We start from the raw sequence: 54,003 nt of genomic DNA, 5'->3' as shown, positions 1-54,003 counted from the left end.
GAGAGAAGGGAGAGGAGAAAGGCATTTGGAAATCGCACGAGGATATGGATCGGGGGCAAAATTTGCACTGAAAGCTGAACAGCCACAAGAACAGAACGGAATCACACGGGCTTACAGTGTGGGGTTAAAACATCATTCTGGAGGGCACATTTTTAAGGTGAGAGGAGAGAGATTTTAAAAAAAGACAGGAGGGGCAATTTTGTTTTACACAGAGTGTGGTTCGCGTGTGGAATGAACTTTCTGAGGGAGTGGTGGATGTGGGGAACAGTTACAGCGTTTAAAAGACACGTGGATAGGTAGACGAACAGGAAAGGTTTGGAGGGATATGGACCAGGAGGAGGCAGATGGGATAGTTTAGTTTGGGACTATCCTCGTGACCTGTCCTACCCGCCAATCTCCCTTCCCACGTATCCGCTCCACCCTCCTCTCTGACCTATCACCTCCATCCCCACCCCCATTCACTTATTGTACTCTTTGCTTCTTTCTCGCCAGCCCCACCCCCCCTTTACTCTCCACCCTGGAGGCTTCCTGCCTGTATTCCTGATGAAGGGCTTTTGCCCAAAACGTCGATTTTTCCTGCTCCTCCGATGCTGTCTGACCTGCTGTGCTTTTCCAGCACCACCCTGATCTGAACACTAGTTTAAGATTATGTTCAGCATGGACTGGTTAGACTGAAGTGTCTGTTTCTGTGCTATATGACACCCAGTACTTAGCTCAATATTCTTTAGACAAATAACCCAGTTTCCATTGCTCCCGATTTCCAGCATACATGGTGTCTCCAACATGCTGAGTTATTTCAGTTTCTTTGAATTTGTTATTGGGGTATGGGCATCAGCTTTTCATCCCTAATCATTCTCATGAGGTGCTTTCTAGAATGACTGAACTTTGTCTGGGACAAGTACAGTGCTATTAGTCAAACACACTTGTTTTAAGTATTCAGAAAATTAATTGGTGAAACTATTGATTTCAAAGTAACTGCAGAAATTATGGACATATTCAGACTGTATTTTAGCTCTGCAACACACTGGGAATGGGAGAGTTTGTAGCAAATGGGAAACCTGGAGGTAAGCACAGCACACTGTACATGGCTTTCTAGCTTCTTCTCTATATGACCATATTATCTCTACTTTCCTAGAAAAATATTGTCAGTGTACATGATGCATTTTCAACTTCATTATTTGATAGGACCCTCCAAACATGCACTTTGATGGAGTTTGAGGTTAGAAATAAAACAGAATCAGCAGAATGGAGTCCAAAGACTGCACTTTACTTTAGTGGAACCTTCTTGGATGTGTTCATAAAGTCAACAGCAGCAGTGTAGTACTGTATTATGTTGTAAAATGTAACAAGCTGCTGCATTGCTGCAAAAGCAGCTTATAAAATAGATGTGTTCTCCGGAGCAGATCTTTGTGTCTCCCACAGGGCCCATAAAGGAGGAGAGTCAAGACAGGAATGAGTGATGTTGTCATGTTATTCAGTGACGGAAAAAACAATGCAGCCATCACTATCACATCAGACAAGGTGCAACCTCCATCAGAGTAGATATACTCACCTCAGTGGAGTCTTGTTCCTGCTTAGATGAGCACCATGTTGTGGGTGAGGTGAGAGAAGAGGAGACAAATGTGGTCAGATCCCTCAGAGGATGGAGTACAAACACAGCCATGTCTAGCTAGACAGAGATGCAAAGCCATGGGTGTCACCCATGTGAGGAGCAGGATCAAATGTTGGTGTCCCCTGAGCTAGTGCAGAGCCTTGGGCAGAAAATGGAGGGTCCATCCATAATATTTGCACTGCTGTGTCACAGGCATCAGGGTTAATCGACCACTAAGCAACTTTTTGGAAAGTATATGTAGCATCAAGCTGAGTGGATGCAGGACCAGTGCACTGACAAGGACAGGATAAATGGCACCTTCCGCAATGTGACATGGCACAATAGCATATAGACTGATTCGCAGGCATGTCTCAGCTAGTGTTTTCCTCTCCTGATCAAAGGCCATATGAAATATCTGAGACAGGCAATAATAAGCTGGAGGGACAATCTCTTCATGGAGCATATTCTTTTCTGTAGTTCCCTTGCTTCCTTTTGACTGAGGTGTTGAGTAACTGCTGCTACCAGTGCAGCCGGGATAACCTCTTACCCACACTGGCACCTCATCAGTTAAAGGTGACTGCAAGAAGGATTTCAATCACATCCCCATATGTGCACGGCCTGCATCCTCCTCAGCTACAGTGCAGCTATGAGTGGAGTGTGTCACATTGATAGTTTCACTTTATGGTTCAGTTGGATGACTTTCATTGTGAAAGCAATCAGCTAAATGACTTAATGTAATGAAAAGTGCTTGGTTGGATTCGAACATGTTTGATTATATTGATGGATGGCTTTCACATACACAAGTGATAAATTAGGTGATACATCTTAGATTTGCTCCCTCTCTCTTAGAAAAGTGTGTTTATGCTTTCATTATAGTTGGTCAGAAAAAGTTAGACCATTAAACACATAGCCTAACTCCTGAGTAACTATTAAATTGATCCCACACCTAACCCACACACCTAAAACTGCACCACTCCCAATCCAATTTTACTCTCAACCCACAGACCCTGACCTGAGGCTTCTTGTTCATGACCTAACACTATCATGGGGACTACATCCCCAACCCTGCTCACCCCACAACACTCACCTCCCACTGTCCACCTCAGGTTCCACCCTCCCAGGGATAAGCTATCCACTTCAGGGACCCAACACCCACCCCTGAGGAGATGCCATGGGATTGCGCGCCCACTCCTCACAATGCAACATCTCCTGCATCCTGACACTAAAACTTGATCCCTGTTCCCCAAGCACTTGTGTGGGACTTGATTCATCCTTTCCCTCCCTGGACCTGAGAGTCCAGAAGAGCCCTCAGAATGAAAGTACAGCTCTTCGGCAGGAACCCTGAGTGGAGTCTCCTCTCTTTCTTAATTTTTCTTTTGTAAAAAGGAGGGCCAGACTGACAATCTGTGTGAGATTGCAGCTCCATAGAAAATCCCATTCAATGAGTTGTGTGAGCAACAGCTGGAATTCTCTCTCTCTCTCTCTGCCGACTTGTCTTAGACTCTGAAGCCCAGTCAAAACACAAATAACGAAGACACCCTGATACTGAATTCATCATGTGGACGTGCTGGTGTTGGAATAGCGTGGAGAAAGTTAAAAATCACACAACACCAGGTTACTTTCTAACAGGTTTATTTGTTTACAGTCTAACTAGTTACCTGATGAAGGAGCAATGCTCTGAAAGCTGGTACTTCCAAATAAACCTGTTAGACTGTAGGTGCTGGAAAAGCACAGCAGTTCAGGCAGCATCCGAGGAGCAGTAAAATCGACGTTTCGGGCAAAAGCCCTTCATCAGGTATACAGCCTGTATTCCTGATGAAGGGCTTTTGCCTGAAATGTCGATTTTACTGCTTTTCGGATGCTGACTGAACTGCTGTGCTTTTCCAGCACCACTAATCCAGAATCTGGTTTCCAGCATCTGCAGTCATTGTTTTTACCCTGTTAGACTATAACTTGGTGTTGTGTGATTTTCAACTGAATTCATTGACAGCAATATATTCCACTAAACCATTAAGTATCTGTAAAGAATCTAATGCCTCATGACTCTAAGGATTTGGTTACTGTACAACATTCATTCTCCCTGTCTGTAGCAGACACCCCCCTTTTAAACCTTTTGTTTATTTATGATTCTTTAATGCTATGTTTTTATTTTTTTTCTTGAGATTAGTAGGTAATAACAATCCTCTTTCTTTCACTCAAAAACTTCTTAATCGGCTTAGTAATTTTGTACCAAACTACATTTTAATTGAAATGTGTTAGCTACCTCTCCCCCCGCCCCCCAGCCACCACCACTGCCTTCTGTACCTTCGTGACCTAAACAATGGTGAATTCACTAAAATTCAATGTTCTTTCAATGAAGGCACAAATGAGCTTCAGTCTGTTGAGATGAACAGACAGCTGCAAGATGCTAGTGAGATCAGATGCTCCTCTTTAAAAGATCCAAGCAGTAAGATGTTTAGTGTCACTGTAACTTTGTTGGCTAATATTAGTGTGTGTAACATGCCTGCTGAAGAGTGAATTGGTTTTCCATCAAGGCAAATGATTTTGCTGCTAGTTGCTTTGATAGGTATATCCTATTGGCAACACTGATACTTCGTCAGAGTAAGTGAACTCATGCATTGCCAGTATACACTATGCGAAGGGTATAGTCTTTATTCCATTCCTCAGGACTAGTGGGCTATATTTGCTGTAAGAACAGCTGTTCCTTATCAATATTTGTCTTCAATTCAAGAAGATCAGCCTTGGATCTACAGATTGTCTTCTACTTGTTCTGTTACATTCGTCTACATCCCTTGCTAAGCCCCAACAACCCCCCTGTTATAGGAATTTAGGATTAGGAATGGGCGGCACAGTGGCTAGCACTGCTACCTCACAGCACCAGGGACCCAGGTTCAATTCCCACCTCAGGCAACCATCTGTGTGGAGTTTGCACATTCTCCCTGTATCTGCGTGGGTTTGCTCCGGTTTCCTCCCACAGTCCAAGGATGTTTAGGTTAGGTGAATTAGCCATGTTAAATTACCCATAGTGTTAGGTGCATTAGTCAGGGGTAAATGTAGGGGAATGGTTCTGGGTGGGTTGCTCTTCGGAGGGTCAGTATAGACTTTTTGGGCCGAACTGTGGGGAATCTAATCTAATCATTGAACCTGCATGACCATTTAATGAAATCATGGCTGGGAGATCCAAGATGGCGGCGACTCAGCAAGTCTGAGTCTATAGTGCTCCTCCCAAGACTTAGGCAAAGTGGGTCACCCACCTCCACCACACTCACCAAATCATTTAAAATAGTTTTTATTTAATGTAATTAGTTGTTCAGTACTAAATTTAAACAGTCTAGTCTCCTGTAAAAATGACTAGTGGGAAAGGAGCCCGCAGTTCTCAGCAGGCAGAAGCCCCTCCCCCACCCTCCCCAGCTGCAGCAGAGGCGTCCACAGCTGCCCCGGGGGACTTACCTATGGTGGCGAGCCTTGCGGAAATAATCTCTAAACTCGATGTGAAGATCGATGCTTTCATTGAAGAGTTCTGAAGCCGATGGAATTCACTGTCGGCCGCGCTACAAAAGCACGATTCTCGAGGTTGCCGAAAAAATATTCGTTTGCTGGGCCTTCCCGAACGGGAAGAAGAAGGCCAGCTTACAGTGTTCCTCGAGCAGTGGCTTCCACAGCTGTTAAATCTGGAGGCTGGATCAGGCCAGGTAAGGGTGGAATGGGCCTACCGGGTTGCAATACGCGGGCCCGGCTTAAACCAGCGCCCCCGCCCGGTCCTGTTCCGGCTGCAGAGCTACAAGGAGAGGCAGATGCTCTTGGACACTTCCAGAAATCTAGGGAAAGATCCCCAAGCCATGATTTATAAAGGATCCAAGATTATGTTATTTCAGGACTTTTCCCCAGCTTTGGTCCAAAAGAAGAAGGCGTTTGACGAAGTGAAGAAGCGTTTAAGGGACTTAAAACATTCAGTACACCTTGCGCTACCCAGCTATGCTACGCTTCAGCCATGAAGGGTCCGTGTATAACTTCGGATCACCAGAGAAGGCTAAGGAACTTTTAGACTCTCTTAAATAAAGTATAAGAGTTAATTGATGTTGTTTTGCCCTCTACCCACCCTGGTTTACCCCCTTTTTTTCCCTTTCATTACCTTACTGTTTAATATTATCTCCCGGGGGTGGGAAGAGGGGTTTATTTATTTATTCTTTACTAAGCGATTTTCTTCCCTTTTTTTATTTATATATATATATATATAGGCCAGGGGGTCTAGTTAATGTAGATGGGGGGAAGGTGGTTACCTTATCCTATTTTATCTCTGTCCTTAGGAGCGGGGTTGTTTTCCCCTGTTATTCTGTATTACTATATTTAATTATTATTTGCTGAGACTGTAAATTTATAGTCATATATATGTTCATATATGGTATTAATATTACCAAATATATCCAGGTGTTGATGTGGGTGAGGGGGTTGGGGGTAGGGTACTCATTGTTAATTCTAGCTTAGTAGTATATTTGAATTTTCTTTATCCTATCGTGGGGTGCCTGGGTCAAAGGTGGGGCACTGGTTGGGAGAGGTTATGATGGGTTTTTGGAAAGGAAGTGATGCCCCCTGGGAATAAGGGGGAAGATCTCCGTTTAAATACGTTTTATATTTTTTTATTTAGAAATAGTTTTTTATTATATTGATCTGAGTGTATTAAAGAGCCTTTACGTTTGTGAATTTTATATGCTCTATGCTCGGGATGTTTTGGATAGGGTTTCTTCTCTCGGGAGGTCTCGGACTTGCCCGGTGATTATGGGTAATTGGTCGATTAAATGGTGCACCTGGAAGGTGCACCAATCAAAAGGAAGAAAATATTATCAAACCTCAAGAAGGAAAGGATTGATATAGCTCTCCTACAGGAGACACATTTATTGGATAAAGAACACCTGAAATTACAACAGGGACGGGATTATTTTCCATTCTCTCTTTCCGTGCAAGGAAAAACATTTAGTTAAACTGGGTGGCTGATGGTCCTCATGGACATTCGAGTTGGCACAGAATAATTAGGGAATATACTCCCCCTGACTTCCTTACAAATATGGTGCATCAAAAAAACCTGAAATACTCCATAAAAATGGCAGTCCTTCTTGAATTACACAAATACAGATATCTCAGTCATCCTAACAAGGGCCTTTATTTAATTGAGAAGGTGAACCTGGCTGGTCCGGAGCCCCTTAGGATGGAATCCCGCATGAATACGGGTTTTGTTGTGATCTGATGGTAACACGTTCCAAGAATGTATGTCAGTACTCAATTTCTGTGTTATCCATTGTTTTTTTTTCTCTTGAATAATGTAAGAGTTTTAATCATACACTAGTTAGTTGTAGGTTAGATGAGTAGTTAGTTGAGTTTTGTTTTTTTTCTCTCGGTATTTCTTTTTTCTGTTTGATAGATTTTGGTTATTATTTATTTAAGATTAAATTGTATATCAATGTTTATACTTGGGTTTTTTTTTAGTTTTCTTTTGTAAACGTGTAAAAACATGTTAAATTTTCAATAAAAATATCTATTAAAAAAGTCATGGCTGATCCCAATAGAATCATATTCAATGATTTTTCCGACATTATCCACATCTCTTTGCATAATAGATATTTAGTAATTTATCAATCTCTAAACATTATGAATGACTGAGCTTCTACACCCTTCTATGGTAGAGAATTTGAAAGACTCCCCACCCTCTGTGTAAAATAGTTTCTCCTCATCTCAGTTCAAAATGGCTTCTCCCTTATTTTGAAATTCCCAGACAGGAAAAGCCTTATCTACATTTACCCTGTCTACCCTTGAAGTATTTTGTAGGTTTCAATTAGATCATCTGTCACTACTTGAAAGTATAGAGAATACAGGCCTAGGTGGTTTAACCTGAGGATCACCATGCCTTTTATCCCAATGTGTAAAACTGCAAGATAGATGTAAATCAAATAGGAGATACAGATATGAGTGACTGGTTTCAGTCATTTTGGTGACACGTTAAATTTCAGTTCAGACTGATGTTTGTTTGTGATGACTTGGTCAGTCTGTGGTCAAATGGTCATTGGCTGTTGAAACCATTCTTTTTCCCTTCTTAAAACCATTTTGATACATAAAAGGTCTCTGGTATTAAACAGGGACGATGCAATTCTAAAATTGTTGGTCCATGTTCATCACTACCATAGCAAATTAAAATGGAAATTAGAGAGCAGACAGTGTGTGTAGAAGAAATGGTAGCAAATAATTTCATGGAAAACCCAAAGATGGTTTATAATGACAAAGAACAGGAGGATAGAAGGTAAGGATAGGGCTTATTAGAGACCAATAAAATGTGGACGACTATATGTAGAGGTGAAAGACATGGTATGCTGATGCCTCGTGAGTATTCAAAATAGAGGAGGTAGATGCAGCCATTGTTGTTTCGGAGTTTGAAATATTGGATGGCATAAACATAGTGACAACAAAAACAGGAAGAGATTTAACATCTTTGTAAGTTGGTATATCACCAGGTTTGAACGAATTATATCTCAGACTATTAAGGGAACCGTGTAGCAGATAGCATGGGCTTTGATCCTCATTTCTGAATCTTTCTGACCACAGGTGTGGTGCCAGTTGACTGGATGACAGTTAACATTGCTTCAAACTGTGGAAAGGGATAGTCCAGGTAAGTACATGCCAGTCAGTGTTACCTTGGCACAGGAAAATTAATAGAAATAAATTTTGAGGGATTGTATCATTTTAGAAAGGCACAAATTTAAAGGACAATTAAAGTGAATTTTTGTTGAGGGGCTAATTACTAAAACAAATCCTGAGGGACAGTATTAATAATCATTCAGAACAGTAGGGCTATAACCAGGTTTACATTCCAGTGATGCTCAACACAAGTCAAGGAACCACAATATCTTTCAACTTTGCATTCCCAAACTTGTGTCTCAACATCCAGTTGAAATTAGTTTATCTCATAACTTGTTTTGCCTTGTTTTATCTTTTATTTTTCCCTTATATTTCACTGAGTTAGTTTTGTCATTTTTATTATCCTTTTCATGTTGGATTCAGATCTTTCTTCAAGTCATTCCTGTCTTAGTTCAGCACAAACTTTATTTTTCTATCCATGCTGTCTTTGGCTGTTATATCATCAATTGTTTCTTTGCTATTTCATGGTGGCTCAGTAGTTAATACTGCTGCCTCACAGCGCCAGGGACTTGGGTTCGATTCCAGCCTTGGGCGACTGTCTGTGAGGAGTTTGCACATTCTCCCCATGTCTGCGTGGGTTTCCTCTGGTTTCCTCCCACAGTCCAAAGATGTGCAGGTTAGGTGAACCGGCCATGCTAAAATGCTCATAGTGTGTAAGTTAGATGCATTAGTCAGGGGTAAATAAAGGGATGGGGTAGGAGAATGGGTATGGGTGGGTTACACTTCAGAGGGTTGGTGTGGACTTGTTGGGATGAAGGGCCTGTTTCCACGCTGTAGGGATTCTAATTCTAATTCTCTAACCTAGCTCACACCTTTCCCTTTGTTCTTCTTATCCCACTCTACTAGTTTAAATATGCTGACATGTCTATCTTAAATTCTGATCAAAGTTTGTGAATTGGAAATTTGCTCTAATCAGTGCAGAAAGAAATAGAGTTGGAGTAGAGTAGCACTGATTTGTCATTTTTTCCATCCACAACTGATACAGTAAAAATGAGACAGTGTCCCTCCAGGACCTAGGGTGCTACATGTATGGTACAAACTACACAATTGTACACAGCATAAAGTGCATATGAAGTGCAAAACACACAAGTTACAGTGCAATAGAAGAATGATAAATAATAGATAATTTTCTAGCAGCAATTTGAAGTCGTGCAAAGAATTCCAGATAGGAAAGAGTCTGATCATACAGTGTTAAGGAGCCTGATGGCTTGGGGGAAGAAACTGTTGCACAGTCTGGCCATAAGAGACCAAAGGCTCTGGGATCTTCTGCCACATGGCAGGAGGGAGAAGAGTTTGTGTGAGGGTTGTGTGGGGTCTTCCACAATGCTGTTAGCCTTTTGAATGCAGTGTGTGGTGTAAATGTCTGTAATTGAGGGATGAGAGACCTCTATGATCTTCTCAGCTGTCCTCACTGTCCGTTGTAGGGTCTTCCGATCCAAGATGATGCAATTCCTGAACCAGGCAGTAATGAGCAGCTCAGGGTATTCTCAATGAACCTTCTGTAGAATGAAGAGTATTTGCAATTTTTAAAAAATATTCAATAAGGAAGGTCCTGTTTGTCAAACTTGACTCATGTTTTTGATGAAATAAGAAGAATGGTCATAGTGGGTAGTGTGTTTGATGTACTCTGATTGGATTTCACTAAGGTTTTTAACCATATCCCCTATGACAGACTGTTCAGAAAACTAAAACTTTTGGGATCCAAGGGAAAGTGCAAAATTAGCACAGTAACAGGTAGGAAAGCGGAATAGTCCACATGAAGACACTTCTTAGTGGGCCTCCATAGAACTCAGTTACTAAGTTCCTCATGTTTCCCTTTTAAATCAATTATTAGATTTAAATATAAAAAAGTTCGTAAATTATGCAAAAATTGGCTATGAGGTTGATACTGAAAAATTAAACTGTAAGATATTGATGGACAGGTTAGTGGGCAGAAAAATGGCAATTGGAATTCAACCTTGAGAATTATGAAGTAATACATTTCACAACAACAAATAAGGCAAGGGACGACTCAAATAAAATCACACTGAAAAGTGCAGAGGACCAGAGGGATACTGGAGTTCAGGTCCACAGATCCTTAAATATAGCTGGTAGAGTAGCTAAGGTACTTAAGAACATTTAGAGGGTACGTTCCTTTATTAGCTGTAGCATGGAATGACAGAGCAGTGACATTATGTGAGAATTGATTAATATATGCATTAGGCCTCAAATTCAGCTCTGCCAAGTCTAGAGAGTTTTGGATGTAAGGCAAATCTGGATAGGTGCTCGAGTTGCTTTTTTCAGAGTAGGGAAGGCTGAGGGAAGATTTAGTAGAGGTGTGCAAACTTATGGAAGAGTGAGTTTAAATGGCTAGGAAGGACTTAAATCATTTAGCAGTGAGGTCACAGAGCACTGCTAAATTTGGAGCACTGCTAGATTTGGAGTAGCTAATGGTAGAATGAGAAAAGAGTTGACGAGAAACACCAGACACTGGCGAGGATCAGGAATTCTACTCGCTAAAGGGGTGCTAGTTACAGAAACCCTAGTTTAAAAGAGACTTGGATTTGCACTCGATGTAGTGAAACCTATAAGAGCTGTGAAGTGGGATTAGATTGGATGACTCTGTTTTTGTGGCTATCACGGGCATAATATGCTCTTTTACTGTCGTCTTTTACTGTGGTCTTTTGCTGTGCTGCATATTTCTGTGATTCTGTAATAAAGAGAGGCATTCTTCATCCTGACTCTCAAGGAATTGTAAGCATCAATATTATGTTTCTTTCATAAAAATTGTTTGAAGTGTCATTAAAGCACAATATTTATAGCAACCAACTGATATCTAAAGTCTCCATCTACCCACAGTAAAATGAGATGTTTAGTTTATTTTTGAGTCACTGATTCAAATTTTCCTAATAGAACATCTACTACTATTACTTAATCTTCATTTCATGTCTTTGACTATTCAGCTGAACAATGGACTGCTGTATTTTGTTTTTTTTTTGTAATAAACTGGCCTAAAAAGAAGTATCTGAAAATGAACTGCCCAATCAGGGACACAGAAGAAACACAAAAACTTGCATATTAACATGACCCTGTTACAGTCAAAACAGCTTTACACATTGACTGACATCACGCTTTGTCTATTCTGTGTATACTTGCCAGGCACAGCGATACACTAGTTTGGGGTGGCACGGTGGCTCAGTGATTAGCACTGTTGCCTCACAGCACCAGGGTCCCAAGTTCAATTCCAGCTGTGGGCGACTGTCTGTGTGGGTTTCCTCCAGGTGCTCTGGTTTCCTCCCACATTCTAAAGATGTGCAGGTTAGGTGAATTGGCCATGCTCAATTGTCCATAGTTGTTAGGTGCATTAGTCGGGGTGGGTTACTCTTCGGAGGGTCGGTCTGAACTTGTTGGGCTGAAGAGCCTGCTTCCATACTGTAGGTAATCTAATAGTTAAAAGACACTTCAGGTTTTTTTTCCACTCTTGGGATTTGGTTGTGAATGAAATGAGCCACTTTTTTGATTGTAACTAAATAGCTCGGCCAACTGAGAAGGCATTTAAGAGTTAACAATCAAATTAGTAATAAACATCTATTAATTTCTGGACCATTAATGGATATCAAGATTAGTTTGTGAATTATGAACGGTAAATTAATGTTAGAGGTTGGGTTTTACTTTTTCAATGGATTGTTCTAGAGATTAACACCCTGGTGATTCATGTGATTGCATGTTTGGTATATTGTATGAAGCAATGAAAGTACCAATTAGTGCAGAAATGAACTGGATTAATCCTTTGATAGATTAGAAATGTTCCAATGTCCTTAGTTTTGTAAACGTGGCAACATACAGCAAGTGAGAATTGTGGTACTGTGCAGCACATCAAATCTGAGTGAAATCAAGAGCACAAAACCTTTAGCTGACACCGTTGGGATGTTGAAATTGACAGATTGTATCTTCCAAATGATACAAAGGTACTGATAATCCTCTCAGGTGGATCTAAAATATATCTAGTATTTGCAGAAGATCTGGGACCATGACATCCTGGGCCAATACTTAGTTGGAGAAAGTGAGGACTGCAGATACTGGAGAAGTCAGAGTTGAAAAGGGTAGCGCTGGAAAAGCACAGCAGGTCAGACAACATCAGAGGAGCAGGAGAGTTGATGTTTCAGGACAAGTCCTTCAGCAGCAATGGAAAGGGGAATGAATTACAGGGTTACAGGGGGAAATGGGTCTGGGTGAGAAGCTCTTTAGAGGGTTGGTGTGGACATGATAGGCCAAATGGCCTGCTTCCACACTGTAGAGATTCTATGAAATGTCACAGGGTATCTCCGATTCATGTTGCTAACAAGGAATCACAATAATGCATTAACTAGTCATTTGGCTTTACGGATGCTGAAATACCTGCAATGTATTTCTGGCAAGTTCTACCTTTATTCATTAATTTCTGGATAGATAAAGAATCTGAAGTTAATTAATAAACAAATAATTGGCCTTACTAGATAATTTAAGGATTGTTTTCCAATTAGCTGTTAGGTCACTTATGACTAAATTTGCTGCTTAACTGAAGTGTTCAAGGATCATTACTTCATAGAGTCACACAGCATGGAATCAAACCCTACGGTCCAACTCATCCATGCCAACCAAGTTTCTCAAACTAAACTAATCCCATTTGCCTGTGTTTGGCCCAATCCCTCTACATGTAGCCTATTCACTTACCTGTCCAAATATCTTTTAAATGTTGTAACTGTACCTGTATCCACTACTTCCTCTGGCCGTTCACTCCATTTACAAACCACCCTCTGTGTGAAAAAGTTGCCCCGCAGGTCCCTTTTAAGCCTTTCTCTTCTCACCATAAACATATACTTTCTAGTTTTGAATTCCCCTATCCTCGGGAAAACACCTTTGCTAGTCACCTTATCTATGACCCTCATGTTTTTATAAACCTCTATCAGGTCACCTCACAACTTCTTACGCTCCAGTGAAAAAAGTCACAGACTATCCAGCCTCTCCATAAAATTCAAACCCTCCATTCCTGGCAACATCCTTGTAAATCTCTCTGAACCCTCTCTAATTTAATAATGTCCTTTATGTAGCAGGGTGACCAGAACAGCATACAGTACTCCAAAAGGGACTTCACCAACATCCTGTACAACTGCAACATGATGTCCCAACTCCTATACTCAATGGTTTGAGCAATCAAGGCAAGCATGCTATACACCTTTTTAATGCCTTCTTGCTGTGACACAACTCTCGAAAAACAATGTATCTGTACCCCGAGGTCTATATTGAACAGCACTACCCAGGGCCCTGACATTAACCATATAAGCCCTTCTCTTGTTTGTCTTATCAAAATGCAACACCTTGCATTTTTCCAAATTAATCTCCATGTTTAATTTGGAAAAATCCATGCCCAAGCCCATTGACTGAATTGATCAACATCTCTTTGTGATCTTAGATAACCTTCTTCATTGTCCACTATACTATCAATTTCAGCGTTGTCCGCAAACTTACTAACCATGCTTCCTAAATTCTCATCTAAATCATTTATGCGAATGACAAACAACAGTGGATCCAGCACACTAATTCCCGTGGAATATCGCTGGTCACAGCTTTTAAGTATGAAAAACAACTCTTCACCACTCCCACCCTCTGATGATCAGCTGATATTGACTTATTCCTCAGTTTTGGTCATTTTTGCTAATATCAAAGCTGGTATACCAGTTAACACATTTGCCTGAAATGCCTCTTTCTCCCTATTTTCGTGAATGATTTAATGGTTTGAGTTAAACAAATTACATTTCTGTCAGAAGACCATTCTGTACAAAAGTACCCAATGACAAAATTTATAATTGCAAAATCCTACAAGAGGAAGACATAAAATGATCAAGCTTCTTGCTCCAACTGTGCAACTCATCCCTTTTCTTTTGAAGAAGGGGTATTGGACCCATAACATGAACTCTGCTTTCTCTACATAGACACTGCTAAATCTGCTGAGTTTTTGCAGCAATTTCTGTTTCTGCTTCTGATTTCCAGCATCTGCAGTTCTTTCTCTTTGTCTCATTCCCTCTCTTGTCTTCAGTGGCAGCATTCATAAAACCATCTCCCTGAGGATACCAACAGTTCCAGCCAACACATTCTCCTCCACCTTTGAGGAAGATGACAGACTCCTCAGAGAATGCACCGGCAAGGTTTTCCTCATTCACCCTCCATCAGCTCATGTACTCTCATCTTGGTGTTTACTTTATCTAGCTTAGACTGGAGAGCACATGCTGGTGAGAACCTCACAGCCATATCTCCATACCTGGCCAAGGAAGAAATGCCCTCGGCCTCTGCCACATAGAAACAGCTGAAGGCCAGACACTTGCTCAGCCCCAGGCAAGACAGGACCCCTATGATATTGGGTCAGTAATAATTTCATTAAAATGCACAAGTAGACACAGAATAGCCTGCACTTGGTTGAACACAATTAGGGAACTGGATTGAAGATTGGAGGAATCCATGAATCTCTAAGTACCATGTTGATTTCAGCATGTGTGCATTTACCTGTGTCCATGGACAAGTTGGTGGATACCATGGAGAACCAGGTACAGCAGAATCCTCATTGGCTGCCAGAGATGCATACAGACATGCACTCCCATCACTTCGGCCATTGACAGTCAACAGCAACTACAAGGCACTGGTGGATGAGGGGCCTTGACCTCACCTAGATGCCCATTCCCAACAATGATACAGGGTGATGCCAGTAAGCCTCCAGCAGAGGACCACTTACGATTCTCCCCTGAAGTCTGTTCTCAGGTTATTCCAAAGGTCTCTGTTCCTCCAACCGGCTGGCGACACTCACCCTGTGGCACGGAAGCAATGGCCAGGACACACCTCACCATATCTGGGCTTTCTAACAACAAATGTCCCAGGGACCTCTACCAAAATTCCAAGGTCAACACACCGCACCATAACACAGGCTCTCGCCTTCCTGGCTGCAGACCTCTGGACTGAATAGTTGTATTGGGAGGACAAAGAAAAATAAAACATTCTAATGACACAGAAGTGACAGGTGTCATCCTTCATTGTGCATAAAATATCACATTTATAAAGATATAAAACTTGAAAGGGTTGAGAAAAGATCTACAAGGATGTTACCAGGGTTGGAGGATTTGAGCTATAGGGAGAAGTTGAATAGGCTAGGGCTGTTTTCCCTGGAGTGTCAGAAGCTGAGGGGTGACCTTGTAGAGGTTTAGAAAATCATGAGGGGCATGAATAGGATAAATAGACAAAGTCTTTCTTTTTCTTGGAGTGGGGAGTCCAGAACTAGAGGGCAAAGGTTTAGAGTGAGTGGGGAAAGATATAAAAGAGACCTAAGGGACAGAAGGTGGTATGTGTATGGAATGAAGTGCCAGAGGATGTGGTGGAGGCTAGTACAATTGCAACATTTAAAAAGCATCTGGATGGGTGTATAAATAGGAAGGTTTTGGAGGGATATGAGCCGGATGCTGGCAGGTAGGGTTGGGATATCTGGTCGGCATGGATGAGTTGGACGGAAGGGTCTGTTTCCGTACTGTACATCTCTCTGATTTTCTGACTCTATTAACATTTCAACCCATAACCTGTCTGATTTGGTGTCATTAGTTGCGGGTACAAGAATGAAACTACAAAGACTACCCTTCCACAGCACCATATAATGTTACAAACCAGTCTAAAGGAATGTTACTGTTTCCCTAATGCCCACCATAACATAGCATAACATCTTGTTATTGTTGAATGTGGGAGAATCAGATGTTGTAAAGCTTTCAAACAGTTGTTAGTGTAAACTTATATTAAAGAGCAGGAAAGATGTAGTAAAAAAAAGACAAAAAATGTTGCATATGCTTTTGGGACTAAAGAAGGGTTGTCATCCTTTTGAGCAACAATAAAATTACGGTTAATGATTGACCACTTCATCCAACTTCAATCTATTGAAAGTGAGTGTCAATTCAGTTCTATCTGGCTTGTTGCACATGATGTTGCAGTGGTTTCTCCTGGTGAAGGTGATGTTTCTCCTACTCAATGACATCATCTTCCTCCTTGGGAGACTGCTGCTACTCCCCTCGCTCTTCAACATCCTCCACATTCTCTATTTTTAACTGCTCCAATTATGTAGGAAACAGCATGTTAGGCATCTCCAGACCAATACAAGCATTAGAACCTAATCTCAAAGAAGCCTAATAGTTGCTCCATGTCGGTCCTGGTTGAAGAATGCTCAGCCTGAGTAGGGGGTTGTGTGACAATGTTATCACCCATGGTCAGAGAGGGCAGCTCTCGTCTCCCTGAAACAAAGCATAGACCTGAAACTTATCAAAAATGTGGGCATCGAGTTATCTGGTAGAGATGTCCAAGATATGGTATGGTTGATCACAACAGCATAAGGTCCAACTGTGGCAAGCACATCCACCTCATCAGCTGCATGATTCACCATGAGAAGCACCCGAAAGTCTATTTCTATAAATAATAAGGTGAAGTGCAAAAGATTGTATAAGAAAAGTTGTTGTGTGCTCCAGGCAGCTTGTATGCCATTCAAGAAAATGCTTTCAATAGCAAATCCTTTTTATACAATAATGTATTCAATAAAGTGTTTTTCCTGTACAAGACGAGTGATTTCTTTTTCTCTTTTTGAATGTTTTGCTCTTCAAATTTAATTCTGGAATCATTGCTAATGGTGCAACGCTGAGAGAGTTTGCTTAAATTCTCAATTTCAAAAATAAAAAAAGGCTGACATTGTTCTTTTAACTATTGTACAGAAAATACAATAATAAAGGTTTGTGTTTGAACTGGGCAAAATAATATGAAGACCTTTCCATCTCTTTTTATATAGGGATACTGTATTGTGGCATTTCTCTACAGCAATGAAGAAGTATAGCCAGACCATCAATTTTCTTCAGGATCACAACAGGATTACCATCACGACAAAAAATTCAAGTTCTTAATCCAAAACATGGTACTTATGGCAGGGAAGCAAGAAATTGCTGTAAGTACTGTCCCACCTAACACATTCTCGAGGTGAAATCCATCGTGGGTAATAGCAAGAAATGCATAATCACAAATTTGAGAACTATTTCATGTTACTTTCTCTTCAAAAGTCAGGCAATATGTGAAATAGGATGTTATTTTGTTTTCGTCCACTTGGCCCAAGATGAATTTCACACCTTTAGGTTTATTCCCTCTGTTACATTTTACTGGACCTGAAGTTATGACTACACATGTCACAGGGCGTTTTTTAATATATCCACCTAAGGTATGCTCAGTTCCTCGGGCAAAGGTGAGAAAAACGTAGTCAGATACCTATTTATTATTCAGAGTCCTTGGGGGTATTTGAGGTTTAATAGACAGGAAGTTAGGTGGACCACATCACAGGCACATGGTCAACTGCACCTGACTCTCTGTCTTGCATATTGTCTGGTTGATTATTTCCTACTCCAATCAAATCTGAGAAAATACACCCCCCCCAAACAATTCCAATTAGAAGCAACCCTGCTAGAATGCTGTTATCTATTTCAGTGATAATTAGAACATCCAGAATTGTAAAAGAACATTTATTTTCCATCTGAGTTAGAAGGGTTGAATGAAGATAATTGAAACATTTACTGTGTTTAACTTTTCCTGAGTATTTATTATAAATTTTCTTGAGTAATTAGTTAATATTCATCTGGGGTTGAAACCATGTTGGAATAATTATTTACTTAAAAATATGCAACCTTTCTTTGCAGATGGGAAATACCAGTGATGAAACTAACATCATTTTGTCATCTATATCAAAGGAGGAAGATATTATTTTTGGAGTAATTTATTCCATGTATGGTAAGAGTCAGTTAACACCAAAATGAGCTAGGTTGGACATTTGGATATACTCTTTTAATATTACAGTTGTGAAATTTAAATGGTTAGATTAGCAAGGGGAATAAAAATAGTTAAATTATTGAATTCCAAACTGCGAACTGGTCCAGGTTTTTAGGCGACTATGAAATAAGACACATAGCTTCTCCTTGCTGGAAAATTTCGTGACCTCTTCACAGTTACACAATTGTGTAGCTCCAATTCACGCTATTCCCCTCTGTATACTCTTTTGAAAACATTAAATGATGTCAATTAAAGCAAATAAGTAAAATTAGTGAGGAATACTCTCTTAAAGGAGCAAGAAAACAAAAATTAAAAGTTGAAATGCAACTTAATTTTACATTAAAATTTGATTATGGGGTAAGACAATACATTCTGCTTCCCCCCGCCCCCTCCCAAATCATGGAAAACCTCAAGAGTGCCAGTAAAAACTGCAGGGCCTACCACTCCAGGGACACACTGGCATTGATATACAACAGAAGGAGGCATGCGGCTAGTCAAACAGCCTCATCCATGGTGTACTGTTTGGACCTGTTAATGGCCAGGCCCAGTACCTACTCATGAAGCAGTCCTCCAACTTGCTTGCACCACTTCTGCACAAGATGTCCAATGATCAGGAGTATGTAGCTCAAGCGTGAGCGAAGGTTCTGACGCAGTGCCCTCAAATAGTGGAATAAGGACTGCAGTCAGGCAAAACCTATGTGTATATGGAACCTGGACTCTTCAAGGCTATAGGAAATACAAAGTTAAAAATCACAAAGCTAGGTTATCGTCCAACGGGTTTAATTGGAAGCACTGTTGGATGATAAGCTGGTGTTGTGTGATTTTAAACTTTGTACACCCCAGTCCAACACCAGCATCTCCAAATCATGACAGAAAATACAAGCAGTCTGGAAGTCTGTGAACAACTTTAACCTTCAATTGCATATCTCTGCTGCGTGCAGCAGATTTGTTCTTTTTTATATATAGACCAATATAATTAATCAATTAGCAATTGTTAATCTTTCACTTCAGTTACTTGAAATTAATATCCATTATCTACTTAGTCAATTCATTTGCCATTAACAGTGTTATGGACTAGGCCAGACCACTCAAAACATTCTTGAGCAGGCAACCCCAGACCATAACTTTGCAATTTGTTTTGGTAAGTGTACAGTGAAAATGACCCGGAGTAAGCTAGTGAGGTTGACTACTAGGTTTTAAAACAGACAGAAATTTATTCACAAAATTACACAATGAAACACAAAGAACATAATAAAGAACCCCTGCAGAACTATGTCTATCCAAACTAGACATAATTATGCTGTTCGGAATATACACAAAAAACCCAATAAGCAAACCCCGTTAAAACACAGTTTAAAAATGGAACAGATGCTTACAGGTTGAAGTTAGAAGGGCAGAAAGAGAGAGAGAGTTTCCACACAGCTCACTGTTGAACTCCCAAGTAGTTCTGGGCTGAACTGCTCAGTTAGAGAGCTGACCAGTCCCCTTTTATTATACAGGCCAATTCTAAAACATGACCACTTTGGCCGGCAGTCTCATGTATTTACATATAAACAAAAGGCCTCTCAAAATCCTTTTCATCTCTATATCAAACCAGTCTGATCAGAGCCCAGCCTAGTTTATGACCTCTCTGAAAAAAAATCAAGGACCCAGTATCCTTGAGAAAAGGAACAGTTTTTAGAAAAAAAAGGGACCAGCTTTGTGACACCTCCCCCTTTAAAAAAAAGTGAACCATCATTACCAAAAGATGGCTTCATTTTTATAACCCTTCAAAAACAAATTGGTTAGTGGTCTAAAACACACATATACACTATACTAAATATACACGTGCAAACATGCACAACCACATGCAAATTCAGGCCGTAGCACGCCCACCACAGAACAACTCCATATCTCATTCGAGTCTTGAGAATGCATCAACAATCATGTTTTCACAACCTACCACATGCACAATTGTCAAATTGAATGGCTGATACAAGCTCCACTTAAACAGTCTGGCATTATTGTCCTTAAATGTTTCCACAAATATCAATGGGTTACGATTGTCTCAGATACCTTGCTAGTAATATAAACACTGAAATGTTGCAATGCCAAAACCAAGCTTAAAGTCTCTTTCTCCACTGTTGAGTATTTCTGATGAATGATCAACTTCCTGAAAACATATCCGATGGGTCTTTCTATTCTCTCGTTATCCTCCTGCAGGAGTACTGCACTGGCACCCTCCCACATCACTGGCATCGATAGCCACCTTGAAAGGTTTCGTGTAATCTGGTTTGGCTAATACTGGGGTAGTGGTTAACACAGTTTTTAGGCAGTCAAATGCCTTTTGACAGTCCACTGTCCACTGAAACCTCTTGCCCTTTTTAAACAATTTGGTGAGTGAAGCAGCCACACTGCTAAAGTTCGGCACAAATTTCTTGTAAAATCCACTCAATCCCAGGAAGTGTAGTACTGCTTTTCTCGTCGATGGTGTGGGAAATTCCCTAATTACTTTCGTTCTCGCATCCCGTGGGGCCATTTGTCCATATCAAATAACATGTCCCAGGAAGGTGACTTAGGCTTTGGCAAATTCACTTTTAGCTAGGTTTACAAAAAAGCCTGCTTTCCAACGTCGATCGAACAAGTCTGATAAATGCTGCAAATGTTCCTCCCATGAGTGACTAAAAATCACCACATCATAAGTATACACCACACAGTTGGGTAATCTGGCAATGACTATATTAGTCAGTCTGAAATGTGGCCAGAGCATTTTTCATACCAAATGACATGACTTTGAACTGATATAGTCCATTTGGCGTTACTAAAGCCGAAATTGCCTTTGCTCTCTCTGACAGGGCTACTTGCCAGTAGCTTCTGAGCAAGTACAACTTAGAAATGTAAGTTGCTTGTCCCACTTTTTCGACACAGTCCTCCAACTGTGGAATTGGATATGCATCAGTCTTTGTAATGGTGTTGCCTTTGCGATAGTCCACATATAATCGCTGGGTACCATCTGGCTTTGGCACCATGACTATGGGTGAGCTCCAGTCACTCTAACTCACTTCAATTATGCCATTTTGGAGTATGCTCTCTATCTCCTTCTGAACCTGTGCCAACTTTAGAGGGTTATGCCTATAAGAACGTTGCTTAATCAGAACAGCATCTCCTATATCTACATTATGCACAATTAAGTTAGGACTTCCCAGTTTATTTCTGCATATCTTCCCATGTGATAGTAATAACTCTTTCAGGTCATTTCAGTTTTCTTGTGGAACTCAACAATTTATCTCAATTTTTTACAACTTCCTTATTGTCCAATCTGTTTTGAGGAATGTCTAATTCAGAATCCTCTGAGCTTGTTTCTTCCTTCTGTGCTGTATTCATTAACATCTTCTCCTCTTGCTTTCCTTTCCAATCCAGATACCTTTTGAGCTTATTCACATGACACACTCTGTGAGATTTCTTCCTGTCTGAAGTCCTTATCAAGTAGTTCACTTCACTCAATTTCTTCTCAATTTGATACGGTCCACTAAACCTGGCTTTTAAAGGCTCACCTGTTACTAGAAGTAACACCAATACCTTATCCCCAATTGCAAAATTGCGAATTTGTGATTTCTTGTCTGCTTCTTGTTTCATTGTATGCTGTCATACTTTTAAATGCTGTCTAGCCAACTCTCCAGCTCTATTTAATCGTTCCCTAAAATTTGACACATCGTCCAAATGGGTGGTCTCTTAATTCTGACTTATTAATTTCTCCTTCATCAATTTTAACGGTCCTCTTACTTCATGCCCAAAAATTAATTCAAATGGACTGAATTTGGTCGATTCATTCAGTACATCTCTGATCGCAAACGTACAAACAGAACTCCCTTATCCCTACCATCTGCATAATCTTGACCATGAGCCCTCAACATGGTCTTTAGTGTTTGATGCCATCTCTCTAGTGCTCCCTGCGATTCTGGATGGTATGCAGTAGATTTGATTTGCTTTATTCCCAAGTTATCCATAACTGCATTGAATAATTTGGATGTGACGTTTGATCCTTGATCTGACTGGATCTCTAATGGTAGTCCATATCTAGTAGAGAATTTAAGTAATTCTTCTACAATTCTTTTAGCTGTGATGTTGCGTAATGGGATTGCTTCTGGAAATCTAGTTGACACATCCATTATTGTTAATAAATACTTGCTCCCACTTTTTGTTTGAGGTAGGGGGATCTACACAATCAACCAAGACTCTTGTGAAAAGTTTCTCAAATGCTGGAATAGGTGTTAAAGGTGCAGGTTTTATTATTGCCTGTGATTTTCCGATTAGCTGACATGTATGACACATCTGGCAAAATTCAACTACATCCTTATGTAGTTGAATTTTGTAGTAAAAATGTCTTTGTATTTTAGCCTGTGTTTTCCTCACCTCTATCTGTATGGTATCTGTATGCTGGGGACCACTGGAGGGAGCAGGGATGGATCATTCACACAGCACTTCTGGCTGAAGATTGTTATGAGTGCTTTAACTTTAACTTTTGCACTGATGTGTTGAGCTCTTCCATCATTGAGGATGGGGTTACTTGAGGACATGCCTCCTCCAGTGAATTGTTGAATTATCTGTCACCATTCATGATGGGATGTGGCAGGACTGCGGAGCTTAGATCTGATCCTTTGGTCATGGGATCTATCACTTACTGCTTATGCGGTTTGGCATGCAAGTAGTCCCCTTTGGTAACTTCACCAGATTGACATCACATTTTTAGGTATGCCTGGTGCTGCTCTTGGATTCCAGCACTCTCCATTGAACTGAGGTCAATTCCCTTGCTTGATGGTAATGGTTGAGTGGGGGATATGCCAGGCCATGAGGTTACAGATTGTGCTGGAATACAATCCGGATGCTGTTGATGGCCCACAGTTTGTCAGGCCTGCCCAGTTTTGAGTTGCTAGATCTGTTCAAAGTCTGTCCCATTTAGCATAGGTATAGTGCATCACAATATGATTGACAATATTCTCAATGTGAAAGTGGGACATAATCTCTGTAAGGATGTTGTGGCGGTCACTCTTACCAATAATGTCATGGACAGATGCATTTACAGCTGGCAGGTTGATAAGGATGAGGTCAAGTATGTTTTTCCCTCATGTTGTTTCCCTCCGTAGACCCAGTCTAGCAGCTCTGTCGTTTAGGACCCAACTAGCTCAATCAGCCATACTATTGCTGAGCGACTCTTGTTGGTGGCCATTGAAATCCCCCACCCAGAATACATTTTGTGCCCTTTACATCCTCAGTGCTTTCTCTAAATGTTGTTCAACATGGAGGAGTTCTGATTCAGCAGCTGAGGGAGAACAGTACATGGTACTCAGCGGGAGATTCCTTGCCCATAATTAACCTGAAACCACAAGACTTCATGGGATTAGGAGTCAATGTTGTGGACTCTCACAGCAACTCCCTCTTGAATGTATACTACTGTGCTACCACCTCTGCTAGATCTGACCTACTGGTGGGACAGGATATATCCAGGGATGGTGATGATGGTGTCTGGGATATTGTAAGATATGATTCCATGAGTATGATTATATCAGGCTGTTGCATGTCTGAGAGACAGCTCTCCCAATTTTGCCACTTTCCCCCAGATGTCAGTAAGGAGAGCTTTGTAGGGTTAACAGGACTGATCTTACGGATTTTTTTCTGATGCCTAGGAAAATGCCACATAATCCATCTAGTTTAATTTCTTTGTTGAGATATTGTAGTTATTGATACAACTGAGTGGCTTGCCCATTTCAGAGGGAGGTTGAGAGTCAGCCACATTGCCGTCGGTCTGGGGTCATATGTAGGCCAGACCAGGTGAGGATGACAGATTTCTTTCCCTTAAGGATATTAGTGAGCCTGTTGGGTTTTTCACCAATTGACATTGATGGAACATTCATAGTCATCAGTGGATTCTTAATTCCAGAATTTCTTTTATTGGAGTAAAACATTGCTGGGCCTGCTCTCAGCTAAATACACAGTATTTTCAGAAGAATGGATCTAACTGAGAAATAACATTTTTATATTCATGAATTTGTAAATACATTCTATAGCTACCCTTCCATATCACCCACTTAGAGTCATAGAGTCTTACAGCATGGAGACAGGCCCTTTGCCTCAAACTGGTCCGTGCCGACCAAAATGTCCTACGCTAACCCCATTTCTCTGTAATTGGCTCATATCCATCTAAACCCCTCCAATTCATGTATTTGTCCAATTGCCTTTAAAATGTGGTTAATGTACCCATTTCAACAACTTCTGCCAGCAGCTCATTCCATATGCACACTACTCTGTGTGTAAAAAAAGTTGCCCCTAGGGTTCCCTTTTATTCTTTCCCATCTAACTTTAAACTAATGCCCTCTCGTCTCCAACCCTGGGAAAAAGACTGAGTACACTCACCCTATCCATTCCTCTCATAATCTTATACACTTCTATGACATTCCCCCTCAGTCTCCTACACTTGAAAGAAAAAAAGTCTTGGCATGTCCAACCTCTCCCTATAACTCAAACCATTGAGTTCTGGCAACATCCATGTAAATTTCTTCGGCAGTCTTTCCAGTTTAATAACATCCTTCCGAAAGCAAGGTGATCAAAACTGAACATAATACTCCAAGTGTAGCTTCACCAATGTACTGTATAACTGCAACATAACTTCCCAACTTTGATACTCAGTGCTCTGACTGATAAAGGCCAGTCTGCCAATAGCCTTCTTCACTGCCCTGTCTACCAGTAACCCCACTTTCAAAGAAATGTGCACCTGAACTCCAAGGATGCTCTGTTCCTCTATACTCCTTAGGTTCCTACCATTCACCATGAAACTCCTACCTTGATTCGACTATCCAAAATGCAAGACCTCACACTTATCTATATTGAACTCCATTTGCCATTTTCCAGCCTACTACCCCAGCTAATCAAGGTCCTGCTGCAATTTCTGACAACCTTCCTCACTGCCCCTGATACTATCTATTTTGGTTTCATCTGCAAACCTACTAATCATACCTTGTACATTCTCCAATGTGTAACCAACCTCCAGCTTGAGAAGGGATTACATTTGGCTTCAGTTTTGTTTCCTGAGTATTTGAGTATCCTGGATGCAAGAAGAAGGGCATCTATCAAGAGGTTTTAGATAAAATTCAGCCTCACATAAGGCCATCAGAGATAAATTTACATCCAGAGGAATTTGCGCATTACAAAGCAAAGTACAGTAAGCATGGAAAGGCCTGGAGGCAATAATGAAGAAACAATTCTATAATGTAGTAACCAATTGTTCGAGTCCATTCCTCCAGGTTATTTGTTACTGATTAAATATTTCTGAATCTGAACACATACCAGAATTTGATAAGGCAATACTGACTTCAGAAACATGTATGATGGTCAAATACAAGATAACTCAGATAAAGAATGTGAACAAAGTGATAATGAAGTCCAGAATTAAGCTTTTCATCCCAAAGGAAAGCTACCAAAAACTGGCCCAAGAGTAACATACATGCAAGAAGGGACCAGTAAATAGAGGGATGCCACCATTATAGGAAGAGCAGAAAAAAGCCAATCGTAAATTCAAAAATTGGCTAAATATACAAGATGAGGGACAAAAGGTCAACCAAATGGATTAGCAACTTTAGGAAGCAATTTCAATACATGATAGGTTCTGCGGTCTTCAGAAATGGACCTTGAAGGCCTTTAAGGTTCCACATGGTGGGCTGCTCTGGAAGGTTAGATCACATAGAATCCAGAGGGACACAAAATTGGCTTTGAATTGGGTGGCTTGCTAGCCCACTTTAGTCTGCAGTGGATCTGAAGTCACAAAGACCATGCTGCATAAAGATGACCAATTTCTTTCCCTAAAGGATACTTACGAGCAAACTCCACACAGACAGTCACCCAAGGCTGGAATCAAACCTGAGACCCTGGCGCTGTGAGGCAGTAGGGCTAACCACTGAGCCACCATACGGCCAACTTTCAGAAGCCAAAGAAACCTATACTGCTCTCTGACACAGCAGTGAATCTGTACAGCTACTGCCTTTCCTGTTTGAGTTGAAGTATTTCAGGACATCGAAATGTGTCTAAGAAAATTTAACAAATAGTGCAATTCACAGCTGACTTGAAGGAACCTGTGTGGGAGAGCTCACAGCACAGGAACAGACAAGTGCATTGTTTTTACATGTAACCTTGCTGCCTTTTTTTAATTGTGAGTAGAATGGGTTCGCTTTGCTCACATGTTTTATTGTGATCTGTCTATTGATTAAAACTTAAAAATATTAAACATACGAACAAAGTTAGCCTCGAACAGTGTCGTTTAGAGCAGTAAGACTTTGCTATTTTCTGGGTGAGTGGATTGTTAAAGTAAAAAGATGGCTTTGAATAGAGTGATGTAGGAGATTGGGGAGAATTTCCACATTACTGATGATTATGTCTGTAGTAAGTATGTTTGGTTGTGAATCCTATCAGTTCGCATAGATCGGTTGGAGCAGCAATTAGAGGCAATGAGGAATTTACAGGAACTAGGGGGTGTGGTGGATGGCAGTTAGAGGAAGGGAGAAAAATCACAGATACACTCAGGTAGATGGGTTACTGTCAGGGAAGGTAGGAGAGGGAGGCAGGACGTGCAGGAGTCTTCTGTGGCTATCTCCATCTCAAACAAGTATGCTGGAAAATTTATGGGGTGAGGCACACTCAGGGGAATGTAGCATGAATAGCCAGGTTTCTGGTATCGAGAGTGGCTATAATATAACAAGGGTTATGTCAGGTTCTAAACGATCAATTGTATTCGAGAATTCTCTAGTCAGAGGCACAGACAGATATTTCTGTGGCCAGTAGTGAAAAATCAGAATGGTGTGTTGCCTCCCTGGTGCCAGGATCAAGGATACCTCAGGGAGGGTGCAGAATGTTAACAAAGGGGAGAGGGACTAGTAGGAGGTCATTGCGCACATTGGAAGCAACAATATAAGAAGGGAAAAGGATGAGATTTTGAAGGGGGAAAATAGAAAGTTAGGCAGGAATTTGAAAAGGAGGTCCTTGAGGGCAGTTATATATCTGGATTACTCCCAGTGCTATGAGCTAGTGAGGATAGGAATAGGAGAATAGAGCAGATGAATGCATGGCTGAGGAGCTGGTGCAGGGGAGAAGGATTCACATTTTTGGATCGTGGAATCACTTCTGGGGTAGAAGTGACCTGTACAAGAAGGTTAGATTACAGCGTAATTAGAAGGGAACTAATATATGGCAGGGAGATTTGCGAGAGCTGCTTGGGAGGATTTAAACGAGTAAGGAGGGGGGGAGAGGGGTGGGGGTTGGGGAGGGGTGGGGTGGGGGGGGGGGGGTGGGTGTTGGAAAGGTGAGACCCAGGGAGATACTGAGGAAAGAGATCAGTCTGAGACTGGTACAGTTGTGAAAAGATGTGAGTCAAACAGTCAGGGCAGGCAGGGTCAAAACTGAGAACGAGGTAGGACTGATAAATTAACCTGCATTTGCTTCAATGCAAGAGGCCTAACAGGGAAGGCAGATGAACTGAGGGCATGGTATGGAACATAAGACTGGGATATAATACCAATTAGAGTGATGTTGCTCAGGGATGAACAGGACTGGCAGCTTAATGCTCAAGTTACGAATGCTATAGGAAGGATAGAAAGGGGGCAGGCGAGTGGCGTTTTTGATAAGGGATAGCATTACAGCTATACTGAGGGAGGATATTCCTGGGAATAATCCAGGGATGTTATTTGGGTGGAACTGAGGAATAAGAAAGAGATGATCAACTTATTGGGATAGTAATATAGATCCCCTAATAGTCAGCAGGAAATTGAGAAACAAATTTGGAAAAAGATCTCCATTATCTCTAAGAATAATAGGGTGGTTATGGTAGGGGATTTTAACTTCTAAAACATAGACTGGGACTGTGTGAAGGGTTCAGGTGGAGAGGAATTTGTGAAATTGTGTACAAGAAAATTTTCTGATTCAGTATGGGGATGTACCTACTAGAGAACGTTCAGAACCTGACCTACGTTGGGAAATAAGGCAGGGCAGGTGAGTGAAGTGTCAGTAAGGGAGCACTTTTGGCCAGCCACCATAATTCTATTAGTTTTAAAGGAGTGATGGAAAAGGATAGACCGGATCTAAAAATTGAAGCTCTAATTTGGAGGAAGGCTAATTTTGATGGTATTAGTCAAAAACTGTCAAAAGTTGATTGGGGGCGGATTTTTGAGGTAAAGAGACGGCTGAAAAATGGGACACCTTTCAAAATGAGAAAACAAGAATCCAGAGAAGTATATTCCTATGAAAGGCAAGGCTGGATGACCATAAACATTGAGGTTTTGGTTAAGAAAAAGAAGGAAGCATACAGCAGAGATTGAGTGAGTTCTTCGAAGAGTATGAAGGCAGTAGGAGTATACTTAAGAGGGAAATCAGGAAGGCAAAAAGGGGTCATGAGATAGCTTTCGCAAATAGGGTTAAGGAAAATCCAAATGGATTTTATAAATACATTAAGGACAAAAGGGTAACTCGGGTGAGATAGGACCCCTCAAAGATCAGCAAAGCTGTCTATGTGTGGAGCCACTGGAGATGGAGAAGATACTAAATGAGTATTTTGCATCAGTGTTCACTGTGGAGAAGGACATGGAAGATTTGGATGTGGGGAAATAGGTGGTGATATCTTGAAAAATGTCCATATTACAGAGAAGGTAGTGATGGATGTCTTAAAATGCATAAAAGTGGATAAATACCCCAGAACTCTGTGGGAAGCTAGGGAAGTGATTGCTGGGCCCCCTTCCTGAGATATTTGGATCATCAATAGTCACAGGTGAGGTGCTGGAAGACTGGAGGTTGGCTAATGTGGTGCCACTATTAAAGAAAGGTGGTAAAGTAAGGAAAAGCCAGGGCTGTGTAGACCAGTGAGCCTGACATCAGTGGTGGGCAAGTTGTTGGAGGGACAGGATTTACAGATATGTGGATATGCAAGAACTGATTAGAGATAGTCAACATGGCTTTGTGCATGGGAAATCATATCTCACTAACTTGATTGAGTTTTTAAAGCAGTAATGAAGAGGATTGGTGGATGTGATCTATATGGACTTCAATAAGGTGTTCGATAAAGTTCCTCATAGCAGACTGGTTAGCAATGTTAGATCTCATGGAATACAGGGAGAACTAGCCATGTGAATACAGAACTGGCTCGAAGGTAGAAGACAGAGGGTAGTGGTAGAGAGTTGCTTTTTAGATTGGGGGCCCGTGACCAGTGGAGTGCCACAAGGATTGATGCTGGGTCCACTGCTTTTTATCATTTATATAAATGATTTGGATGTGAACATAGGTGGTAAAGTTAGTAAGTTGCAGATTACACCAAAATTGGAGGTGTAGTGGGCAGCGAAGAAGGTTACCTCAGTACAATGGGATCTTGATCGGTTGGGCTAATGAGCCGAGGAGTGGCAGATGGAGTTTAATTTAGGTAAATGTGAGATGCTGCGTTTTGGAAAGGCAAATCAGGACAGGACTTATACACTTAATGGCCAGGTCTTGGGGAGTGTTGCTGAACAAAGAAACCTTGGAATACAGGTTCCTTGAAAGTGGAGTCTCAGGTAGATAGGATAGCAAAGGCGGCATTTGGTATGCTTTACTTTGTTGGTCAGAGCATTGGTTACAGGAGTTGGGCAGTCATATTGTGGTTGTACAGGATGTTGGTTAGGCCACTTTTGGAATATTGTGTACAATTCTGGTCTCCCTCCTATAGGAAGGATGCTGTGAAAGTTGAAACGGTTCAGAAAAGGTTTACAAGGATGTTGCCAGGATTGCAGGGTTTGAGCTATAGAGAGAGGCTGAATGGATTAAGGCTGTTTTCCCTGGAGCGTTGGAAGCTGAGGGGTGACCTTATCGGGGTTTATAAAATCTTGAAGGGCATGGATAGGGTAAATAGACAAGGTCTTTTCCCCAGGGTGGGGGGAGTCCAGAACTAAAGGGCAGCGGTTCAGGGTGAGTGGGGAAAGATGTAAAAGGTACCTAAGAGGCAAGCTTATCACACAGAGGGTGGTACGTGTATGCAATGAGCTGCCAGAGGAAGTGGTGGAGGCTGGTACAATTACAACATTTAAAAGGCATCTGGATGGGTATATGAATAGGAAGGGTTTAGAGTACCATGGGTCAAGTGCTGGCAAATAGGATTATGTTAATTTAGGATATCTGGCTGATGTGGACAAGTTGGACTGAAGAGTCTAATTCCGTGCCGTAAATCTTTATGATTCTAAACTCATTACTAAATGGGCATTCTGCTACGGTGTTCATTCCTAAGATGTTCATTTTTTCACATAATTTTTTTACATTTACCATTGGGAAACTCCACCCATTGTCAGTTGATGCTACATCTGTTTTAATAAGGTGGTTTACCCCAGCTACTTTACATGGTATCATCAAATCCTGAAGTACAACTTTCGTATTCCTTAACATTTTGTTGCTCCTTACAGTAACGATATATGCCTTTCAGAGGGATTTGTTCTATCTTAAACAGGAATGTTGTCAACCTGATGCTGAGGACTCTGCTCCATGGACAGCAGAGTAAACACCTTTGGTTTTTTTTAATTCGAGAAAGGAAGCCTGAGTGGATGGAGTCAGGCTGACACAGTCCCAGGGTTTTCGTTTTGCTTTCAGTTATTGAAGTTGGGTTTTTTTTGGAGTTGAAGCTGCTAGGTACAGCTCTCTCTGCGGAAGTGTGAGTTCTCTGTCTACAGTAGAATGCTGCTGGATTCATTCTTTTGGTTTTTCTTTTCTACTGTCAGGATTATGCAGGCAGAAAGGGAATGGGTGACCATCTGACAAAGTAAAAGGCTCAAGAAGGAAGTGCAGGAGTCCCCAGTGGACATCCCCCTCTTAAATAGACCAGTTTGGATCCTGTTGGTAGGTGGTGTGGGCTCTCAGGGTAAAGCAACATAGACAAATGAGATACTAAATGAATATTTTGTGTTAGTATTTACTGCGGAAAAAGACATGGAAGCTAGGGCACTTGGCAAAATAAATAGTGATGTCTTGAAAACAGTCCGCTTTACAGAAGATGTGCTAAACGTCTTAAAACGCACAAAGGTAGATAAATCCCCAGGATCTGATCAGGTGTACCCAAGGATATTGTGGGAAGCTAGGGATGAAATTGTAGGGCCCTTAGCAAAGATATTTGTATCATCTCCAGTCATGGGTGAGGTGCCAGAAGACTGGAGGGTGGCTAATGTTCTCCCTTTATTTAAGAAAAGATGCAAAGAAAATACCAGGAACTATACACCGATGAGTCTGACATCAGTGGTCAGTACATTTTTGGAGGGTATTCTGAGAGACAGAATTTATGTGCATTTGGAGCGGCAAGGATTGAATAGGGATAGGCTCTGAGAGTGGGAGATCATGTCTAACTAACTTGATTGCATTTTTTGAGGATTTGACCAAGACGATAGACAAGGGTAGAGCAATAGACATTGTCGACAGGGACCTTAGTAAGACCTTTGACAAGGTTCCACATAGTAGGTAGTTATTAAGGTTAGATCACATGAAATCTAGGGAGAACTTGTCAATTGGATACACAATTGGCTTGATGATAGGACACAGAAGGTGGTGCTAAAAGGTTATTTTTCAGACTGGAGGTCTGTGACCAGCGGTGTTCTGCAGGGATTGGTGCTGTGTCCACTGTTGTTTGTCATTTATACAAACCACTTGGATGAGAATATGGGAAACATGGTTAGTAAGTTTGTGGATGACACCAAAATTGTTGGTACAGTGGGAAGTGGAAAAGGTTATCTAAGGCCACAACGGGAGCGTGATCTGTTGGGCCAATCAGCCGATAAATGTGAGGTGTTGCATTTTATTGTGACAAACCAGGACAGGATTAATGGTAGGGACCTGGGGTGTGTGGTCGGCCAGAGAGACCTACGGCTGCAGGTGTATAGTTTCTTGAAAGTGGCATCACAGGTAGACAGGGTGCTGAAGAAGACATTTGGAATGCTTGCCTTCATTGAGTACTGGAATTGGGACATCATGTTGCGGCTACACAGGACATTGGTGAGGGCTCTTTTGGAGTCTTGCATACCGTTCTGGTGGTCCTTCTATCAGAAGGATATTGCAAAGGGTGCAGAGAAGAATTATCAGGATGTTACTGGGACTGGAGAGTTTTGAGTTATAAGGAGAGGCTGGATAGGCTGGGACTTTTTGCCAGGAGAGTAGGAGGTTGAGGAGAGATTTACAAAATTAGGAGAAGCATTGATAAGGTGAATAGCCAAAGTCATTTCCCTCGGGTAGGGGAGTTCAAAACTAGAGGGCATTAGTTTAAGGTGAGAGGGGAAAGATGTAGAAGGGACCTGAGAGGCAACCATCTCACAGAGAGGGTGGTGCGCATATGGAATAAACTACCAGAGAAAATAATAGATGCAGGTACAGTTAGAACATTTAAAAGACATTTGGACAAGTACATGAATAGGAAATGTTTAGAGGGATAAGGACCAAATAGTGGCAAATGGGACTAGATTAATTTAATATATCTGGTCGGCACAGACGAGTTGGACTGAAGGGTCTATTTTGATGCTGTAAGAGTATATAAAACTAACTCAACCCCTAACAACAGGCCCAGGAAGACGTCCAAGTCCAGACTCAGTTATTATATTTAATAAAGCTAATTTAATTCAATGCCTCAGCCCAAGTAGGTGCCAGGTTTTCACCACAGTTATCAGCTTGTGAGAAATCAGCAACATTTGAATTCAGTTCTCATCTTCTCGTCTCCCTTTACATTCCTGCTCCAAATCCCCAGTGACCTCGTGATCATACAGAATGAGCAGTCTGTTGAAAAATACAAAGAAGATAAAGGGGCAAGGATCAGTAAAAGAAACAACCAAAAAGGAAGGAGATCAACTTAAAACTAAAAGGGAAAGAAACAAAAGTGAAGGAAAGAAAAGTAAAATTGATAAAAATGAAGGAAGAGAGATGCAGAAGTGACAAGGAAGAGAACATGAAGAAAGGTTAAGCAAGGGTAGCAAAGAATGGAGAGGGAATAAATAGAAATTAGTTGGGACAAACAGTGAAATAAATGCAAGGAAAGGGAAATAAAGATGATAATGGTAAAAAAACATAAGCTTTAAATTCAATTTTTAAAAGACTTACTGGTATCTGTTTCAATATTTGAGAGATTAAAAAGCCTTGGGAATTTTATGACTGGCCCCATTCCACAAAAACCTGGCATGATGTGGCCTGAATCATGAAATCACTATTTTAAGCTGTTAATATAACTTTCTATCTATTATGTTTGCTTCTAGCCACCTTACACTTAAGTTCAGTGAAGACTGGTGAAATGGCAACATAGGGAAGATACGCAAAGATGAAAGAAGCATAAAAATCTTGCATATAGTTTGAAACTATATAAGTGGTTGCAATCATCCTATTCCTGCCAGACGAGCACATGGGTATACTCATTTATTATAGTACAGACTCTGGTGTTCTGTTCAGTGGGTTAGAGTCGAAAAGTGTGGTGCTGGAAAAGCACAGCAGGTCAGGTAACATCCGAAGAGCAGGAGAGTCGATGTTTCGGGCGTAAGCCGGAATGGTCAGTGGCTTACATTGATTTCTCAAACTATGATTCACAGTAATTAAAAAAAAAGGGCATAATTAATGGTAGTACATATTGGAAACCTGCCAAATTTTTGAGCAAATCTAAGTAGCAGAAAGCTTATAACAGATAAATTCCAAAGGTTTTAAGAAGAAGCATCAGTTCTGAAGTATTTATTTACTTAATTCCAATTTTATTTATTATTGATACAGCCAACATGGATTGTAACAGGTAACTCATTTCACTCCCTAACTGTGTGATATTGAGAATATTGTAGCTGCCCTTGCAACACCTCAATATAGATCAATTAGCTTCATACAGTCCCTGGATGAGTCTAGATTAGAGTGGTGCTGGAAAAGCACAGCAGTTCAGGCAGCATCCGAGGAGCAGTAAAATCGACGTTTCGGGCAAAAGCCCTTCATCAGGAATACAGGCAGAGAGCCTGAACGGTGGAGAGATAAGTGAGCCCTTCAGGCTGTATTCCTGATGAAGGGCTTTTGCCCGAAACGTCGATTTTACTGCTCCTCGGATGCTGCCTGAACTGCTGTGCTTTTCCAGCACCACTCTAATCTAGACTCGGGTTTCCAGCATCTGCAATCATTGTTTGTACCTAGTCCCTGGATGAAACCTGCAATCTTTGTAGTGCTCAGTAATCAATAACTTAACTAGATAAGAGATTGGGAGCATCTGTTCATTATTTGTAAGGGTCAAACTGCAATAAATATATGAAAATTATTTTTTAAAAGTTAATTTGGTTAAAATATCTTGTACTTCACTGGGGAGTGACTGAAACATTTTCTTTTTGTTGGCAATGAGTGAAATGCCATTTTAGAAAATGATGCTATCGTTCATCTTTTTCTGTCAGATAACAGAACTAAGGCACTGATCTTCCGACCTCCAGCTAGAAGCTGGATGCATCCTGAAAGGTGCATATCAGGATATAATGGAAGTTCTGATGCATTCACTACTCATCTGGGAAATTTAATCTTCCAAAGGACAATTACAGGTATCGGGGATCCTCCAAAGAAGTTCAATTCTGAGTTTGAGTTGGAAACTTTTGAGGATTCTTACTTTAATTAGTTACTACAACAGTTAGCCAAAAGAAAAACAGTCCCAAGCTGACTGCTGATCCCCATGGGCATTTAATTAGTCCATGGATACTCCTCACCCCTGAATGCAACCTCTCAACTATCCTGATGCCCAAGTCCCACCCCATTAACATTCACCCATCTCCCCTAGACATGTGACCCCCAACCCCACAGATCCCTGGCTGAGTCACCATCCAGTACAATGTTCATAGACAGTAAACATTTGCCTCATGGACAGCAATCCATTCCCATGGAAGCACCCAAATAGTTCCCCTTCTGCCCCCTCCGCTCCCCCCAGGACACTTGTATGTCCCCATTCTTCCAACACTCGAGCCACGCAACAGCTGACTCACCTACTAGACAATAGACAATAGACAATAGGTGCAGGAGTAGGCCATTCTGCCCTTCAAGCCTGCACCGCCATTCAATATAATCATGGCTGATCATTCCTAATCAGTATCCTGTTCCTGCCTTATCTCCATAACCCTTGATTCCACTATCTTTGAGAGCTCTATAACTCTTTCTTAAATGAATCCAGAGAGTGGGCCTCCACTGCCCTCTGGGGCAGAGCATTCCACACAGCCACCACTCTCTGGGTGAAGAAGTTTCTCCTGAGCTCTGTCCTAAATGGTCTACCCCATATTTTTAAGCTGTGTCCTCTGGTTCGGCACTCACCCATCAGTGGAAATATGTTTCCTACTGCCAGAGTGTCCAATCCTTTCATAATCTTATACGTCTCAATCAGATCCCCTCTCAGTCTTCGAAACTCAAGGGTATACAAGCCCAGTCGCTTCAGTCTTTCAATGTAAGGTAATCCTGCCATTCCAGGAATTGACCTCGTAAATCTACGCTGCACTCCCTCAATAGCCAGAATGTCTTTTCTCAAATTTGGAGACCAGAACTGCACACAGTACTCCAGGTATGGTCTCACCAGGGCCCTGTACAGCTGCAGAAGCACCTCTTTGCTTCTATACTCAATTCCTCTTGTTATGAAGGCCAGCATGCTATTATCCTTCTTCACTACCTGCTGTACCTGCATGCTTGCCTTCATTGACTGGTGTACAAGAACACCCAGATCTCTCTGTACTGCCCCTTTACATAAATTGATTCCATTGAGGTAGTAGTCTGCCTTCCTGTTCTTGCCACCAAAGTGGATAACCATACATTTATCCACATTAAACTGCATCTGCCATGCATCTGCCCACTCACTTAACTTATCCAGGTCATCCTGTAATCTCCTAACATCCTCATCACATTTCACCCTGCCACCCAGCTTTGTATCATCAGCAAATTTGCTAATGTTATTGCTGATACCATCTTCTATATCATTAACATATATTGTAAAAAGCTGCGGTCCCAGCACGGATCCCTGCGGTACCCCACTGGTCACTGCCTGCCATTCCGAAATGGAGCCGTTTATCACTACCCTTTGTTTCCTATTAGCCAACCAATTTTCAATCCAATCTAGTACTTTGCCCCCAATACCATGCACCCTAATTTTACTCACTAACCTCCTGTGTGGGACTTTATCAAAAGCTTGTTGAAAGTCCAGGTACACTACATCTACTGGATCTCCCTCATCCAACCTCAGAGTTACATCCTCAAAAAATTCCAGAAGATTAGTCAAGCATGATTTCCCCTTCATAAATCCATGCTGACTCTGTCCTATCCTGTTACTACTATCCAGATGTGCAGTAATTTCTTCCTTTATAATAGACTCCAGCATCTTTCCCACCACTGAGGTCAGACTAACTGGTCCATAATTTCCTGCTTTCTCTCGCCCACCTTTCTTAAAAAGTGGTATAACATTAGCCACCCTCCAATCCTCAGGAACCGACCCCGAATCTATTGAACTCTGGAAAATAATCACCAACGCATCCATGATTTCCCGAGCCACCTCCTTCAGTACCCTGGGATGCAGACCATCAGGCCCCGGAGACTTATCAACCTTCAGACTCTCCAACACCAAATCCTGGCATATATAAATTCCCTTAAGTTCAGGTCCTTCAGCCACTGTTACCTCAGGGAGATTGCTTGTGTCTTCCCCAGTGAACACAGATCTGAAGTACCCATTTAATTCCTCTGCCATTTCTTTGTTCCTCGTAATATATTCCCCTGTTTCTGTCTTCAAGGGCCCAATTTTTGTCCTAACCATTTTTTTGCCTTGCACATACCTAAAAAAGCTTTTACTATCCTCCTTAATATTCTTGGCCAGTTTATCTTCGTACCTCATTTTTCCTCTGCGTATTTCCTTCTTAGTAATCCTCTGTTGCTCTTTAAAAGCTTCCCAGTCCTCAGTTTTCCCACTTATCTTAGCCATGTTATATTTTTTCTCTTTTAACTTTATATGTTTCTTTACTTCCCTCGTCAGCCACGGCCGCCCATGCCTCCTCCTGGGATCTTTCTTCCTTTTAGGAATGAACTGATCCTGCAACTTCTGCATTATACACAGAAATATCCGCCATTGTTCCTCCACGGTCATCCCTGCTAAGGTATTGCACCATTGAACTTTGGCCAGCTCCTCCCTCATAGCTCCATAGTTCCCTTTATTCAACAGAAGTACTGTCACTTCCGATTGTACCCTCTCCCTCTCAAATTGCAGATTGAAGCTTATTGTATTATGGTCACTACTTCCCAATGGCTCCTTCACTTCGAGGTCTCTGACCAATTCTGGTTCGTTACACAATACCAGATCCAGAATTGCCTTCTTCCTGGTCGGCTCCAGCACCAGCTGCTCTAAGAATCCATCTCTGAGGCACTCCACAAAGTCTCTTTCTTGAGGCCCAATACCATCCTGATTCTCCCAGTCTACCTGCATATTAAAATCCCCCATAACAACTGTAGTAACATCTTTACGACAGGCCAATTTCAGCTCCTGATTTAACTTACATCTGACATCCAGACTACTGTTTGGGGGCCTGTAGATGACTCCCAAGAGGGTCTTTTTGCCCTTAGTATTTTGAAGCTCTATCCACATCCCCTGACTCTAGGTCCCCCCGCGCAAGGGACTGAATATCCTCCCTTACCAACAAGGCCACCCCACCCCCTCTGCCCGTCAGTCTGTCCTTACGATAGCACGTGTATCCTTGAATATTCATTTCCCAGGCCCTGTCCACTTGAAGCCACATCTCAGTTATCCCCACAATATCGTATCTGCCAATTTCCAAAAGAGCCTCAAGCTCATCCATCTTATGTCTAATGCGTCGTGCATTCATGTATAGTATTTTTAATTTGTTACTGCTCTCACCCTTCCCATCAACCCTTATTTCACTCAACCTTACAGCATGATGCCTTTCCGAGTTTTCTGCCTCATTGATACAGTTGTCTTTCTTGACTTCTCTTGTTCTAACTTTCCCTTCAATTTCCTTTTTAAACATCCAGCTTGTCCCCTCCCCCCCGCTACTTAGTTTAAATGTAGCGGTGTTGCAGTAGAAAACCTGCCTGCCAGAATGCTGATCCCTAACCTATTAAGGTGTAAGCCGTCTCTCTTGTAGAATTTATGCTTACCACAAAATATACCCCAGTGATCCAAGAACTTAAAACCTTGCTTCCTGCACCAGTTCCCCAACCACACGTTCAAGTCCATTATCTCCCTGTTTCTGGCCACACTAGCCCGAGGAACTGGAAGCAAACCGGAGATAACCACCTTGGACGTCCTGCTTTTCAGCCTTCTTCCTAGTTCTCCAAAGTCTCGCTGTAGTATGTTCCTCCTCTTCTTCCCGACATCATTTGTGCCGACATGTACCACCATCTCTGGCTCTTCACCCTCATCCTTGAGGATTTCCTGCACTCTGTCCGCGATGTCTTTCACTCTAGCACCAGGAATGCAACACACCATCCTTAAATCCCATCTGCTGCCACAAAAACCCCGGTCAGTTCCTCTCACGATGGAGTCCCCTATTACCACAGCTCTGTGCGATGTCCGACTCTTCCGCTCTGCCTCTGCGGCAACTTTTGATTGACAAACTTGGCCGCCTTGCGAACTGGCAGTGTCATCAGTCTCTGTTTCCAAAAGCTTCAACTTGTTCCTGACAGGTACTTCTCCTGGGGTCTCTTGCACCTGTCTCCTCTCCGCCTTCCTCATCGTCTGCTCTCTTCTGGCATGATTGGTGTAATAACATCGCTGAAGGTCTTGACCAGAAAGATCTCGTTCTCTCGGATGAGCCTAAGGTCTTCGAGTTCTTTCGTCAGCGCTGCAATATGCTCGGTCAATTGCTGAATGTGCACACATTTTCCACACATATACGACACACCAGAGTCGTTGACCTCCCACATCAAGCACGTAGCGCACTGAACCAGCTGGGCAGTCATGTCTTCACCCTCTTCAACTGTGGTGTAATCACTTCACTCAACCTCCTTGTCAAAGATTCCTGAGCTGAAGCCTCACTCTTCGATCTAAACTTCCTTAGACCCTCTTTTTGTGGCTCGTCTGTGGACTCTTAATTAAGGTTAGAGGAGGAGGGAGGGAGTGAGACTCTACTTTGTAGGACCTGGGGTTTAGAACACAACCACTCTAATAGCAATCACTTATCTTCCCAACTCTGTCATCCATATATCTATCACCATTACCGCATCACACACCCATTTGCCATCCTACCTCCTTGCACACTGTCACCTCTATCTTTTCACCCTGTTAGTTGCCCCCTACCCCTTCACCCACTCACATGAGACAACTGGAATCCTACAGGACACTCTACTGGGCCTCCATTTTGATCATTTATATCCATGACTTAGATGAGGTGACCATAGCAAAATTTGCAGATGACACCAAAATAGGTAAAAAGGTATTTTTATAAGAAGAACAGAAGCAGTTTGCAGATGAATATAATTAGGTTGTTTGGGTGGGCAAAAATCCTGCAGCTCGAGAATCATGCAGGAAAATATGAAGGAGTTCACTTTGGCAGAAAGAACAAAGCAGCAAATTACTTTAATGGAGAATGACTGAACCATTCCAAGGTACAGAGGGATATGGGTGTTCTTGTTCATGAGTCACAAAAAGCTAAGATGTAAGTGTAGTACATAATCAAGAAAGCTAATGGAATGCTTTCTTTTATTATGAGAGGAATTGAATATAAATGTCAAACTGTTGTGTTTCTGTTATATTGGGCATGTTGAGACTGTATTTCAAATACTGTGTGTAATTTTGGTCTCCTTATTTAAGGAAGGATGTAAATGCCTTGGAAGTTGTTCAGATGAGGTTTACTGGATTGAAACGTGGAATAAATGAGTTGTCTTATGAGGATAGTTTGGACAGATTGGAAATGATTCCATTGGAGTTTAAAACAGTGAGAAGTGACTAGGTTGCAGTGTATAAGAAACTGAATGGTCCTGAAAAGGTGAAAATGGAAAATGTTTCCTTTTGTGAGTCAGTCCCGAGCTAGAAGTTACCTTTTTAAAATTTTATGTGTTGCCCTTTGAGGACAGAGATGAACAGATATTTTACTCTCTGAGAGTGTGTGAAACTTTGGAACTGTTTGCTTCAGAAGGCAGTGGAGGCAGAGTAATTAAATATCTTTTAAGGCAAAGATAGATAAATATGTCTTAGGCAATGGTTCATAGGAGGGGAATGTGGAACTTAAAATGGATCTGCAAAGATCAGATTGAATGGTGGAGCAGGCTGGAGAGGCCATATGGTCATTTTATAATTTCTTTGTCTAATCACCAAAGGCTACCTAGCAGTGGGAAGTCCATCTAAATATGCTCAAAGGTTTGAGTGAACCACATTCTCCTTACAAACTCACTAAGGATTCACCATGGGAAATCAGAAAATGCATCCTGTTCAAGCAAGTAGGAACTTTTGATTAAATTCAATTCAATTCTAAACTACATAACTATGGAGTGTGCAGTGTAATGTATAAATGCAGCATGGGTTTTTTGTTGTTACTGGAGAGTACCTTTTTGGTTGTTCAGTAATTTAGTTGTTTACAAAGTAATGTGTTGTCTATAACAGCAAAGTATTGCAGATGCTAGAAATCTGAAATAAAAACAGAAAATGCTGGAGAAACTCAGCAGGTCTAGAGTCATAGAGTCACTTCTTGGAGTCATACTGGATTCAAAATTTTAATGTTGTACCTCTCTCTTCACAGGTGCTGCCAAACTTGCTGTTTCTCCAGCACTTCCTGTGTTTTTTAATGCATTGTCTATGTGGGTTTGGCATAGTATAAGTCTGAAAATGTGAAATCTTTCTTGTGATCCTTTATGATGGACAGTGGGAAATTCTGATCTCTTCTTAAAAGTAATTGATCTCCACGGGGATCTTAACACTATCCATCAAATCAAATTTGTACCTAAGTATATTATTTTCTCTAGATCACATTTTATTAGTTGTTTGCAGCTGTTTAGCTACCATTTGATGGGATGTTTTCAAGGTTCATGCTTTTCTTTAACTGTTTGGTTCATGATAATATTCTCTAGTATTGCTGTTGAATTGAAGCAGGTGCTGTGCATGTAAATGTTCTCTGTCAGCCAAGAAGAGGACTGTGTCTACTAATATATTTAGATGCCGTATATGCAAGTGGATTATATTACAAGTTCAAATAACAGCCCTAAATTGGATATAATTCTTCACACACTTGGGATTATTCAGCAAATATTGTCCATTTATAGAATCACATTTAATGTGTGAACATTTCAAGTGCAGGCCGTTTGAGTATGATTAGTGCCTTCCTTGTTGTGAACAACCAAAAGGATGTATTGCTTAGTATCCACCTGTCTTTGGAATCCACTTACATACCCAGAATCACACAAGTATTGAACTTCATGGCCCCCATTACTCATTATGTGACTGGCAGAAGATCGTTTTGGACTTGATGGCAGCATCCTGTTTGGTGATGAACACCACTTGTGGAAAACTAAAAAATGTTGCAGTGAGTTCACAATTCCAATATTTAATCAAGATTTTATCTCTCACTTCTTTTATAACATACAATGAGATAGAAAGCATAAAAAAAGAAAGCTAGTGCATTTTTAATATTTATGTATTTTTCTGAAATTTCCATTTGATAGCTCAAAACAGCCTGAATTAATTATTCATTTTGGAGAGGGAACAATATATTTATAAGAAATTAGTTTTCTTCTTTCCTTAATTTCCACCTCCGAGAGACTTGGTAGATCCCGTCTCCCTTATTTCAGCCTTTGCCTCTGATCCATCAAATCTCTTGGATTATCCTGGCATCTGCAGGAAATGAGCACCAATCCCTGATTACTTCATAGAAAAGCTCTGAGGAAAATTTGTAAGTGTATTGTAAAAGCTTTATTTTTCATTTTATTTCAGCCTTCTCATTTTTTAGTTACAGAAATGTTGGAAGTGGTGAAAATTTTGTTGAATTATAAAGGTGTGTTTCAGCTGGGAGATCATTGTATATTCAGTCTGGTTTGGCAACCATACATGATAGTGACTATCTCTTAGCTCTGGTGCAGAATGTTTCTGGAAAGCATATTATTTAAAGACACAAATATGTTATGTGCTGTAGGACAACAGAACTACTTAATTTTGAACAATAGACCTCTCCTCAAACTCTTTCAGGAACAACAAATATTCTTTCCTGCTGTCTCGTTCACAGTTCTTCCTTCTCCTTTATTTGATTCTTGCAGTCAGCAGTGAGTGAGTGGTACTCACACTAATATTGAGAAAATCTGTCCATGAAGCTTTGATGGACTCCAGAGTATAGCCTTTCTCCTTTTTGGTGTCCATTTGAATTCGGCATTCTACAGCAGATTTGTAACTGGACAGGTAGCAGCAGAGGGTGATTAATTAACCAGGTTGAGGAATTCTCATCGCTGACAAAGCAGGAAACATAAATTACAAAGATTATTCTAATATAGAAATCTGATTGCACAGTTGGATATTGAAATGGAAACATAAATCTCACTTGGAAACATATTGATGTTGCTCACACTGTTAATAACTTATGCTTCACACGTGGGAGTCACCCTGATCGTGTGCCTTCATATTGCTGATAAGAATAAAGATCCTAAACTGCTTTCTTCTCTGCTCTTGACAATGCCATTCCACATGTAACTTATATTTTGGGCCAGTGCACAGACCATCTGGAACTGAAAGATCGTCATGGAGCATACTTTGAGAGCCAGATTTTCTTCTGTAGGAATGAGACTTGACACTTTAAAATTACTTTTTTTCGAGGCCAGAGAGTTTGTTCAGAATTCTGACTTAATATGGAATTAACAGCTCAATTACCGCCAATGGAACATGTCTTAAATTTCTTATCAGTCTTTACAGTCATGCAAAATCAGTAATTCATTGCTAATTCCAATGGCAAAGAATGCATAAATACAGCCTTTGGAGTAGTGGACTGTCACTATTGGCAACTCCCAGATTTTCACACTCAACTAGACATGTGCAGATACCAGATTTTGCCTTTAGTTTTACCAAAACACTACAGGAACAGATGTATTTCTGTTATTACCATTGCAAATCCAGTCCATTGTGTTCATCTGGTGGTTAAACCAAGAAATAGCATAACCTACAAGTTGTTAATAACTTAACTCAAAGTTAGTTATCAACTTTCTGCATGATATATGGAAATCTAAATTTGCTTTAGCAGTTGGTGATATGTTAATTTATCTTTCTTAAGACAAATTTAATCCATGGGCAAGTATACATTTTAATTATGTTTTGAGACAAGTGTCTTTACTTGGACTTCCATATGTATGAAGAGTAAATATTTCCATTGCAAAATGCTTTTAATATTAATGGTTAAAAAAACTGTGTTTTGACAGGTGTTTTATCCGTGTTTGGAAACAGTATTCTCTTGTTTGTAGCATACCGGAACAAGCACACCCTTAAACCTGCTGAATATTTCATAATAAACTTGGCTATCAGTGACCTTGGAATGGTATTAACTCTATTACCACTGGCCATACCATCATCTTTTGCACACAGGTAACTAAAGCACACACGTTAAATTCATACCAAATTCAATTTCAATTGTTGGCATGAACAATGTAAGGATCAACAAGGAAATAGGTAAGAAAAGTTGCCAACATTAATTTGTCCAATTCAGTTAGATTTGGCTGAAATTTATGCATTATTTAAGTTTTATAAATATAACACAAAATTTTGCAAGATCTCATATCTGAAGAAATAGGTAAGTCAAACTCAAGACTCATCATTTGACAAAATTGTATCAGCGAAGCTTTGATGTAATCACATCATAAACAGAATACCTCACAAAACACATCTGACATGTTGGGATTTCAATTGAAAAATGTGCCTGTCTCTTTGGCCCCATGGGTGGTGTTGTACTCCCAGACTGGCATCCACATCATATGCCCTCTGGAGCAGGCCACACAGGATTTCATTTTGGGTTAGTTGCTAAAATTGTGAGACTAGATTAGATTCCCTACAGTGTGGAACAGGCCCTCCGGCCCAACCAGTCCACACCGACCCATTTCCCTCTGACTAATGTACCTAACACTGTGGGCAATTTAGCATGGCCAATTCACCTGGCCTGTACATCTTTTGACTGTGGGAGGAAACCAGAGAAAACACACACAGATGTGGGGAGAAATTGCAAACTCCACACAGACAGTCACCTGAGGCTGGAATTGAACCTGGGACCCTGGTGCTGTGAGGCAACAGTGCTAAATCACTGAGCCACCATGCCGCCCCAAACTAGTGTATCGCTGTGCCTGACAAGTATACACAGAATAGACAAAGCGTGATGTCAATCAGTGTGTAAAGCTGTTTTGACTCTAACAGGGTCATGTTGTGTCATTTCTGACATCAACATTCTAGCTAACCCTTTAACCTCATTCAGCTAAGCATCCATTCAGCAGCAGGAAGAACACCTCACCAGTATTAAATAAAGGGATCATCAACTAGTCTCAAGTTACTTACTGATCAATTTCTACTGGTTGTTGCTGAGCTAATAAGAAGTGTTGTGTGGAACTTGGGAGAAGTGGAATTATTTGGAATAATTAGAAGTGGTGAAAAAGACAGTCAAGAACCAATAATTCCAAAAGAATAGGATGTACTGATCTAAAATTATGGTGTGAAAAGATGCAGATGAATATTCAGATAACTAAAACTAGAGAAACTGCACTTTCGTAAGGATTTAAGCCTGCCAAAGGGCTGAAGGCAGTTATGGATATAAGGAAAAGTAAAGGCACGATGGAGTTGCAGCATAAAGATGATCATTTTAAATTTTGAGACTTCAGAAAGCTGAGGAAAGAGGCAAACTTTTTGTTTTAATTGTGTACAATTATAGACAAAACCCTAATTTAAGCATTTGTAACAGATTTTAGGGGAGAAAGTCAAAATCTGCAAGAAGAATATGCAGATTTTCTGACTTTTTATCAAAGTTACACAATCAGTCCGTAAGTTAACCTTAAACAACCAAATATTTTCTCGTAATTTGGGGAGGTGGTGGCTTAGTGTTAACATTACTGAACCATTAATCGAAAGTCCCAGGCTAATGTTCTGGGTATATTAGTTTGAATCTCATTGGGGTTAAAAAAAAATCTGAAATTAAAAGCTAGTCTAATGTAACCATATAACCATAATTGCAAATACCCACACGATTCATTGAAGTCCTTTAGGGAAGAAAATCTGCCTTCTTTACTAGGTCTGGCCTATTGTAGATTCACAGGAATGTAGTTTACTCTTAATTGCTCTCTAAAAAGGTGTGATAAGCCATTTGGTTCAAGGTAATTAGGGATGGACAATAAATGTTGCCCCAACCAACAATATCCTAATCCCATGGATGAATCAAAAACAGTTTGAAGAAGCAGTTTTCAGTTTGTCAACGATCATAAAATAAATGATTCTCTTTTAGAAGATTTCAAAAGCTACAATTCTCAGTTATGAACTATGCCTCCTGAAATATAGTTTTATCACCATGAAGATTTCTTACACATCCTAGTTGGCCAATTCATTAGTCTGTTACTGATTCATATGTACCCAACATTAGGTGGTCTGTTGTGGTTCTGTTTGCCGAGCTGGGAACTTGTGTTGCTGTCAGTTCAGAAATGTTCTTGATGTATGGTAACGTGGCTAGTCCTTTGGGTTGTGGTATTCCTCATTCTGTTGTCTTTCCCTTAGGCATCTGTTGATGAAATTGCAGGGGTATCTGTTTCTGGTGAATACATTGTAGAGTTGTTCTTCTTCCTCTTTTTGCAGTTCTGGTGTGCTGCAGAGAACACCAAACGGAGAATTCACCACAAAGGTATACAGGAAAACCACACACACAGACCAAGTCCTGAACTACGAAAGCAACCACCCCAACACACATAAAAGAAGTTGCATCAAGACACTGTTCAAAAGGGCCACAACACACTGCAGCACACCAGAACTGCAAAAAGAGGAAGAAGAACACCTATACAATGTATTCACCAAAAACAGATACCCCTGCAATTTCATCAACAGATGCCTAAGGGAAAGACAAAGGACTAGCCACACTACCATACATCAAGAACATTTCTGAACTGACAGCCAGACTACTAAGACCACTAAGACTCATAACAGCACACAAACCAACAGCCACTCTCAGACAACAACTCACCAGGACAAAGGACCCGATACCCAGCATGAGCAAAACCAATGTAGTGTACAAAATCTCATGCAAGGACTGCACAAAACACTACATAGGGCAAACAGGAAGACAGCTAACGATCTGTATCCATGAAAACCAACTAGCCATGAAACAACATGACCAGCTATCCTTAGTAACCACACACGCAGATGACAAGCAACATGAGTTCGACTGGGACAACACTGCTATTATAGGACAAGCCAAACAGAGAACAGCCAGGGAATTCCTAGAGGCATAGCACTCATCCACAGATTCTATCAACAAACACATCAACCTGGACCCAATATACCGGCCACTACAGCGGACAGCTGGAACTGACAACCAGAAGCGGCAGAGACAAACCACTATAAATGCCGGAGGAAACATCACAGAAGTGCTTTACAGGAGGCTCCCAAGCACTGAGGATGTCACCTAGACAGGGGACAAAACGTCTGCAACACAAATTCCCAGCTCGGCAAACAGAACCACAACAACGAGCACCTGAGCTACAAATCTTCTCACAAACTTTGAATTAGGTGGTCTTTTAAAAATTTTCATGTCACTATATCATTCTGATCAATGTTTTACTCCTAATTTGTAAATATTCCATAGCTTTTTTACAAGTTAGCAAAATGAAATATTATCACATGGGTCAGTTTAAAAAAGTATTGCTGGGACTTTTCCATAAGTCCTTAAATTTTTAAAAAATCCATATGTGGCTTTTTCTTCAATATTATTTCTTAAATATTTCTAAATAAGTGAATGAATAAGAGAATTGAGAACTGCATTTCAAATAAACTAATGAGAATGAAATCTGCCTGTTGAAATTAATTGACAATGGAATAGAGGCAAGACAAATTCAATGCAACCTTGAGTTACAGGACAGAATAGTAACTCTGGAGGAGGAAATCTGTATGAATATAATTTGATTCTGCATGACAAGTATTTTCCAGTTCAACCATAAGCTCAGTGTTGAAAAGAAGGGCCTGTCATCAAGTTGAGTTCAAAAATTTTTAGAAATTGTGAAAGAAGCACAAAACTTCTCCAACTTAAGTCTGGAAGAAGTTGTGAAAAGCAAATTTGAACCTCATTAAATTAAAAGAATTAAAATAATTAGCATATATATCTCAACATATCATGTGAAGCATTTAGATAAGTCTTGTTCACCTGAATAATTTTGGTCTGTATGCTCTTACAAGATAACTAAGAGTGATCTCTCTTCCAGATGGTTGTTTGGTCATGGAACATGTATCTATTATGCATTTTGTGGTGTGTTATTTGGTATCTGCAGTCTTACTAACCTGACAGTATTGGGTGTAGTCTGCTGCATGAAGATTTGTTACCCTGCATATGGTAAGTCCCAAATTTTTCCCTTTTCATTACTTAATGTTTTACAAGACATATTGAATTCCAAATGTAATTTTATAAATATTTGTAATTATACATGAACCCTAGATTGCTTGTTTTTCAGAAAACTACATAGAACTTACAACACAGATACACATTCCAATTAAGTACTCTCTGGTAATATTTATTTTCCACATGATACTCCTTCCACTCTGGTTCTCTGAATAATGTCTGTATATTTTTCTATTTCTTTCTTCCCCTCATGTACTTATTTATCTTCCTTTTAAGTACATCAATAATACTAAGCATGTTCAGATCCTCTACAATAACACCTGTGTTATTGCATTCCAATAGAAATCACACAAGAATGCTACCAAATGGGTAATCAAATTCAAATAGGTTGACATATTCGCAACATTAATGTTTGGCTGTTATAATAATCTAAACAAACTGGATCATCCAAAGATAATTATTAGAAATTATGCATTGAACCTAACCTAAGTAATATTTTACCTAAATTAAGAATGACCCAGAAATTGCTGGAAAATGCTGTCATTTTATATCACTGCCATCATTTTGGACAATGAAGAGATATTTCCTGGCAGGACAACTCCAAAAAAATGTTACCTCAGGTCTCCCAATTGTATATCATGCAATTGTAGATCATTAATGCAATCATTAATACAAATTAATCTCATTAGAGTCAGTTAGGGCTCACAATCCGTGTGTCAAAATTACATGATTTTATGGTCTAGATATGCCACTCAACTCTGGTGCCCAGTGAGAGAACTCTGAAACTTTGAAGGCTTTTTTCCATAGCAGTAAATTATGCTTTGAAGTTTTAAATAGTAAATACCTTAAACTAAACAAAATCTTATCTTCCTTTTTCACTTCTTTTGCCCACCCTTAATCCATTTTCTTTCATTTCCTTTAATTCTTTTCCTGTAGTTTGACTCTCATTTCCACCATTCCCTTCTCTGTCATTTTGTCTGTTTCTTGCTCTGAACTTACATTTCACAAGTACCTGGTTGCTTCATTATCAATTCATTTTTCCAGCAGGTTGTGGTACAAAATCATAGGCGCTGATGGGTGGAAGAAGAATTCTAACATTCTGGGCCGATGTTATAGTGTATAGCTACATGGAAGACAAAAGTAGATTTATTCCATTGTTCTTCCTTCCAAGACAGTATAGCAACCAGTTACTTGCATAAGTCTAGATTAGAGTGGTGCTGAAAAAGCACAGCAGGTCAGGCAGCATCCGAGGAGCAGGAAAATCGACATTTTGGGTTTTTACCTAGTTATTTGCATAAGGCAGGCAATGTACTTTTTATGTCTCTGATAATTTGTTCTCAAGATTCTGCAATGATTTTGAAACATTGCATCATTAAAATGAATGAAACGGGCTTGAGGAGTTAAATAATTCATTTCAATTCCGTATCTCAGGTTTTGCAAGGGCAGGCAAGTAGGTAAACTGGAGTGGGTGAAGTACTCCCTATGTTCCCACTCCATTACGATTATAAAAAGTTTTATCTTTCAGTGGTGTGCAACACTTTCCTGAGTGCAGCATGAGCCCTGTAATCTGTGCAAATGGGTTTTCATTTTGTTGGATCTTAAAAATCATCTTACCCTGGATATGAGTGGGTTGTCCATAGCAGCTTCAATCAAGCCTGAAAACTGAACCATTTTAAAACTACTTTGTGGGATCTAGAGGTGAAGGAACTTGCTGGGGTCCTTCCTGCAGACAAGCACCTCATTATTGCACATAGTGTGCACACGGAAGTTGCATTTCCACTGGGCTGAGCATGCCATGCACCAGCATCATCCAGTAGAGATCAGAAAAATTTGAAGGTAAGTATGTTGGAAAGGTCATAAAGTAAATAACAGTATTACTGGCTTCGAGTGAAGTAATCAGCAATTTTTTAATGGAAATGCTGTACAACCTCTCCAAAAGTGAAAAAGTTTACTAATTTGTTTACTAAGTTTACTAATCCTGCCTGTTGTCCCCTAACAATTCCCAGGTGAATTGCCTACCTGCCTTAGATCAAAATATTATGCCACCTTGTAAAAGACATGTTAGTGAGGCCTGACGAGATTGTCTAAACTGGTTATCAGCCCTATTGTGTTGGTTATAGAGGTCAGTGTAAAAACTCTAGCGTCTCCTTGGAGTAAAGCTGCTTGGGATCCGATTTAGGTTTTGATAAATGTTCTGAAATCAAACCTTTCTGAGGGTTGATGTAGTATTTGCATAATACATTCCTTGCCAAAAGCAAAAAGATGGCAAACAGTCCACAACTGAATAAATTCTGTGTCATCTCTGATGGATTGGGTTTTGATTAATCTTTCCATGTGCTAAAGTGTTTTTGAGCTCCAGTAATTAGTACTTCCGGTTTGATTCTAATCAAATGTTCCTACGTTTTTATTCTACAATAGGCAACAGATTTACATCAGAATATGCATATCTCCTAATGACGTTTACTTGGGCATATGCTTCCATATTTGCCATCTCCCCTCTTGCAAATTGGGGTCATTATGGACTGGAGCCTTATGGGACTGCTTGTTGCATAGATTGGAATGCACCAACTACAGATTCCAATGCAATGTCCTATATTGTAGCACTTTTTGTGTTTTGCTATGTCTTCCCATGTTGTATAATCACTACGTCATACACTCTCATCCTGTTAACAATAAAAGGATCAAGAAGAGCAGTGCAACAGCATGTATCTTCACAAACAACCTCTAGCAATGTTCACAATCTAATTGTAAAGGTAAGTCTGAAAATACTTTATGGTATTTTGAGTTACTTTATGGTGACAAGAGAACAACTTAGCTAGAAACTCATGACCTGTAGTAATTAAAGTCAATGTTAGATTGAGATGTGATGGGAGGGATTTAGGGCACAAACTGTGCTCAGTATTGGCTCTTTTTTACATGAAATGAAATGCTTGATGCATCGGGGAGCCTGCCAAAGAGCCTGCATATAATGTCGAAACAAATTGTGGAGGAGCAAACTTTCATTGTAGCACAAGCAAAAACCATTCAATGACGTGGTGTTGCCATGTGAGCTCAGCCTGAGTTTACGCTTGCTCTCACCGATATAGAGAAGGCCACATCTGGAACACCAGATACAGTAAACTAGGTTGGAAGAGAGGCATGTGAACCTCTGTCTCACCTGGAAGGACTGTTTGGGGCCATGGGATGGAGGTGAGAGGGATAGTGTGCCGGCAGGTTGTGCATCTTTTTCGGTTCCGGGGCAAGGTACTGGGGGGCTTGAGGGGCTTGGTGGGTAGAGTGGCACAGACCAAAGATTGGCAAAGGGAATGATCCTTGCGAAAAGCAGAGAGTGGTGGAGAGAGAGAGAGGTGTTCTTGGTGGTGGGGTCTAATTGGAGTTGGTGGACGTTTTTAAGGATGAAGCATTGATATGGAAATTGGTGGGGTGTTAGGTGAGGACAAGGAGGTGAGGGGGTGGTTTAGAACAGTGGAGCAGGGAATGGAGGGCTGTCTGGATGAGAGAGAGGGGAAAAGCACTTTGTTCAAATTGGTGAACATCTGGGATGCTGGGAGTGGAATGTCTCCTCATGCATCCCAAATGTTCCACATTTGAACAATGTGCTTTTTCCCCTCTTTGTCATCCAGGCAGCCCCCACTGCACCTCCTCCATTCCCCATTCCACTGCTCGAAACCCCACCGTCCGCAAATGCAATAAAGACAGGGTTCACCTTGTCCTTATTTACCAACCCAACAGGCTCTTAAACCAGTACATCATCCTTAAACACTTGTGCCAACTCCAATTAGACCCCACCACCAAGAACATGTCCCTCTCCCCACCCACTTCTGCTTTCTGCAAGGACCGTTCCCTTCACCAATCCTTGGTTTGCGCCATTCTCTATAACAACACCACGCCCCCTCCCCCACGCAAACCCTCAGGTATCTTTCCCTGCAAACATTAAAGATGCAAAACATGCTAGCACACCACCTCCTCACCTCCACCCAGGGCCCAAACAATCCTTCTTGGTGAGACAGAAGTTCACCTGCCTCTCCTCCAACTTAGTTTACTGTATCCGATGCTCCAAACGTGGCCTTCTCTACATCAATGAGACCAACTGTAAACTCTGGGCACGTTTTGCTGAGCATCTCAGCCAGGCCCACAGGGGCCGACCTGACCTCCCAGTCACCTTTTAATTCTCCTTCATACTTCCTTTCCAACATGACCATCCTTGGCCTCCAAAGATGCAAACATTTCATCTTCCGCCCAGACAGCCTACAGCCTGGAGGACTCAACATTGAATTCTCCAATTTGAAATAGCCTCCCTTCCCACCCCCCCAACTCCCTTCCTAACCCCTCCCCCTCCTTCCATTTCTCTGATCGACCCTTCCTTTCAGCTACCAACCGGATTCATTCCTCCCATTGACCCTCTATCTATGTTCACCTATCCCTACCTAACCACCCGCACCTCCCCAACTCAAAACCATCCTCCATTTCTCCCTTTATCTGCAGCTCCCCGTACACCCACTCCCAGTCCTGAAGAAGGTTACACCTGAAACATTGACTGCTCCACCTCCCGATGCTACTTGGCTGCTGTGTTCTTCCAGCCTCCTGCTTGTCTGCCTTGAATTCCAGCATCAGCAGCTTTTTTGTCTCTAATCCTATTGCCCACCAAAGTGGGGTCACCCTAGTCAGCCCCGGCAACCGAACTCACCGGCAATCAATAAAATTCAGCTGGATGTTCCAGACTGTTGTAGTAGGTGAGCAATATGGTGCATGAAATATTATACTGAAGCAGTTGCTTGCTTTTTCTCCCCATCAAAGAAGGCTGCCTTCCTTGCCAGTTCCCCTTAAAAGTTCAAAACAAGCTCTTTGATTTGAACAATGTGATATGATTTTGAAAATGTTATCAGGACCAGTCTGATTTTGACAACTATCTGTTCATCATTAGATTAGATTCTCTACAATGTGGAAACAGGCCCTTTGGCCCAACAAGTCCACACCGCCCCTCTGAAGAGAAACTCACTCCCCTACATTTACCCCTGACTAACACACCTAACACTGTGGGCAATTTAGAATGGCCAATTCATCTGACCTGCACATCTTTGGATTGTGGGAGGAAACTGGAGCAAACCCACGCAGACATAGGGAGAATGTGCAAACTCCACACAGACAGGCAGGAATCAAACCCAGGACCCTGGTGCTGTGAGGCAGCAGTGCTAACCACTGTGCCACCGTGAATTAGTTCTCAATTGCCAAAGTTCTGTGACTATTGTACCAAGTTGGAATAAGATAGTTGCTTACTGAAGATTAACTTGAGGATGTTAACACCAATCTTAAAGAAAAATGTTTCATTTTTGTCACAATCATTATGATCGTGAAATAAAATCTGTGACTATTCACTTTTCATTATTTTACAGTTAAGTGTGGCTGTGTGCATTGGATTCTTAATAGCATGGACCCCGTATGCAATTACAGCAATGTGGGCAGCATTTGGGAACAGTGACAAGGTTCCACCACTAGCGTTTGCTCTGTCTGCTATATTTGCAAAATCATCTACGTTACATAACCCAATTATCCATCTACTGTTTAAACCAAACTTCCGAAAATGTTTGAACAAAGGCATGGCACATTTAGTCAATCTGTGCAGCTGGCAGAATCAACCCTGCAACAGAGGATCAGACCTGTCTTTAAAATCAGCTCATGACCAGATCAGATTGAATTCTTGCAAGCTTCCAAGTAGATTTGTGGACCTGCAGGATGCCTACAATACATGCAGCAATACGGTTGAAAGTTTCAGTAACCATTCAAAATCTCAGAGTCCAGGAGGATCTACATGTAGAGATGGAGCTGATATTTCAAGTGATAACAGTACAACGCATAGTCACGTGAAAACCACTACCTTTGTGATGGTGACTACAAACATGACATCTTCAACTGGACATATTGAGGCAGCAATAGACAAACTGCCCATCAAGCTAGGGACTAATATAACACTAATATAAAATATTGTTACTTTCTTTTGTCACTTTGAACAATGAAAGTGTTGTGCAGATCTACTTAGGTTGACAAAGCAGGTTTTAGTTTGGTAAAGATGTGTCCAAAAATCAAGAAATTACACAAATTATGTCATAAACATTGCTATTTTAGTACTATAATTCTGTATATTTGTCTTAAGTTTGTAATGTGCTAACATCACAAAATTTCTATCTGAGGATTTGAACAGCCTTAAATAAGTAGGGATTGGAATTAGAATTAGCTGTATTGTCACATGTACTCACATGAGTGCAGCGAAATGTTTACAAGTTGCTGCTTATGGTGTCATCTTAGATACAAAGGTACCTAGGTACAGATTCCCGAGTACAAATTTTGAGGAAAAGAAATCGGAAA

General features: G+C 40.9%; 1 protein-coding gene across 1 annotated transcript; it reads left to right on the top strand.

Annotated features, from left to right (window-relative positions):
- Positions 1-17,988: 17,988 nt before the first annotated feature.
- Positions 17,989-53,712, top strand: LOC122559907 (opsin-5-like). The gene is made up of 5 exons (XM_043710011.2): positions 17,989-18,079; positions 43,490-43,652; positions 47,507-47,634; positions 50,059-50,393; positions 53,034-53,712. The coding sequence occupies exons 1-5, from the start codon at positions 17,989-17,991 to the stop codon at positions 53,616-53,618; spliced, it is 1,302 nt and encodes a 433-aa protein (XP_043565946.2). The 3' UTR covers positions 53,619-53,712.
- Positions 53,713-54,003: the final 291 nt, after the last annotated feature.

This window comes from Chiloscyllium plagiosum, unplaced genomic scaffold, assembly GCF_037043375.1.
Source record: "Chiloscyllium plagiosum isolate Xiang-an unplaced genomic scaffold, Cpla_swu_hap1 HiC_scaffold_15, whole genome shotgun sequence".
Taxonomy (NCBI): Eukaryota; Metazoa; Chordata; class Chondrichthyes; order Orectolobiformes; family Hemiscylliidae; genus Chiloscyllium; species Chiloscyllium plagiosum.
The sequence above is the reverse complement of the archived record's forward strand: the minus strand, read 5'-3'. Positions and strand labels throughout refer to the sequence as shown.

Coding starts and splice junctions, on each gene's coding strand:
- LOC122559907 (XM_043710011.2), top strand. CDS start 17,989: ATGGGAAATACCAGTGATGAAACTAACATCATTTTGTCATCTATATCA. Junction 47,635..50,058: donor GATTTGTTACCCTGCATATG/GTAAGTCCCAAA, acceptor ATTCTACAATAG/GCAACAGATTTACATCAGAA. Junction 50,394..53,033: donor TTCACAATCTAATTGTAAAG/GTAAGTCTGAAA, acceptor ATTATTTTACAG/TTAAGTGTGGCTGTGTGCAT.